At 43.5% G+C, this 72,089-nt stretch overlaps 2 protein-coding genes across 2 annotated transcripts; one reads left to right on the top strand and one right to left on the bottom strand.

The window, feature by feature from the left end:
• The first annotated feature begins 45,407 nt into the window (after positions 1-45,407).
• Positions 45,408-50,281, top strand: LOC138670645 (uncharacterized). The gene is made up of 4 exons (XM_069758176.1): positions 45,408-45,468; positions 48,897-49,038; positions 49,144-49,294; positions 49,375-50,281. Exons 1-4 carry the CDS (start codon positions 45,418-45,420, stop codon positions 49,673-49,675), a joined length of 645 nt encoding a protein of 214 aa, XP_069614277.1. The 5' UTR covers positions 45,408-45,417; the 3' UTR covers positions 49,676-50,281.
• A 157-nt stretch (positions 50,282-50,438) lies between these two features.
• On the bottom strand, positions 50,439-52,949 carry LOC138670644 (uncharacterized). The gene is made up of 4 exons (XM_069758175.1): positions 52,748-52,949; positions 52,184-52,287; positions 51,939-52,085; positions 50,439-51,468 (listed from the first exon to the last, which is right to left on the bottom strand). The coding sequence occupies exons 1-4, from the start codon at positions 52,928-52,930 to the stop codon at positions 50,547-50,549; spliced, it is 1,356 nt and encodes a 451-aa protein (XP_069614276.1). The 5' UTR covers positions 52,931-52,949; the 3' UTR covers positions 50,439-50,546.
• Positions 52,950-72,089: the final 19,140 nt, after the last annotated feature.

The following is a 72,089-nucleotide window of genomic DNA, read 5'->3' as shown; positions in this document are numbered from 1 at the left end:
ATGAGAGAGGAGATATAAGGCGGTGCAGAACTGTGGAGAGCTTTGTGGGTGAGAGAGATGAGTTTATACTGGACCCTGCAGCGAATGGGTAGCCAGTGTAATGACTGGCACAAGATGGAGGCATCAGTGAAGCGGCTGGACAGAAATATGACCCTGGCTGCCGCATTTAAGATGGATTGGAGAGGAGAAAGTTTGGAAAAAGGGAGACCGATCAGAAGAGAGTTGCAGTAGTCCAGACGGGAATGAATGAGAGCGACAGTAAGAGTCTTAGCAGTTTCCAAGGTGAGAAAAGGTCGGATTCTGGAGATGTTTTTAAGATGCTGGTGACAGGAGCGAGTGAGTGATCGGATATAGGGAGTAAAGGAAAGTTCGGTGTCAAATATCACCCCAAGACAGCGGGCATGCTGCTTGGGAGTTATGGTTGAACCCTCCAGGGTAATTTCGATGTTGGGTAGAGTGAGCTTAGTAGAAGGGAGAAACACAAGTAGTTCAGTTTTGGAGAGATTTAGTTTCAGATAGAGGGAGGACATGATGTTAGAGACAGCAGACAGACAATCCTTGGTATTTTGAATTAGGGTAGGGGTGATGTCGGGGGAAGAAGTGTATAATTGGGTGTCGTCAGCATAGAGATGGTACTGGAACCCAAATCTGCTGATTGTTTGTCCAATAGGGGCAGTGTATAGAGAGAAGAGGAGGGGGCCCAGGACTGAGCCATGCGGAACCCCGATAGTAAGGGGACGAGGAGAGGAAGATGAGGCAGCGAAAGATACAGTGAAGGAGCGGTCAGAGGGGTAGGAGGAGAACCAGGAGAGGGCTGTGTCCTTGAGGCCTATGGAGCGGAGCATGGTGAGAAGGAGCTGATGATCCACAGTGTCAAATGCGGCAGAGAGATCCAGGAGAATCAGCAGAGAGCAATGACCTTTGGATTTAGCTGTTATTAGATCATTAGAGACTTTAGTGAGGGCAGTTTCAGTGGAGTGTAAAGAGCGGAAACCAGATTGTAAGGGGTCAAGAAGAGAGTTATCCGAGAGATAGCGGATAAGACGGGAGTGGACCAAGCGTTCCAGGAGTTTAGAGATGAAGGAAAGGTTAGAGACAGGTCTGTAGTTAGCTGTGCAGTTCTGGTCCAGGGATGGCTTTTTAAGTAAAGGGGTAATGATGGCATGTTTAAATGAGGAGGGAAAGATGCCTGAGGAAAGAGAGAGGTTAAATATTTTAGTCAGGTGAGTGGTGACCACTGGTGAGAGAGACTGCAGGAGAGGTGAAGGAATGGGGTCACTATTGCAGGTTGTAGGCCGAGCAGAAGCGAGGAGCTTGGAAACTTCTTCTTCTGAAACAGGCTCAAAGATGTCTAGTGAGCTTGAGGTGCGGCAGGGAAGGGGATCCAGGCACTGAGGAGATTGGGCTGAGATATCCTGATGGATGTGGTTGATTTTTTCTAGGAAATAAGTGGCCAGATCCTCACCACTGAGATTGGAGATGGGGGCCTGTACTTTAGGTTTCAGGAGGGAGTTTAAGGTTTCAAAAAGTCGTTTTGGGTTGTTGGATAGTGAGGTGATGAGGGTGGTGAAGTAGGATTGTTTGGCCAGAGAAAGGGCCGAGTTATAGGTTTTGAGCATGAACTTATAGTGGATGAAGTCTTCTGCTAAGAGAGATTTTCTCCACTGCTGCTCTGCACACCTTGAGCAGCGCTGAAGAAAGCGTGTTTGAATAGTGTGCCAGGGCTGCCGTTGTCTGTGTCGGGTCTTTCTGCGTGTAGAAGGTGCTGCTTTATCCAGGGCATTCTTCAGTGTAATATTGAAGTGTGACAATGCTAAGTCTGGACAGGAGAGTGAGGAGATGGGGGCTAAAGATGTGTGGAGGTTGTCCATAAGCTGCTGGGTATTAATAGTACGTGTATTCCGATAAGTGTGGTAAGTGGGGGTATACCGGGTGAGGAGACAATTCTTGACAGAGAAGGAAAGAAGGTTGTGGTCTGAGAGCGGGAGAGGGGAGTTAGTAAAGTCGTGCAGCGCTCCGGGACGGGAGAAAACCAGGTCCAGAGTATTCCCGTCCTCATGCGTTGGAGAATTAGTAAACTGTGAGAGGTTGAATGAAGAAGTTAGAGAGAGAAGATGAGAGGCAGATTGGGAGAGGGGATCATTGATGGGGATGTTAAAGTCTCCCATGATGAGGGCGGGGATGTCACAGGATAGGAAGTGAGTAAGCCAAGTGGCAAAGTGGTCTAGAAACAGGTGGGAGGAGCCTGGAGGGCGATAAACGACCGCCACCCGCAAGGGGAAGGGCTTAAAGAGTCTGATGGCGTGGACTTCAAAGGAAGGAAATGTAAGTCAGGGAACCGGGGGGATGACCTGGAAAGCACATTGTGATGAAAGGAGTAAACCAACACCTCCACCCTGTCTGTTCTCAGGTCTGGTGGTATGTGAAAATTTCAGCCCACCAAACGAGAGCGCGGCAGCAGCAGTGGTGTCTGAGTGCTGGATCCAGGTTTCTGTAATAGCCAGAAGGTTAAGGGAATTAGAGATGAAAAGATCATGAATGTAAGTTAGTTTGTTACACACAGACCGTGCATTCCAGAGAGCACAGTGGAAAGCAATAGGAGAAGGCATGCACTGAATGTTAATAAGATTAGCAGGGTTTCTATATGTAGCTGGAGGAGAGTAATGTATGTTGGTGGAGGGAGGTCCAGGGTTTGGGGAGATGTCACCTGCAACTAGTAGAAGGAGAAAAAACAGAAACAGCAGGTGGTGGGATGATTTGTATGAATGTTTTGAGTGCTGCATGGCGGTAGTGGCTGGTTTGGAGTGGGTAAGAAATGTCAGTAGAGCCGCAGAGTTCAACATAGGAGAGGGGAGAAGGGAGGGGTGGATATAGAGAGAGTGACCAGAGTGTGTTAAAGGGCGGGCGAGTTGTGAGAAAGCAGAAGTAAATCACATTGTCTGTTTTTTTATCATTTTTTTGCATATTATGGTGGAAAATAAGTATTTGGTCAGAAACAAACAATCAAGATTTCTGGCTCTCACAGACCTGTAACTTCTTCTTTAAGTGTCTCCTCTTTCCTCCATTCATTACATGTAGTAATGGCACCTGTTTAAACTTGTTATCAGTATAAAAAGACACCTGTGCACACCCTCAAACAGTCTGACTCCAAACTCCACTATGGTGAAGACCAAAGAGCTGTCAAAGGACACCAGAAACAAAATTGTAGCCCTGCACCAGGCTGGGAAGACTGAATCTGCAATAGCCAACCAGCTTGGAGTGAAGAAATCAACAGTGGGAGCAATAATTAGAAAATGGAAGACATACAAGACCACTGATAATCTCCCTCGATCTGGGGCTCCACGCAAAATCCCACCCCGTGGGGTCAGAATGATCACAAGAACGGTGAGCAAAAATCCCAGAACCACGCGGGGGGACCTAGTGAATGAACTGCAGAGAGCTGGGACCAATGTAACAAGGCCTACCATAAGTAACACACTAAGCCACCATGAACTCAGATCCTGCAGTGCCAGACGTGTCCCACTGCTTAAGCCAGTACATGTCCGGGCCCGTCTGAAGTTTGCTAGAGAGCATTTGGATGATCCAGAGGAGTTTTGGGAGAATGTCCTATGGTCTGATGAAACCAAACTGGAACTGTTTGGTAGAAACACAACTTGTCGTGTTTGGAGGAAAAAGAATACTGAGTTCTATCCATCAAACACCATACCTACTGTAAAGCATGGTGGTGGAAACATCATGCTTTGGGGCTGTTTCTCTGCAAAGGGGCCAGGACGACTGATCCGGGTACATGAAGGAATGAATGGGGCCATGTATCGTGAGATTTTGAGTGCAAACCTCCTTCCATCAGCAAGGGCATTGAAGATGAAACGTGGCTGGGTGTTTCAACATGACAATGATCAAAAGCACACCGCCAGGGCAACGAAGGAGTGGCTTCGTAAGAAGCATTTCAAGGTCCTGGAGTGGCCTAGCCAGTCTCCAGATCTCAACCCTATAGAAAACCTTTGGAGGGAGTTGAAAGTCCGTGTTGCCAAGCGAAAAGCCAAAAACATCACTGCTCTAGAGGAGATCTGCATGGAGGAATGGGCCAACATACCAACAACAGTGTGTGGCAACCTTGTGAAGCCTTACAGAAAACGTTTGACCTCTGTCATTGCCAACAAAGGATATATTACAAAGTATTGAGATGAAATTTTGTTTCTGACCAAATACTTATTTTCCACCATAATATGCAAATAAAATGTTAAAAAAACAGACAATGTGATTTTCTGGATTTTTTTTTCTCAGTTTGTCTCCCATAGTTGAGGTCTACCTATGATGTAAATTACAGACGCCTCTCATCTTTTTAAGTGGTGGAACTTGCACTATTGCTGACTGACTAAATACTTTTTTGCCCCACTGTATATTTTTCTTAATAAAAATATCTTAAATGGATATTGTCGCCTATTGATCGCACCACTAAAATTTGTTTGTTGACACACTTACAACATTACAAATATAATATATTAAACAGAATTTCCAATAAAAAGCTTTTTTACTTCATCACAACGAAAAACAGTCCACCATCCCCCACAAGGGAAGCAACATGATGACCATGGTTGTATCATAAATTTCAGTAGTCTTTGATATCTTCAACAAGTTGAAAATTGAAGTCCCATAGGACATAATCTTCTCACAGTTATGGAGAGGTTTATTGCTGGCTCCAGCCTCAAATAGTAGGAGGCTACAATGACCATATATCCATCAAATTCTAATGAAAAGAAGTAAAATAAGTAAAACCACATAAAAACAAAAAAAACCACTCCCATAAAACATCAGACAGTTCCAAATATTGAAGAATATATACAATGTGTGTAAACCAAAAGACCACTTAAAGAAAAGCCCCAAAACCAAAGCTTTCATTTAGTCCAAGCCTATATATCCATAAGCTCTCTAACTGAGCCAGGACTCTCCCTAAATCACCACCCCGGATGCCCAGAGAAACTGAATCAATCCCTTTTACCAATAAACCCACTGACTTACATCCATGATATTTGCGGAAATGTCTAGGCAGAGTTTTAAGGGTTGATTCGTCCTCCACCGTCTTGGCCTTCTCAATATCCCTGCAATGTTCCCATATTCCGATTTTCAGCTCCCGGGTAGTCAAGCCAAAATATATTTTCCTGCATGGGCAAGTGTCATAGTATATTACTCCTCGAGTCGCACATGTAATGTGTTTCCTAATATTAAACTTTTTTGTATTGTCAAAATTAGAACAAATCTTAGTTTTTGTAGTATGCAAACAGGCTTTGCATAAGCCGCATGAAAAAAAAAAAAAAAAAGTTTGTCCCATCTGTAGAATTCCCGTTGGACCGAATTGGATCTTACAGACTATGCGCCAACGTTTTCAAAATTGGATCGGTAAAAAGTACTTGTGATGAGCGAATAAACTCGTTACTCAAGATTTCCCGAGAACGCTCGGGTGTCCTCAGAGTATTTTTTAGTGCTTGGAGATTTAGTGTTTATTGCCGCAGCTGAATGATTTACATCTGTTAGCCAGCATAAGTACATGTGGGGATTCCCTAGCAACCAGGCTTGTTGTGATACATGGTAATCATCCGTACTTGGTCGACCTTTTTTGTCCTTTTTTATTATCAAGCTTTTTAATTTCACCATTTAACAATACAGGAAAGATACATATCTTGGTACGGTGTTAGCCAGTGGATAGAAAAATATTTAGAATTGAGAGTCCTCAGTGGTTGATACCTTTTAATGGCTAACTGAAAAGATGTTAACAAATTGCAAGCTTTCGAGACTCTCTGATTCATAACAAGGAAAAGAAACTCTGCTTCACATTACCTGTCTTATCTATGGCATTTTTCTGTGCTGTGTTGTGCATAAACATGTGATTCTTCAGAATTTCTATTAGCCTTTGCCTGATGAAGAGACCGGAGTAGTCTCGAAAGCTTGAAATTTGTTACCAACTTTTCAAATAGCCATTGAAAGGTATCAACCACTGAGGACTCTCAATTCTAAATATTTTACCATACAACAACTCATTCCTAGAAATGTTTGTTACTCTTTTATATCCTCTTTTAATGTTTGTTTTGCTATACCCTCTTTCTTGAAATCGGCTAATAAGATCACTTGATTGAAATTCAAAATCTCTTGATTGGTACATATCTTTTTAGCTCTCAGAAATTGTCAAACAGGAATTCTCTTTATTGTAGCTGGTGGATGAGATGATGTTGCTTGAAGAAAGGAGTTAGTTGCCGTTGGTTTCCTGTACAGATTAGTAAACAGATAACCTTTAGCATCCACCCCTATTTGAAGATCTAAAAATTCAATATTTCTTTCAGATTTGAATGAAAGCCTTGATGTTCAAATCGTTTTTATTCAAATTTTCCATAAGTGAAATCAACTCATCATTAGACTCCTCCCATATGAACCAGATATCGTCAATGTACCTCATCCAGCCTGAAATTAGGCTGGAATGAGGTATAGGTTCACACACAAAAAATATCATGTTCCCATGCTCCGAGAAACAGGTTAGCAAAAGAGGGAACACAACTGGCCCCCATTGCCGTACCCTGTATTTGTAGAAAGGTGCTTTTTTTAAGGTAAAAATATTGTGCGTCATAGCGTATTCCAATAGTTGTAACAATAATTGGGCCATATCCTTATCAATGTTACATGAATTAAGGTACCATGCCACCACCTTAAGCCTGTCTTTGTGGCTTATTGAGGTATAAAGAGCCACGACGTCTGCAGTCACCATCACAGCATTTTCATTAAGGTATACATTGTCTATTCTGTGTATATCAGAGTTAGTGTCCTTAATGTATGATGGTAATTCACTTACCAATGGTTTAAAATAGTAATCAATTACTGTAGTGACAATTTCACATAAGCTTCCATTTCCGGATACAATTGGTCTTCCGGGAGGGTCCAAGGGATACTTGTGAATTTTGGGGATCAAGTATAATGCAGAAATGCGTGGATGCATTTATTTTATGATATCAACCAGCTTTGTAGGGATTTCCTGGAAGGAATGCATTGGATTAGAAGGTAATTTATGGTAACAGGTCTTATCATTCAATAACTTAAATGTTTGTCTCTCGTACATTTCATTGGGCCAGATCACCAAATTTCCCCCTTGTCTGCAGCCTTGAACACCACATCGGTAAGGTTAGTCAAACTCTCAATAGCTTATCTTTCTGCTTTGCTGCAGGTGGATTGACCAAAGCCATTAGTGCATAATTGTTCAATATCAGAGGTTACCAACTTGGTGAAAACATTCACAGCAGAGCAGAGATTGAGGGATGGAAACTTCTTAGATTTATTAGTTAGAGGCATAGGAAAGCTTTGGCTTTCCAATGTGGTGTTTGCTTCTTCTGCTAAAGCTTCTAAATTGGCCAAGGCTTCCCTTTCTTGAGTCGATGAAAGAAGATCCTTAAAACCCAATTTATGATAAAAAATTTTAAATAATTTTTCTAGTGAAGAGATGTAAATATTTAACAGCTATTACATGTTTAGAACGAGATACAGTCACCTTCGGATCTGTCACAGGGCCTTGGAGGGCACCACCACATCCACATCCCGTAACATCACCCTTTCTCATCTTGAATGTGTTATGCTTATAAAACAAAAAATATTGGGTTTATTTTTCACAAGTACCCTTACAAACATCTTATGTACAAATTCACAGTATCTAGCAATGTGTGGCTATTTTTTGGGAAGATCGCAGCATGATTATACACGGCAACAGCACGCTGATGTAAATTACTGGTAAATAGTCATGTTTGCGTATCTCTCCAGGCCATGCGCCAGTCATACAACTGCTAGATAAAAAATGCTATAATGTAAGCCAATAGAAAATTCTGATTATTTTTTTGATCGCCTCCAAATGCTGGTTAATGAAGCTTATTGCCCCTGCTAAATTGTCATATAAGATTATTAGATTATTTCAACCCGGAATGTGACATTCGCACAAGTTCTAGATAAAGAAATGCTGCTTTTTAAACCAATTGAAACTTATGAATTTGAGTAATGAAGATTATTGCCCCTGCTAAATTGTCACATAAAGATTATCTCTACCCAGATTGCACCGATCACACAATTGCTAGATAAAAATGCACTATTAAAAAAAAAATTGAAAATTATGATTTTTTTTTTCAAACACCTTGCTGACACACTCCAAATGTGGAATAATGAAGAATATTGCCCCGGCTAAGCTGTCATGTAAGATAATCTGTACCTTACCTGGACAGCGCCAGTCACACAACTGTAAGACAAAGAAGCTATATTTTTTAAACCAATAGAATTTTTTTTTCAATCGCCTTGCTGACACACTCCAAATGCAATGCAGAGTAATTAACATTATTGCCCCTGCTAAATTGTCAGGTAAGATTATCTGTACCCGGATTGCGCCAGTCACACAACTGCTAGACAATTATTAGGTATTTTAAGCAATAGAAAAGGAATATAATTTAGCAATTAGACTTTAAAATGGATGTTAATATATGCTGCCACTGAGGAATATTATTTTGTGGTACAAAAAAAAATGTATACGCTGCTACACAGGAATATTATGTAGCTCCCCCAAAATAGATTTGTATATGCTGGTACTACCTAATATTATTCCCTCTACAAATAGCTGATTTTTATATTTTGGTAGTGGATGAAACCCTCCCTATTTCACCCTTATCCCACAGTCTGTTCCTAATCCTAAAAACAATACAACACAATAGAAACCAGTAGAGACATAGAGAATGTACTTGCAATGATGAGAACACCCAGGTGCCTGCCTTTCACCTCCATCCTAATAAATTACTCCCTACTAAAATTCACACCTAACAAACAAGCAATTGCTTCACAATCTTCAGCTCTTAAAAGAGCTTTTTGGAATAAATATCGCTCACTCTATCCTCCTATCACTCTCCCTATACTCCTTTCACTTTCCTTACCCTGAAACTACACTCTCCTTACGCTGTTTCCAGCTGCAATGTGTGAAAGATGGTGCCAGCAGCCATTAAATAGTTCCTGTGATGCTGGAACTCCAGCCAATCACAGTAATGCCACACAAAAGATGGCGATGGCATTACTGTGATTGGCAAGCCAGCCCAGCATTTTCAATGGCCACAAATATAGCGCCAAACATGGTAGGCGGGTCATGCAAATATACCAAGGCGAATACTTAATTACTCGTCAAGTAACGAATAGCCCGAATACAGTACTATTAGTGCCGAATTTATTCGCTCATCACTAGTGTTGAGCATTCCGATACCGCAAGTATCGGGTATCGGCCGATACTTGCGGTATCGGAATTCCGATACCGAGATCCGATATTTTTGTGATATCGGGTATCGGTATCGAATTAATAGGGATGTGTAAAATAAAGAATTAAAATAAAAAATATTGATATGCTCACCTCTCCGGCGGCCCCTGGACTTCACGCTGCTAACCGGGAGGCTTCTTTGTTTAAAAAGCGCGCCTTTCGGACCTGTGAATGACGTCCCGGCTTCTGATTGGTCGCGTGCCGCCCATGTGACCGACACGCGACCAATCAGAGGCCGCGACGTCATTCGCAGGTCCTCAATTCCTAGCATTAGCAGTTTTGTGAATGAGAATGATGTCGCGGCTTCTGATCAGATCAGAAGCCGCGACATCATTCTCATTCACAAAACTGCTAATGCTAGGAATTGAGGACCTGCGAATGACGTCGCGGCCTCTGATTGGTCGCGTGCCGGTCACATGGGCGGCACGCGACCAATCAGAAGCCGGGACGTCATTCACAGGTCCGAAAGGCGCGCTTTTTAAACAAAGAAGCCTCCCGGTTAGCAGCGTGAAGTCCAGGGGCCGCCGGAGAGGTGAGCATATCAATATTTTTTATTTTAATTCTTTATTTTACACATCCCTATGGTTCCCAGGGTCTGAAGGAGAGTTTCCTCTCCTTCAGACCCTGGGAACCATGAGAATACCTTCCGATACTTGATGTCCCATTAACTTGTATTGGTATCGGATATCGGTATCGGCGATATCCGATATTTTTCGGGTATCGGCCGATACTATCCGATACCGATACTTTCAAGTATCGGACGGTATCACTCAACACTACTCATCACTAATTATAACCAAGATTGGACACCAAATACATGACTGCTATGACCCTTTCCACCACAAGAATGGGGTCTTATGTATTTTGGTGCTGTAGTGAGCATTTGTTTCCCATGCTGCAATCATGGTCTATTAGAGTAGTGGCCATGCATTCACACTACTGCTACCACAGTCCCTTAGGAGTTAATGAAGTGATGGTCATGCAATATTGTCTACCCAGATTCTTAGGAATAGTGAGGGTCACCAATTTTACATTTATCACCTATCTCGTAGATTTTAGTATAGAGAGGGTACAAATATAAAATACTTTATTGACCTAGAAATGGAATACTCTGATAAAATGTCCCTCTAATGTGAGCTTTATTGAAGAAGAACAAAGATTTGATCCTAGTATTTTAGAAAATTGTTTACAATTGCTTATAAAAATTGGGTCATATTGTCATTAAACATTTCTTGTAGAAAAGCAGTAGCCACAATTTAGTAAGATCTTAAAATTGTTAATAAAAAAAATCTAGTAAAGTTATAAAAAGAGCACCCCACTTAGTGCTAGAAGCTTTCCTTCTGTTTCCAAAATTTATTGCCATAAAAGAATACATATAAAGCATGAGGCATGGATTAAATAATGAATCGCAGCATAAAATTACTAACCATGTCCTTACTATCTGTCCAACTCAATAATGTTTCATATCTGTAGTCACTGTAGCAAAACAACTTTGCCTCCAGTGCTTTCGAATATTCTTAGCTGTTTGAGAAATGGCTTTTTTTCATTTAAAGGTGTCTAAACTTTTTAAAAGTAACACTGTTAATTCCTGAAATAAAAAAACATTCTATTATGCATTGTTTTCCGATTACACATTTATAAAAAATAGCTGTGTCTATATGTCTAGATATTTTTTAAATATATGCCGAAATATTTAGCCCCAATTATTCAACTTTTGCCTGAAATGATGCACCAAGAAATGCTAGGTAGCTAGATACGTATACAGACAGCAGGCTGCAGTGTCAGTGTGACAGTCAAACTGCATATAGCAAAATAAGTTTATAAAAGTAAACATGCACAATTAAATGTCTACAATTCTTAAATACTGTTTTTCCATCTTAAAAAAAAAAAATTACCATGCTTCTGAAAAAAATAAATGGAAATAAATGCTAGGTAGGTACACGTTTAAAACACAAGCACCTTCAACAAGGTGCTGAATTGATATGGCGTTTTTAGATGTAGAATTTAACTATTAAAACAGGTGTACAAAAAAAATTGATTGCAAACAAAAGCTTGAATACATTATGATACAGGCTGTATCTGGATTCTGGAGAATTTTCTTTTGTATTTTTAAAAAACAATTATTCACAAAAATAGATGCACAATAAATACAAACTTAGTGCGATAATTTGTGACAAGCAAGCACACCTTTTAACTAGCAATAAATTCACACCTTTTGCTTGTAAAATATATTGTACTGACTTATTGCTGCTTTCTAAGATATGAGGAATCAAGAAAACAAATGCACAATTGTAATTCAAATGCAGAATGACAAACCATAATGTGCAAGTGCAAGTGTGCAATAAGTGTAAGAGGTATCACTATAAAAAAGTTAATACTATAAGACAAGTACAAGACCGAGATCAGCTGTTACAAGCAAGGATGGTACCTGTAGTGTGGGTGAATACTGGGCTCAGGTTACTGCTGTCAGATGTCCCTCTTCCCCGATGTACGTTTCAGAAATCCTTCTTCAGGGAGGGTACAAAAAGAGCCAAAATTACTGACATGTTTCAAAGGGTCCCAGCCTTTCTTTCTCAAGGTACCTTAATAGTTTGAGAAAAAAGGGCTGGGACCGTTCAAAAGACGTCTGCAATTTTGGCTTTTTTGGTACTCAGTAGTTTTCTGTGACATCATAGACACAATAATGACATGTTCCGATCCTGAAAGTGCTGCCGGTTGAAGCGCATTTCATCGCAAGCAAGGAGCTTTGTCAGGCCAAATGGGAGGCCGCTCCCGTAGCAAAACATTCCCTCCTCAAACCTACAGACATACAGGTTTAAGATGACTCTATGCGCAGCCAGGATTCATGTACTCTCAGTGAATTTTTGGTATTATTGCACTTATTTTTCAATTTAAATACTAGGGATCAGTGAGCACTAAAATGCTCTGATGCTTGTTACTCAAACCAAGCAATTCCTAATGCTCGGATATTCTTCTCAAGTAACGAGTATAATGGGAATCAATGGGAAATCCAAGCATTTTTCTGGCATATTCTATTAGGAAGTCTGGGGGCAATAAAAATGTTGAAATGGATGAAAAAAGTGCTGAATGGAAGGAGAACAGTATGGGAAAGAGCCATTTTAACATCTCTGACTCCCAGCTCACTGCTATGAACAATGATGTCACACTTTTATTTCACGTTAAGGACTGATAATAAAAGATTCAGAAATTGGAATTTACAGAAAAAAATGCTAATGTATATGTTAGGTGTCAAATTCCTGCCACTGCACAGGGCAAATCTAGAACCATCTCTGTTGCGGTCTCCCATTTTTCTCCAGCCACAGTGGAGCCTGCTCAGCAGAGACATCGGTGCCAGCGTCTGGCTCAAGCTGATACTGTGTGGCTGGTTACTGCTGTCCTTCCAGGCTCAGCTATCATAGCTAGTACTGATCAGCGGCGAGCAGGCGCTCCTGTGACTAAGCCCTGCTTTTTTTCTTGTGAGCATGCTCAAGGGACAACTTTGGAGGTCAGGGGTCACATGCTCAGGTCATGTAACAGCTCGTATTGCACCACTAAGATGGCCCTGGAGAACTTCCGCTATAAAAGGTTTGCATGGCCTAACGGCCATGCACTAGTATAAACCTGCTAGTGTGTGTGTGTGGATGTATGCGTGTCGATGGATGAAAGCTCCAAATCATTTCCATCCCTAGTGTTGTTGACTGTTTGCGAATGGTGGAAGCTACCTAGTGCCTGACAGTGCTATCCCGCACATCTAGCACACGATGCTGCGTCTGTTAGCATTGACCGCCAGTGCGGCGCCATGCGCTAATAGAGCGATTTCCCGGCCCAAGTTTGCGTGGTTATTGGCATCCGCCATAGCAGCGCTGCACGCACTCTTGTGCAGTAAATTCCTAGTTCTGTCCTGACAACAGGACAGTGTAGGTTGGGAATTCTTGGACTCTGCATCTGACTCAGGGCTTCCTCAGGCACGGGCTCAAAAGCCACCAAGGGTCAGAGTGAGTCCAATCACCAGTCTAGTGAGGGTGATTCATAGGGATCCCACCAGCATTTTTCAGCTGCACCCTGTGACTGCTAACAGGACACAGCATTTATTTGGTGACTCAGTGTAGCAACAGAGTTCCCTTCCATTCACACTGGGTGAGGTATAACCCACGTGTGAGCAAGAAACTCTCAGCCATTACTAAGCAGCAGGTTCCATCTCTGCACGGTGGACCCCGGACTGTGAACACACCTTATACTAGCCTTAATTATTTGATGCGTTCCACCAGCCCAAAAAGTATAGTGACTTTTATTTAAGGCAAAATTTAAAAATGATTAAAAAAAATAATAATAATTGAAGTTAGCCAAAATTGAAATTTTTATAAAAAAAATAGGAAATTTCAGTGTAATTTATGAAGGAAGCAAGAACTGCCATCCATTAATGGAAGAGGGACTCTGATACACCCTGTATTAGACATGAAGGAGGGATTCATGCACATTCTGTTTAAATTGTCATGTAATGGCACTCCTTGACTCATAAAGTCTATGCACTAAATGCAAAAGCTGCAAAAAATAACAAGCAAGGTCATTCTTGAAGGTACTAACTGTAGTACCTCATTCAAATATTTTGAACAAACTGTAGCTGTGATGATCCCACACTCATAAAAGTTCTGTATGAAGTGCAAAGCCTGCCAAAAATTACAAGCAGGGTAATCCATACACCCTTTAAAGTTCCAACTGTTGTATTTCATTGAAATATTGTAAACAAAGTTTGGTTGTGGTACCCCTACACTCTTAAAAGCTCTAAATAGAGTGTAAGACCTGCCACAAATTACAAGAAGGGTCATCCAAACAGTCATGAAGGTACCAAATGTAGAGCCTTATTCAAATATTAAGAGCATGTAGTTGTGGTACTCCTACACTCAAAGTTTCTGCACACAGTGCAAAGCCAGAAAAAAATATAAGAAAGATCATACAGTCATCCATAGACCCTTGAAGGCAAAAACTGTTGGGCTTCATTACAATATTTTTAAAATGTTGTTGATGTACTCTTACACTCAAAAAGGTTTTGCCTAAAGTGCAAAGCCAGGAAACAAATATAAGTAGAGTCATCCATAGACTCTTGAAGGAAACAACTGGTGGGCCTCATTCAAATATTGAAGACTAAAAACACTTTAGGTGCTGCAATCACTTGGTTGCATGGAAAAGTCAGGGCTAATCCAAGCTCTGTTCATTTTTATCAGAATGGGTCTGTCAGCATTTTCTGTTAACAGTCGAAAGTGCCTGTCTGTTATGACCCCTCGAGGCACAAAAAAACCTGCTGTTAGGTGTCGAGTTCCAGCCACTGCACAGAGGGAATCTTGATCCATGTCCTCTGCGGTCCCCAATTCCTCCCCAGCTGCAGTGGAGTCTGCTCAGCAGAAACGTCGGTCCCAGCATCTGGCTCAAGCTGACACTGTGCGGCTGGTTACAGCTGCCGCCCCAGGTCCAGCCTTTGCAACCAGCGTTGATCAGCAGCGAGCAGATATTCCAGGGACTAAGTCCTGCCTTTCATCTGCTGAGCATGCCGTGGGACAACCTCTCATTGGAGGTCGAAGGTCACACGCTCAGGTCCTGTAGCGGCTCCGATTGTACCACTAGGAAGGTCCTGGAAGGCTACATCTTTAAAAGACTTGCATGGCCACTCGGCCATGCGCTAGTATAAATCTGTAATCATGTGCATGTATGCTTGAATCTGGTGAAAGCTCCGAATCATACCCATTCCTAGTGTTGCTGAATGTACTTGAGTGATTGAGCTACATAGCGCCAGACTGTGCCATCCAGCACCAGGCATGAGTTTACTGCGTCAATTTGCAGCGACTGCCAGTGCGTCGCTGTGCGCAACTAGTGCACTTTCCTAGCACTAGTTAGGGTGGCTAGTGGCGTCTGCCAGAGCGGCGCTGTACACACTCTGTGCGGTAAATCTTTAATTTGTCCTGACAACCGATCAGTGTAGGGTGGGAACTCCCGCTTGATATCAGCATCTGACTTAGGGCATCTTCAGGCGCGGGCTCAAAAGCCATCGAGGGTCAGAGCTAGATCAATCACGAGCATAAAGGGGGTGAATTTCAGGGATCCCACTAGCGTCCTTCTGCTGTACCCTGTGACTGTTAACAGGGCACAGCATTTCCTTTGTTTTTCTGTAACTCTGATGCAACAGAGTTCACATCAGTTCATACAGGGTGACAGAATCCGTGTTTATTCTGCCGTAGTACCACCGTATAGTGTCACCATTACCTAGCAGCAGGTTCCATCTCTGCACGGTGGACGCACCTTATTACTATCTTTATATTTATTCTGTGCATTCTGCCAGCCCTAACACCTGCTCACACAAGATGCTAGTGGCAGGGCAGCACAACAGCTCCAAGGCATAGAGGGATAGTTCTTGTCAGATGTTTAGCTTTGAGACCTAATAGCTGAAGGTCGCAGAGGAATGAGGGTGTACACCAGTTTTGTCAATCAGGTATTGCTTGACCATCTTTAAATACTTTTCCCACCTTGTCAAAAATATCTGGCAATCAGGCTTTGGATGCTGGGAGGGTGTCATGAAATTGGCCCAGGCCTTTGACAGTGCAGCCCTGTCTGTGCTGTATCTTGTGTGTGTTTCCATCATCTCTCCTGCTTTGTTGGGCAAGGAAGCTTGCCCTTTGCTGCTAGTGTTGTCTAATGAGAATTTCTAAAAAATATTTTAGACAATGAACTTTTGGTATAGCACCATTTTAGACCTTTCCACCTCAGGAAGAAGAGATACTAAGTTCTCTTAGTAGCATGAGTCTAACAGGGTGGGCAATCAGCACTCTTTTTGGCCTATATGAATGTAATGTGAGGGTCATGGGTAAGGAAGTGGTATTTAAAGTCAGCCATATGTGCCAAACTCCCCACAGCCAACGCTTCCCTGTCTCCAACATGATGACTACTCTCTATCTCCTCATCCTCCTCCATATCTTCCTCCTCATTCCTCTCCTCAACCATTCTTTGTAGGAGAGACAGGGTGAAGCATGTGTATTTACTAGCCTCTGTTGCACCACCTCCTCAACCACCTCCTTTATCTCCTCCTCAGCCTCCACCTCCTCATTGTTACCCAATCCACTCTGAGCAAATGAGATGAGGCTGGGTAGTATCTCCCTGTCTCCTGTCTTCCTCCTTTTCCACTTGGTATGCATGTATAGTTTCAGCTTTAATTGTGAACAGTGACTGTTTAAGTAGGCACAGAATCGGGATTGGGCCAGGGTTGGACTGTGCCCCAATCTACACAATGTTCATTCAGTTAATATTCAGGCAAATATAGCATCCCTGGCCACAAGCGCTAGTCCACGTGTCAGTCGCTAAGTTTTCAATGCTAGTAACTACATTGATGAGGGCATGGGGAATGGTCCTGGACACATTCTGGTATTAGGCGGGGATGTTACAGCAGGAGAAACAGTGGCAGCTAGGGACCGAGTACCGAGGGATGGATGCCATCATGAGCTGGAGTAAATCTTCCTTGTCCACAAGCCTAAATGGCAACCTTTCTATGGACAGCAGCCTTGAAATGTGCCCATTTAGCTTTCTAGCCTGTGAGAAGCTACTGAAGATTTTTTTTTCATTCCAAGGCCTGAGTTACAGATAGCTGAACGCTGTGAGAGGAAACGTTTTTGGAACTGCCTGATTATGGTGCCTCAGAAATTGCAAGAAAAGTGCAGAGCAGGATGCAACAGTGGCAATGTCAAGGAGAGGGGATTTGGAAGCACCTAGCATGGGGAAGAGGTAGTGGTGTCATCTGCTGGCACTAATCGTGGTTCCAGGTGTTTTGGCCCACTAAGTTGGGTGGTTAGATGACATGTACCTGATCATACTGGTTGTGGTTAACCTCTTAGTGTTCAGGCTCTTGCTGATCTTGGCATGGCACAGGTTTAAAATGACCATTTATTTTGTCTCAGGACTCTCTTTAAAAAAGTCCCATCCTGGGGAACATCTAACTCTTTGATGGAGATATTCAGGAGAGGCTGAACTCTGCAGACCAGTTGGCTCCTTTTCCCTCTGGTCATACCACTGCCTCTCCCTTCCTGCCAATCTCTTACACTCAGCTCTGCTGACCTTTTTCTGCATGCCAGCTTCACAGATTGGGTTGGTGACTTTGTTCAATAAAAAAAAATGATGTTGGGTCCACTCTATTTTTGACAATCAGAGCAGGCAAAGAGTGATAAATGAAGGCTGCAGCACTCAGCTGTCAGTGTTATCATGGCTTGCTTTGTAATGTCAGCTGACATCAAGCCCACAGGTTAGTAATGAAGAAGAGTCTCTAAGATGCCCCTATACTTATCCTCATAGTAAGATTTTAATAAAGACACAGCAACAATAAAATCCTTTGTTTGAAATTAAACTCCCCACCCTCTTTTAGCCATTTTTTTTAAAGCTAAAAATAATAGAATACCACTTTCCTCAACTGTCTGATGAGAAGATAGTGTATGTCTGTCCCATAAAAAACTCCAGCTCTGCTACATCTAGGTGGTTTATTGAGCACTGGCATGATGTGACTGCTAAGCAAGTCAGCTAAAACACACTAAGACAGAAGCGTGATTACGCTCCTGCAGGGTTTAGCACTGATGTGAGAAAGGTAATCGGAGATCATAGCTGATGAACCCTAGAAACCTCACTGGTGTCACCAACATCCTTGTGAGAAAGTATGGTATCCAAACCAAACTTTTTTTTAAATTTTTGGCGCAAACCAGCAAGACAAGAACATCCATGTGTTTTCCCATCTCTAATACCGGAAGCATTATCTACTATCCAACCGACCACCTGTTTGCACTGGTGTGGCTTCAGAAATGGTGTCCCGTGCCTCCATATAAAGTGAGACAGGAAGCTGAGTGTCATTTATGGGTGCGCTTCTTTTTCTCCAGCAAAATAAATAGTCTCACCTGACCCACATGCTCGGTGTCTGCATGCACCATCATCAGCACTTCTACTTTGCCGCACCTTACCGCACGCCTTACGCATTATCTTATAGTTATGTCTCTGGAAACCAAGTTTTCTTTATTAATCTAATTTGTAAAGCTGAATGTGTGTGTGTGTGTATGTATGAATGTCTGGGATTGGCATCTGCACCGTCGCAGCTACAGCTACAAAATTTTGCACAGTCACACGTCTGGACCCCGAGAGCGTCATAGGCTATGTTGTGAGGCGAAATTTTAACCCCGCGCTTTCCAATTCACCAAACAATTTTGCCCCTATCTACATAATGGGGAAAAAGTGAAAGGAAAAGTGTTGGAGGCGTCGCAGCTACAGCCACAAAATTTTGCACAGTCACACGTCTGGACCCCGAGAGCGTCATAGGCTATGTTGTGAGGTGAAATTTTAACCCCACGCTTTCCAATTCACCAAACAATTTTGCCCCTATCTACATAATCGGAAAAAGTGAAAGGAAAAGTGTTGGAGGCGTCGCAGCTACAGCCACAAAATTTTGCACAGTCACACATCTGGACCCCGAGAGCGTCATAGGCTATGTTATGAGGTGAAATTTTAACCTCGCGCTTTCCAATTCACCAAACAATTTTGCCCCTATCTACATAATGGGGAAAAGTAAAAGGAAAAGTGTTGGAGGCAAATTGACAGCTGCCAGATGTGAACAAGGGGGACTTAAAGAATGAGAGCGATGGCGCCAAAGAGTATATACTGTACAGTTGCTAAGGTGGGGCCCCGACATGGGATACTCACCACACATGGGGATATGAACACACACACAAAAAGTGCTTGAACACATATCACCCTCAGCACACATTTCACCACACATACACCAACCTCGCCACATAAAAGTCGAAACACAAAAGTCGCCACTCAAAACTCGCCACGCGCAAAACTCGCCACATGCAAAAACTAGGCTCACGCAAAACTCGCCACAAGTGCAAAACTCACCTCATGGAAAACTCGCCACACGCAAAACTTGCACACGTGGAAAAATTGCCATATGCACAAAAGTTGCAACACATGCAAAAGTTGCCTCACACAAAACTTGCACATACTCAAAAGGTACTACACATAAAACTCACCACGCGCAAAACTCGCCATGCGCAAAACTTGCTGCACACAACTTGCTACACTAAGCTGTCACATGCAACTCGAACACAAAAAGTTGCTACACGCATGTTGCCACACAAAACTCATCTCACAAAAGTCGCTACATGCATGTCGCCACACGCAACTCAACACGCACAACTTGACAAACGAAACTCGCCCTAAAACACACACAAGTCTGGTATTATCCTTCAAAAATAAAAATCTGATTAATAAGCAGACAAACTACAAGAGCAACAAATGTTCCATATAGGAAATATGGCAGCTGTCAGTCACATGACCTGTCTATTATGTGTATGTGTGAGCTAATATATACTGCCAGGGGGAGGGCTTCCTGTTGGCTGGGGATTTATCAGGCTGCCAATTTAGCTTACAAATACTGAGGTAAAAATACTGACCAAATAACGTGTGAATGCGGTCTAATACAGGAGGAGATGACACACAGGTATATACTATATACAGGAGAGATGGCACACAGGTATATACTATATACAGGAGGAGATGACACACAGATATATGCTATATACGGGAGATGACACACAGATATATACTATATACAGGAGGAGATGACATACAGGTATATACTATATACAGGGGAGATGACATACAGGTATATACTATATACAGGAGCAGATGACCTACAGGTATATACTATATACAGGAGGAGATGGCACACAGGTATATACTATATACAGGAGCAGATGACCTACAGGTATATACTATATACAGGAGGAGATGACACACAGGTATATACTATAAACAGGAGCAGATGACCTACAGGTATATACTATATACATGAGGAGATGACACACAGGTATATACTATATACAGGAGCAGATGACCTACAGGTATATACTATATACAGGAGGAGATGACATACAGGTATATGCTATATAGAAGATGACATACAGGTATATACTATATACAGGAGGAGATGACACACAGATATATACTATATACAGGAGGAGATGACATACAGGTATATGCTATATATAGAAGGAGAAGACATACAGGTATATACTATATATAGGAGGAGATGACATACAGGTATATACTATATACAGGGGAGATGACACACAGCAGGTATATACTATATACAGGGGAGATGACAAACAGGTATATACTATATACAGGAGATGACATACAGGTGTATACTATATATAAGGGAGATGACAAACATGTATATACAGAGGTGAAAATGAGAGGTGTGAGGTGAAAATGAAAAGGTGTGATTGCAAAATGAGAGGAGTGAGGGAAAATAGTGGAGTGATCGGAAAATGACAGATGTGAGGTCGAAATGACAAGTGTTAGGGGGGAATGAGAGGAGTGAGGGAGAAAATGAGAGGTGTGAGGGAGAAAATGAGAGATGTGATTGGGAAAATGAGAGGCATGATGGGAAAATGAGAGAAGTGAGGTGCTATAACTAACCACAGATATTTACTATGCCCAGGCAACGCTGGGCTCTTCAGCTAGTTGAAACTAAAATTTTGAATGAACCAAAAAATTTGGTCAACTGTAGCAGGTCAAGCAGTTTTTAAAAATGTTAAACTACCACATTTTTACACAGAGCATGTTAAACTCTGTGGATGACTAATTGAATCCAGAAAAAAAATTTCACATTTTTTTAGTTTTATATATCTGCGAAACATAACACTAAACATGTTAAGGCCTACAAATGACTACCTGAATCCAGAAAAATAAATGGAACTTTCTTGGAGTTTTATATACCACCTTAATGTAACACTAGCCAAATTAAAGTCTATGGATGACTAATTGAATGCACAAAAAAAGTTTAACTTTTTTGAGTTTTATATAACACCATAATGTAATACTAACCACGTTAAACTTTATGGATGACTAATTGAATCCTGAAAAAAAGTGTGAACAGTTTTCTTGCGATTCATATAACATCATACTAAAAGGGTATGTGCCCACGCTGCGGATTTTCCTGCGGAAAATCCGCAGTGCAAAACCACTGCGGTTTTCACTGTGGATTTTCTTGCGGTTTCTTCTGCGGATTCTTCTGCGGTTTTTCACCAGCACTTTCCTATTGGTGCTGGTTGCAAACCGCTGCGGAATCCGCAGAAACAATTGACATGCTGCGGAAAATAATCCACAGCGTTTCCGCGCGGCATTTTCCGCAGCATGTGCACAGCTGTTTTTTTTCCCTTAGGTTTACATGGTACTGTAAACTTTGGGAAAACTGCTGCGGATCCGCAGCGGTCAAATCCGCTGCGGATCCGCAGCAAAAACCGCAGCGTGTGCACACAGCCTAAGACTAATCACGTTAAGCTCTAAGGATCACTAATAGAATCCAGATTTTTTTTTTTTAGTTTTAAAATACCCCTGTAATATAACACTAACCATGGTAATCTCCATGGATCACTAATTGAATCCAGAAAAAATGTTTGAACTTTTTTTGGAGTTTTATATACCACCGTAAAGTAACACCAAGCATGTTAAACTCTATGGATGACTAATTGAATTAAAAACGAAAAAATGTTTTGTTAGAGTTTTATATTCCACCGTAATGTAATACTAACCACGCTAAACACTATGGATGACTGATTGAATCCATAAAAATGTTTGAATTTTTTTTGTGGTATACTGTATATACCACCATAAACTAACACTAACTATATTAAACTGTAGGATGACTAATTGATTTCAGAAAACATATTTGAGTCTTATATATCACCCACCCCCCCAAAAAAAAAATGTGGTCATGTGCAGCATCTATATATTTAGCGATGGACAGCAAAACCATAAGCCATTCCTAAAGGCTTTATTCTGCCACACTCCCTGCTCTTGCAACTGTCCTTAGGCTAAATGCAGAATGCATCTGCTACAAACAGCAAAGCACAGGATTATATACTTAAAGAGAACACCTCATATACTTATTAAATGGGTATACCTTCAACTATAGATATATACCAATAGAGAAACAACTAAAGGAGCGGTTACCAGTATAAAAATCTTTATTAATTATTCTACATAAAATTATTACATTACAAAAAGACTTTCTTTTGAACACATATAGTGAAAAGAGTACATTTCAGATGGTTTTACACCATCTGTACAGAGGTTTAGCAGAGAAAGAGAATACAGGATCACAAAACTAAAGACCATGTAGCCATATACAGATGCTATAAATGGCTCCCAGCCGTATATCTGTCCAACCAATCCATGGGTATCAAATGCTGATATCAAAGGAATGAAAGTGCATATGTGCCAATCCTAATGAAACTCATGCATGATATATAATTTACAGTGACAATGATCATTGCACTCCACCCTATAGCCTATATACATATATTAATCCCATAAGATGTTCCGATTATAGTAACAACCATATTATACCTGCAATCATGGTGTCCTCAGTGTGATCCAGAAAAGCTTCATGGAATACATACCAGTCACCAAGGAAATTATAGTATTATTCCCAATAGGGACTTAATTACTCGTGTAAAGAAAAAGGGGACTGCATAAGACCATAATGGACAGAACTGCATATCCACAGAGAACAGCCCACTTAGAAAAAACGCCGTCATAAGTCCGAATAGATATAAATTAAAAAAAAGCTTTATTTATCATAACAGATATAAAAACAGCAGATAGGGTTACTCCCCCGTGCCACCCTCAGCACATACAAACAGGACGAAAGCGGGTATACGTATGCATATCAATGACAAAAATACAAAAGGAGACCGTATAAAGTGCACATCAATGAATAGGTATCATCATTCGTATTTTAGTCATAGTGATCATTTCAGCATAGAAGTTAATTGTAAAAAAGATATACATACCAAACAACGTAATAACCAAAGTGTACAAATACCGCACATCCGTCCACCCTGACGCGCGTTTCGGCTAATGCCTTCCTCAAGGGGTGTACTGGTTTGATCCCGGGTCAAACTATATATACAGGTGGGGCCAGAAGATAATAGCACATACCCTCCAAGATGACATAATCCACGATCAGCAGTGACCCGGGATCACGCCAGTACACCCCTTGTCATTGATATGCATACGTATACCCGCTTCCGTCCTGTTTGTATGTGCTGAGGGTGGCACGGGGGAGTAACCCTATCTGCTGTTTTTATATCTGTTATGATAAATAAAGCTTTTTTTTAATTTATATCTATTCGGACTTATGACTGCGTTTTTTCTAAGTGGGCTGTTCTCAGTGTGATCCAGTAGTTACTGCACCTCGACGCGTGTTTCACCAACAAATTTATTTTAGACCTTTTAAAATTTGTTTTGACCAATAATTTTTTTACATTTAAGGACAGATTTTTTTCTACAGCTCCGGTGAACAGCGATGGGGCGACCTGTGCGCCCTCATATGCTAACCTGTTCCTGGGGCTGTGGGAGAAAGAGGTGGTCTATGAAATAAGGGACTTCTCTGCCGTGGTCTCATGGTCCAGATATATCGATGATATATTGTTTATATGGCAGGGTTCAGAGACATCATTGATTTCTTTTATTAATAAACTAAATGACAATCAGTATAATATCAAACTTACTCACAAATACAGCAAAATGGAAGTGGAATTCCTTGATGTCTTGATACAGACAGATATAAATGGTTATCTTACAACTGATGTTTTTTGCAAGAGCACTGCGGTAAATGCCCTCCTTCACGCCTCCTTACCAAATCACCCTCAGACGACAAGGGCGATACCCGTGAGACAATTTCTACGCATGAGGCGTATTTGCTCTCATGAGGGCAGGTTTCGGAATCCTAGAGGGATCCTTACTAGGCATCTCCAACAACGAGGATACAACCACAAATGTATACGGAATGGTTATAGGAGAGCTGCTAGTACACAGAGATGTGAACTTTTAGCAAAGAGAAAGAGATTACAACAACAGGAAGAACCAATAAATTAATTAAGACATTTAATTCTAGATGGACAAACATAATGGACATTTTGAGGAAATATTGGCCCATCTTGCGAGCAGATGAGGATCTGAGCAGATATTTGCCCGTGAATCCCTCCGTGACTTGGAGGCGTTCAAAGAACCTTAAGGATTTGTTGATACGCAGCCATTATGTGGCACCACAGAAGTTCCATTTTTCTGAACAAGTGGGCCCAACATGGGGGTGTTTTAAATGTGGCGACTGCTCTGCATGTCAATATATTGAAAGATCATTCACATTCGATAGCAGTGATGCCACCAAGACATATAAAATCACACACCATATCTCGTGTACTACAGATATGGTTGTGTATTATGCTTACTGTCCATGCAAACTAGTATATGTCGGGATGACAACTAGACAACTGAAAGTTAGGACCCTGGAACATGCTTGGGATATAAGGAATGCAGCAACGGTTCATGAGTCCCTACAATCCTAAAAACCATACCGAGGCATTTTCATACCCACCACAACAGTAATCCAAAAGTGCTCAGCATCAAGGATATAGATAGGGTTCAACTGGGGATTCGGGGTGGAAACTATAAAAAGGAATAATTGAAAAGGTAAATAAAATGGATAGTCTGCCTCGACACAGTTACCCCAAAAGGCCTTAACGAGACATTAAGCTTAAAGCCCTTTATTTAAAGAGTATGCGTGAATTTTATGTGTTTTTAATTTAATGGTTGTTGTGTGCTTTTTGTAACATGTGTTTCTTATTTTATCTTATGTTTTAGTTCTGTTTAATGATATTAATGCACGTTATGGATCATCTGACTGTACAGCATTTAGAAATGGAGGATTTTGCCTATAACAACCGAATGGATTTTTTTGAAGTCCTATGTCTGTCTTGGTCGATATGACTGCTATAATCCATTATTACTATACGACCTAAGTAACCTTGACGGACTATGTATGCTTCTGCTTTGTATAGGAAGTTTTTGTATGAAGATGCATTGGACTAATCCAACTATGACTACTATGGCCTGATATATGGTTATTATTTTGTATGGTGTTGTATACAGCACCATTCTCAGGAGCCAAAAGACATGTTTATAGTAGTCTGAATTTTGGGGATACGGGTGAACGCCATGGGTTATCACTGTTGACGCTGCCCTGTCTCTCTCTTTTTTATACTCTAATATATTTATGGGTTGGGACTTTGGGAGTCTGATGGTGGGTTGCATGCTTTATGTATTTGTGACCTTGTCAGATGTGGATCTATGCCTGGTTTGTAATGCTTATTCCTGCCCCTTGTATATTGTAATCGCATTTCTTAATGTGTAATGATCTTCTGAGTGATTAGTATTCTAAATAGGGTCCGGGATGGGCAGTTTGTAACTATGGGGCACAAATGACTGATATGATACCATTGTAACTTCCCTGTTTCCGTGTACCCTTCCTTTTACCTGAGCCTGAGCGCGCACCGCGCATGCGCTGCCTTTCGCGGTGGAGGGAGGTGCTCAGTATGAGTGACGCTTTGCCATGGTCACGGGCCCGGTCATGTGACCGGGCCAGGTGATGTGATTATGCGCACTGTGAGCGCCGCTCTCCTCGGCGCATCACAACATGGCGGGGGCATGCCGTGCATGGCTGTAGGTAATTGGGTTTGATACTCTTGTTATATAAAGGGGTCACACAAGTCGCTTACTCACCTCCTGACGAAGCCATGGATGTGGTGAAATGTTCGTCGAGGTGCAGTAACTACTGGATCACACTGAGGACACCATGACTGCAGGTATAATATGGTTGTTACTATAATCGGACCATCTTATGGGATTAATATATGGATATAGGCTATAGGGTGGAGTGCAATGATCGTTGTCACTGTAAGTTATATATCATGTGTGAGTTTCTTTAGGATTGGCACATATGCACTTTCATTCCTTTGACATCAGCATTTGATACCCATGGATTGGCTGGACAGATGTATGGCTGGGAGCCATTTATTGCATCTGTATATGGCTACATGGTGTCTAGTTTTGTGATCCTGTATTCTCTTTCTCTGCTAAACCTCTGTACAAATGGTGTAACGTCATCTGAAATGTACTCTTTTCTCTATATGTGTTCAAAAGAAAGTCTTTTTGTAATGTAATAATTTTATGTAGATTAATTAATAAAGATTGTAATACTGGGAACCGCTCCTTTAATTGTTTCTCTATTGGTATAAAGCACAGGATTAGCCCTGTTAGTGTGATGGTTCAGAATCAGCACCAGTATCAACACTAGAGGACTCTAATGTTAAACTGTACAAAATTGTCACTGAGATGTGCAATGTCGTCAGTGAGCCAAATGTGGCAGTGCCTATCCTTTTATTACCTCTGATGAGCCAATCACAGTAATGCCACTACCAAGATGGCTATGGCATTGCAATGACTGGCAGGCAATCCCTGCAAGTTTATTGGCTGTGCAACTGGTGCCAAACATGTGACATAGTTATTCGAGCTCCAAATCTGAGCACTAGCCAATGCTTGAGTGTCGAGGGTATCCGAGCACACAGACACTGGAGTGACATCACCAAGCACGTTCGCTCATCCCTAATAAATACATACTTGGAGATTGCTATGGGGGAAGAGATCATGAGGGTGATAGATGTGATTGTTTACACCTTTCATGTCCCTCCCTGCTGGTATAAATATTTAAGGGAGTTACTCCACATTCTATATGCCTGAGGAAGGAGACCCACATCCCTGATATGTGTTGGTTTAACCTCTTTATCACCTAGAGTTTTTCCATTTTTGAGTTTTTTGCACACCTTCTTCCCAGAGCCATAACTTTATTATTTTTCTGTCAATTTGGCCACATGAGGGCTTGTATTATGAGAGACAAATTGTACTTTTGAACTATTAGAAAACGGGAAAGAAATTCAAAGTGCGGTGAAATTGCAAAACAAGGAAAATTCAACAATTTATTTACCATGTTCACGAACTGCTAAATCCAAAGTTTGTAAAAAAAAAAAAAAATGACGGCATTTTCCAAGACCTGTAGCGTCCATATTTTTTGTGATATTGGGCTGGGTGAGGGTTTAGTTTTGAGTGCTGACATTTTTAGTGATACGATTTTGGTGCAGATAAAATCTTTTGATTGGCCATTATTACATTTTGATGCAAAGTTGCGACGACCAAATAAATTTAATAAAATTTACATTTTTTTTCTCATTATGCCGTTCACAAATTCGATTTTTTTTTTTTATATATTGATAGATCAGGTGATTCTGGTGATTAGGCAATACCAATATTTTAACTGTTTTATTTTGAATGGGTGAATTGGGGGTGAATTCAACTTTATAGTTTTTTTTTTTTAATATTACTATGTGTAGCTAAAATACTTATCTGCTGTGGTTGTCATGGCCAAACTCCCAGTGGCCTGTGCTCATAGAAGTTCGGCGATGACAACCACAGGGGTCTCCTGCAGACTCTGGGTTGTCATGTCAACCCATCGGAGACTCATGGTCATGTGAGAAAGGTTCCAATGGCCGGGCTTTAAGATGTGCTTCCAGAGCAATCATGTTAAATGCCGCTGTCAGAGATTGACAGCAGCATTTAACATGTTAACAGCCATGGGTGGAAAAACTAAGCACACCATGTTAGGTGTCGAGTTCCAACCTCTGCACAGGGGGAATCTAGAACCATCTCTGCTGCGGTCTCCCATTCTTCTCAAGCCGCAGTGTAGCAGGCTCAGCAGAGACATCAGTCCCAGCATCTTGCTCAGGCTGATACTGAACGACTGGTTACTACTGCCCTTCCAGGCTCTGCTTTTGTAGCCAGCAATGATCAGCAGCGAGCAGGTCTTTCTGGGACTAAGTCCTGCTTTTCCCATACTGAGCATGCCCACTGGACGACCTCCCATTGGAGGTCGAGGGTCACATGCTCAGGTCCTGTTGCAGCTCCTATTGATCTATCTGGAAGGTCTTGTAGCACTGCTGCTATAAAAGGTTTGCATGGCCGCACGGCCATGCGCTAGTGTACTCTTGAAACCGTATGTGTGTTGAGTGAAAGTTGTTCATTAATCATCCCCTCCCTTGTGTATGACTGCTCGCGTAAGGTGGATGTCTGTTATCTAGCGCTCGGCTGAGCTATCAGCAATAAACACACAAAACAGCGTCTAATTGCTGTGACTGCCAGTGCGGCACCGTGCGCTATTAGAGAGCTTTTCTATTCCAAAAAACCAAAACAAATAAATGTAGGGATATATTCAATAGAAAACCACATAGAAGAAAGACACGTTGTAAAGGAGATCAACAGGACTAAATGGTAAGCAAAAATATCAAAAAGTTATTGCACAACATGATAAGCAAACAACACCGTTAAAAGCAATTAAAAACTACCCGTGATAGCAGGAATGCAAAACATATCCCACAGACTGAAGTATAGTAATAACAATTGGCACCTGAGAGGTAAAGGACACAATTATTGACAAAAGGAAATCTCCATAATCAAAGTAATAAATCAGTTTGTACCAGATTGCTTATATATATATACAATGGGATAACAATATGGAATGCCTGTCAAAACTAATGCCTACCAAACATGGTGCATGAAAGAAGTGGAGGATATGGACCACATACAAGTATATGCTCTCTCTCACATACAACTCCTACCATATAAACAGTGAGGACATATCTGCCCGACTACCATGCCAACATAGTGACTGCTGCATATTGAGTAAGATAGCCCAACATATATATATATAGTTGTTAGTAATTTCCAGTTATTCATATATTTTTATGTTACAGACATTTTGGTATAACAACCTTTTTTTGGGACTACCCCATATTCACGCACCTGGGGCCTTTTAGGCCTGTACTAGGTTTACATGTGATACTAAGTCTTTTTGTCTGTATTGTTGCTGGGGAAGAACTTTTATGACTCTGCTATTGCTGGAAAGAGTGTGGATTCTGCATGACAACATGGTCATGTGATCTTGGATCGATTCAGCAAGCTATTATGGGATGAATGGTCTGATTTACTGTGGCAAAGAAGCTGATGCTCCAGTCCAGAAAGACCTATGTTCCGACATAGTAAAAACACTTGCTCTACCAATTTTCAATTCAAGAAAAAATATTACAATGGATAATTACTTTACCAATTTTGAAATGGCCAACTTTTTGCTTCAAAAGCAACTTATACTTGTTGGTACTATGAGGCCATACCGCTGTGAAATTCCTCCAATCATGAAGCACAATGCACAGCGAACAATCTACGAGAGTGTATTCGGTTTCTGAAATCAAGCAACAATGGTGTCTTATAAAGCCAAGAAAGAAAAATCCGTGATATTACTGAGTACAATGCATCATGATGGAAGTATTGACACCAATGACAGGAAAAAAAACCTGAAATCATACTGCATTATAAGAGGACAAAAGGAGGTGTCGACAAGATGGACAAAATGATTGGAGAGTATTCGTGCAAAAGGCAGACCTTTTTTCCAATATCCTTGATGTGTCAGCCCCCAATAGCTACATTGTTTATTGTCAAACTAATCCAGAATTCCATGTCAACAGGAAAGACAAGAGACGTCTATTTTTGACAGAACTTTGTTATGAACTTTTGATGCCTACTATGATGGAGAGAAGCAGCATGATATGCTAATCAAGGCAAATTATGGAGGCAATGATCCGATGTGGAATACGCTTTCTGGAACATGCAGAGCAAAGTAAAAAAAAAAGAAAGCGCTGCTATATTTGTCCAGCAAAGAAGGAAAGAAAATCGGAGCATTTCTGTTCTACTTGCAGACAAAATGTATGCAAGGAACATTCAGCCGAAAAAATAATATGCGAGAATTGTCGGGGGAATATGTAAAGTTACAAATAAATATTCCTGCACCAAGTTTGCTACAACCAAAAAATGTTTTCATAAAAAAATTGCATATAGAATGCCTATATTTGGCGAGCCCGTTAACTTACTTTTACGCCTTTTAACTGACCTGACATATAAGAGAATAGCCTCCCCATACAGGTAGCAATCCAACATCTGTCGGTTGTGCACAATGTTAGGGCTAGCGGAACGCACCAAATAATAAGACAGATAGTGTATGGTGCGTTCGCAGCCTGGTGTCCACCGTGCAGAGATGGAACCTGCTGCCAAGTAATGACGGACTATATGGCGGTACTCATAAGTATACACACGTGTGTTAAACTTCACCCAGCGTGAAGGAAGCGATCCTGTTGCGTCACAGGATCGCGGTACCGCACATAGAGGGCGAGCAAGTAGTCAGCGAACTCAACCCCAACTAGGATTGAAGTCCGATTAGACCCTTGCTGGCACAACACCGCAACTGGGTGTGTAAGGAAGCTGAATACCAATATTAGGGCACAAGAGTGCATGCGGTGCCGCACTGACGAACGCCACTAACCACCCAGGCTTGGGTAAGGAAAGCACAGAGGAAGTGCACGGCGCCCTGGATATGCTCAGTGTGTGCAGACAAGGACTTAGTCCCAGAGAAGTCCGCACGCTGCTGACCAGCACTGGCTTTAATGGCAGAAGCTGAAGAAGCAGCAGTAACTCTCTATACAGAGTGAGAGTGAGCAAGACGCTGGGACCGACGTCCCTGCTGAGCAGACTCCACTGCGGCTGGATAAGAATGGGAGACCGCAGCGGAGACGGCTCGAGATTCCCCCTGTGCAGAAGCGGGAACTCGAGACCTAACATGGCCCCCCCCCTCCTTGGGCCTCGCTACGCTCGAAGGCAGCAATGAGCTGTGGGGCCCGAATGTTTTCAGCAGGCTCCCATGACCTGTCCTCTGGGCCATAACCCTTCCAATCCACCAGATAGAACATTTTGCCGCGTACCACCTTGCACCCCAAAATAGCGTTCACCTCGTAATCGTCCGTAGACGAACCCGATGTCCCGGCAGATGACTCGGATAACCGGGACATGTATACGGGTTTCAAGAGGGACACATGAAAGGTGTCGGTGATACCCAAGCGTGGAGGAAGAGCCAAACGGTAGACCACAGGATTAACCCGTTCGAGAATCTTGAAGGGACCCAAGTAGCGAGGAGCAAACTTAGTGGACTCAACTCGCAGCCTGATGTTACGGGCGGAGAGCCACACCAAGTCGCCAGGAGCAAAGGTCGGAGCGGGGCGCCGATGAACATCGGCAGAGGACCTCATTCTCTCCTTGGAGGCCCGAATGGCATCCTGGGTGCGGTCCCAAATGTCCCGTGCCTCCACAGCCCAGTCTGCCACCCTGGAGTCAGCAGAAGACACAGGCATGGGCACAGGAACACGCGGATGCTGGCCGTAATTTAGGAGGAATGGAGTCTGACCGGTGGAGTCGGCTACGGCATTGTTAAGTGCAAACTCTGCCCACGGTAGCAAGGATGCCCAGTCATCCTGCCTGGCAGAAACAAAATGTCGTAAATATGTGACCAAGGTCTGGTTGGCCCTCTCTACCAACCCATTCGTCTCGGGATGATATGCCGAAGAGAGATTCAACTCAATACTGAGTAGATGACAAAGCTCTCTCCAGAATCGAGACGCAAACTGGGGACCCCGGTCACTAACAATTTTGTCTGGCATACCGTGTAGGCGAAAGATATGCTTGACGAACAAGACAGCCAACGCCCATGCAGAAGGTAGCCGTGGAAGAGGCACCAAGTGCACCATTTTGGAAAAATGGTCGGTGATCACCCAGATAGTGGTGCAGTTACGAGACTTGGGTAAGCCCACCACAAAGTCCATCCCGACCATCTCCCAGGGCCTGTCCGCCACCGGCAGAGGATAAAGCAAACCAGCTGGCCGTTGCCGAGGAGTCTTGTTCTTGGCGCAAGAGACACACGCCCGAACATACTCTGCGACATCACGAGCCATATGCGGCCACCAGTACGTCCTCGCCAGTAACTCAGATGTCCTTTTGGTACCAAAATGTCCACCCACCCTGGACGAATGTGCCCAAGAGAGAACCTCCGGTCGCAAATTGGATGGAACAAAAGTCTAGCCCGAGGGCACAGACTCTAGCGAAACCGGGGCCACAGTTCTCAAGCTCTCGGTGGGGATAATAAGCCGAGGCTCCTCCTCCTCCTCCGCAGATGACACAACGGAGCGAGAGAGAGCGTCGGCCCGAATGTTCTTCTCCCCAGAAAGAAAATGGAGGGTGAAATGAAACCGGGAGAAGAATAAGGACCATCTGGCCTGGCGAGAATTCAACCGCTGGGCTGTCTGCAGGTACACCAAATTTTTATGGTCTGTGAAGACTTGGAAGGGAAAACATGCTCCCTCCAAGAGATGTCTCCACTCCGAGAAAGCCAACTTCATGGCTAGCAACTCCCTGTCCCCGATGGAATAATTCCTCTCTGCTGGTGAGAAGGTCTTGGAGAAAAAGAAGCAAGGATGCTTCCGACCTTGAGCATCCTTTTGGAAGAGGACTGCTCCAGCACCAGCAGAAGAGGCATCCACCTCCATGATAAATGGCTTATCAACATCGGGGCGATGTAGGATGGGAGCGCTAGCGAAGTGTGACTTTATAGAGTTAAAGGCCTTGGAGACCTCCTCAGACCACAATTTGGGATTCGCCCCCTTCTTGGTGAGGGCAACCAAGGGAGCTACCAAAGTTGAGAAGTGCGGAATGAACTGGCGATAATAATTAATGAACCCCATAAAGCGCTGCACCGCTTTAAGAGAATGGGGTTCCTGCCAGTCCATCACAGCCTGTAGTTTGGCAGGATCCATAGCCAATCCCTGGGCAGAGATGATGTAGCCTAGGAAAGGCAAGGACTCCTGCTCAAACATACACTTCTCCAACTTGGCATAGAGGGAGTTTGCCCGTAGGAGGTCGAAGACTTTGCAAATATCTCTCCGGTGGGAGTCAATATCTGGAGAGTAGATGAGAATATCATCCAGATAGACTACGACCGAGGTGGAAAGCATATCCCGGAAGATATCGTTCACAAAGTCTTGGAAAACGGCTGGGGCATTACAGAGCCCGAAGGGCATCACCAGATATTCATAGTGCCCATCCCTGGTGTTAAAAGCCGTCTTCCATTTGTCCCCCTCACGGATGCGAATCAGGTTGTAAGCACCCTGCAGATCTAGTTTAGTAAATACCCTTGCTCCCCGAAGCCTATCGAAGAGCTCACATATCAAGGGCAAAGGATACTTATTTTTAACGGTGATGGCATTAAGACCCCTGTAGTCTATGCATGGACGTAGTTCCCCATTCTTCTTCTGCACGAAGAAGAACCCTGCCCCAGCAGGTGACACTGACTTCCTAATGAATCCTCTTGCCAGATTTTCCTGGATGTAATGTGACATTGCCTCCGTCTCCGGGAGAGATAGCGGATAGACTCGACCCCGGGGAGGCTCAGCACCAGGCAAGAGATCAATAGGACAGTCATAGGGGCGATGGGGCGGAAGGATCTCCGCCGCCTTTTTGGAGAACACGTCTGCATAAGACCAATACTGCTTGGGGAGAGAGGAAAGATCTGCGGGTACCTCAGTAGTAGCAACCTGAACGCACTCCCTCTGACACCTACCCCCACAAGATTCGCCCCATCCCAGGATTCTGCCAGAGGACCACTCGATATGAGGAGAGTGGAGAGTGGTACCGCAGCCAAGGTATTCCCAACAGGACCTCATCAATTCCCTCAGGAATGACGAGCAGAGATATAATCTCCTGATGAGATGGCGACATGGACAGAGTAAAAGGGATGGTCTGGTGTGTTATCTGTGAGGGCAGTGTTGACCCATTCACCACTCGTACCGTTACTGGTTGAGCTAGCATAACCAGGGGTATTGCGTGACGTTGGGCGAAGGCAGAAGACATAAAATTGCCCTCCGCCCCAGAATCCACGCAGAGCTCTACCGAGTGGGAGAATGAGCCTATAGTAATTGTCCCCTTAAAGGACAATTTAGAGGCAAACGTCGCCGTGTCTAGTGCACCTCCACCTACTACCACTAGACGCTGACGTTTCCTCGACCGCTGAGAACATCTGGTGGCTAGATGTCCCGACTGCTGACATACATGACAGACCTTGAGTGCACCAGCGGTCCGGGACTTAGATCCCGCTTGTGACACTTCCCTGGCCTCATGTGACTCAGGAACCAGAACCGGAGATTCCAGAGGTTTGGCGAAGGTAGGAGCCAGCCGAAACCTCTGCCTACACTGGGCTCGCTCTAACCTCCGCTCGTTAAAACGGAGATCAATTCGAGTGGAGACAGTTATTAACTCCTCCAGTGTGGCAGGAATCTCCCTAGTGGCCAGAGCGTCCTTAACGTGGTCAGCCAGGCCCCTCCAAAATATGGGGATAAGAGCTTTATCCGACCAATCCAGCTCAGAAGCTAAAGTGCGGAATTGGACGGCAAAATGACTGACCAAGGACTCACCCTGAGTTAATGCCAGCAGTTGGAGCGCAGTATCATGGGTGACTTGAGGTCCTAAAAAGACCTGTTTCAGAGTGCTCAGAAACAGCGGAGCACTCTGCACCACATGATCGCCACGCTCCCACAGCGGCGTAGCCCATTCCAACGCCCTGTCCGACAAGAGAGACACTATAAATCCCACCTTAGCCCGCTCTGTGGGAAAACGTGCAGCCAGGAGCTCGAGGTGAATAGAGCACTGACTCACAAATCCCCTACAAAATTTGCTGTCACCAAAAAATTTTTCTGGCAGCGGGAGGCGAGAAAATGTCGGAGCAGGGGTGGTAATGGACAGGGTTGCTGCAGCCACGCAGCAGCCTGTACAGCAACTGCGGTAATATCCACAGCTGAGGTTGCGCTCTCAAGAGCCGCCAACCTACCCTCCAGCTGCTGGATATACCGCAAGGATTGCTGTTTGTCCGTCATTACTAGCCAGACCCTGGCGCTAGTGTAATGTTAGGGCTAGCGGAACGCACCAAATAATAAGACAGATAGTGTATGGTGCGTTCGCAGCCCGGGGTCCACCGTGCAGAGATGGAACCTGCTGCCAAGTAATGACGGACTATATGGCGGTACTCATAAGTATACACACGTGGGTTAAACTTCACCCAGCGTGAAGGAAGCGATCCTGTTGCGTCACAGGATCGCGGTACCGCACATAGAGGGCGAGCAAGTAGTCAGCGAACTCAACCCCAACTAGGATTGAAGTCCGATTAGACCCTTGCTGGCACAACACCGCAACTGGGTGTGTAAGGAAGCTGAATACCAATATTAGGGCACAAGAGTGCATGCGGTGCCGCACTGACGAACGCCACTAACCACCCAGGCTTGGGTAAGGAAAGCACAGAGGAAGTGCACGGCGCCGTACTGGCGGTCACAGCAACTGGACGCTGTAACGTGTGATTCGTGCTGTAGGCTAAGTCGGGCGCTAGATAGCAACCATACACCTTCCGCGAACAGACATTCAATAGGGTAGGGGTATCCAAGGACGACTTGCACTCACAACATACACACATTAACAATTGTACACTAGCGCATGGCCGTGCGGTCATGCGCAGTTTATATAGTTGCAGCACAGGAAGTGGCCACAGAAACTTTGCCCTTCCAAGACCTGCCAAGAGGACCAATGGAATGTGCTGCAGAGCCTGAGCACATGACCCTCGATCTCCAACGGGAGATCTTGCCCTGGGCATGCTCAGTGTGTGCAGACAAGGACTTAGTCCCAGAGAAGTCCGCACGCTGCTGACCAGCACTGGCTTTAATGGCAGAAGCTGAAGAAGCAGCAGTAACTCTCTGTACAGAGTGAGAGTGAGCAAGACGCTGGGACCGACGTCCCTGCTGAGCAGACTCCACTGCGGCTGGATAAGAATGGGAGACCACAGCGGAGATGGCTCGAGATTCCCCCTGTGCAGAAGCGGGAACTCGAGACCTAACACACTATAGCTGATAACTTTCTGCATCAGCCACGATAAGTGTTTGCACCATCCAAATCTGTTTAACCCCTTAGATGCTGCTCTAAATAGTGACTACATCATTATATATGGTTAACAGAGTGTGGGGGCTTCCTCTTTATCCCAATTAGTGCCCTCAGATCATGATTGTGTGGTCCTGATGTTTGCCATGGCACTTCAAGACCAAATAGTGGCCTTAGAGTCTGATGGCTGTAGTAATCTGTTCAGAAGTTAGAGGCTTTTAGGTGGTAAAAATACACATTTTCATTTGTTATACCACTTTGCATTAATTCCTGTAAAGCACCTGAAGGGTTAATAAACTACCTGACAACAGTTTTTGATATGTCAGGGTGCTGTTTTTAAAATGGTATCACATTTGGGAGTTTCCCAATATATGAGACCCCTAAAGTCACTTCAAACATAAGTCCCTAAAAAAATAAATTTAGTAAATTTCCTTGAAAAATGAAAAATTGCTGCTATAACATTTTACAAATGATGCTGATGTAAAGCTGACATGTGGGAAATGTTATTCATTAATGGTTTGCTGTGGTATGACCATCTGGATTAAAGGGATAATCATTCAAATTTTGAAAATTGCTAATTTTTTAAACTTTTTTCTCAAATTTTTGATATTTTTTATAAATAAACACAAAACATATTGACCTAAATTTACCATTATCATAAAGTATAATGTGTCACGAAAAAACAGTCTCAAAATCACTGGGATTTGTTGAAGCGTTGCAGAGTTATTACCACATAAAGTGACACTGATCAGGTTTCAAAACTTTGGCTCCGTCACTAAGGGGTTAATGCACATAATTATGTTTTGAAATATACACATCTTAGGCTGTGTTCCCAGTAGTGCTGGGATTCACCAGAAGGGGATCCATAATGGATCTGACCTCCTGGTAACTCCAGCTAAGGCTGCCGGAATGGCGGGATTTTGCCAGCCTTAGCTGGGGTCACCAGGAGGTCAGATCCATTACGGATCCACTCCTGGCGGACCCCAGCGCTAGTTGGAATGCATCCTTACCTTGCAATTGTAAAATAAATTTTGAAAAGTATTTTTATTTGAGTTATTCCGTGTTATTTGCACACAGGCCTAAAAGGCCCCAGGTGCGTGAATATGGGGTAGTCCCAAAAAGGGTTGTTATACCAAAATGCCTCTAACATAAAAATATATGAACAACTGGAAATTAGTAACAACTATATACCTGAGGAATACCTACAGTTTCAAAATTCTAACTAAAGTAATTTTACAGAAAATAGAAAACAAATAACCTGGCAGGCCTGCGAGGCCCCAGGTATGCGTCCACCAGCCTTAGCTGGGGTCACCAGGAGGTCAGATCCATTACGGAATCCCGTCCTGGTGGACCCCTGCGCTAGTGGGAATGCATCCTTACTTTGCAATAAACTTTGAAAAGTATTTTATTTGAGTTATTCCATGATAATTGTAAACAGGCCTAAAAGGCCCCAGATGCGTGAATGTGTAGATATTTATGGGTATGCGTTCTAGGGTTAAGAATAATTATCCTCTGCCCCTGATATCTGAGCTCTTTGATAGGCTTTGGGGAGCAAGGGTATTTAGTAAACTAGATCTACGGGGTTCTTACAACCTAATTTGCATCCTTGAGGGGGATGAATAGAAGACAGCTTTTAACACCAGGGATGGGCACTATGATTATCTAGTGATGCCCCTTGGGCTCTGTAATGCCACAACCGTTTTCCAAAACATTGTGAACGACATCCTCCTTCATATGCTCTCCACCTCGTTCGTAGTCTCTCTGGATGATATTCTCATCTACTCTCCAGATATTTACTCCCACCGGAGAGATGTTTGCAGAGTCTTCGACCTCTTACAGGCAAACTCCCTCTACGCCAAGTTAGAGAAGTGTGTGTTTGAGCAGGAGTCCTTGCCTTTCCTTTGCTATGTCATCTCTGCCAAGGGTTTGGCTATGGATCCTGTCAAGCGACAGGCTGTGATGGACTGGCAGGAACCCCATTCTCTTAAAGCGGTGCAGCGCTTTTTTGAGGTTCATTAATTACTGTCACCAGTTCATTCACCACTTCTCAACTTTCGTAGTTCCCTTGGTTGCCCTCACTAAGGAAGGAGCAGATCCCAAATTGTGGTCGGAGGAGGTCTCCAAGGCCTTAATCTGTATTAAGTCACACTTCGCTAGCGCTACCATTCTACATCGCCCCGATGTAGATAAGGTGTTTATAATGGTGGTGGATGCCTCATCCATTGGTGCTGGAGCAGTCCTCTTCCAAAAGGATGCTCAAGGTCGGAAGCATCCTTGCTTCTTCTTTTCCAAGACCTTTTCACCTGCGGAGAGGAATTATTCCATCAGGGACAGGGAGTTGCTAGCTATGAAGTTGGCTTTCTCAGAGTGGAGACACCTTCTGGAGGGAGCTCGTTTTCCCTTCCAAGTTTTTACTGACCACAAAAATTTGGTGTGCTTACAGACAGCCCAGCGGCTGAAATCTTGCAAGCCCAGATGGTCCCTGTTCTTTTCCCGGTTCCATTTCACCCTCCATTTTCTCTCCGGGGAGAAGAACATTCGTGCCGATGCTCTCTCCTGCTCTGTAGTGTCATCTGAGGAGGAGGAGGAGGAGCGTCGGCTTATTGTTCCTTCTGAGAGACGTGGCTCCGGTTTCGCTTGAGTCTGTGCCCCCGGGCAAGACTTTTGCACCTTCAAATTTGCTACTGGACGTTCTCTCTTGGGCTCATTCGTCCAGGGTGGGTGGACATTTTGAGACCAAGAGGACATTTGAGCTTCTGGTGCGGACATGCTGGTGGCTGAATATGGCTCGTGATGTCGGGGATTATATTCAGGCGTGTGTCTCCTGCGAAAAGAATTGATCTCCTCGACAATGGCCTGCTTGGCTACTTTACCCCCTGCCGGTGGCAGACAGGCCTTTGGAGATGGTCAGGATGGATTTCGTGGTTAGCTCACCCAAGTCTCTTAGTTGCACCATTATCTGGGTAGTCACCAATCATTTCTCTAAAATGGTGCACTTGGTGCCGCTTCCACAGTTACCTTCTGCACGGGCTTTGGCGGTGTTGTTCATAAAACATACTTTCTGTCTACATGGCAAGCCTGACAAAATTGTCTGTGATCGGGGTCCGAAGTTCGTGTCTCGGTTTTGGAGAGAGCTCTGTCGTTTACTCAGCATAGAACTAAATCTCTCTTCTGCATATTATCCCGAAACAAATGGGTTGGTAGAGAGGGCCAACCAGACTCTGGTGACATATTTGTGACATTTTGTCTCTACTAGGCAGGATGACTGGGCATCTTTGCTACCTTGGGCGGAATTTGCTTTGAATAACGTCGTAGCCGACTCCACCAAGCAGACTCCTTTTCTCCTTAATTATGGCCAGCATCTGCATGTCTGTGTGCCCATGCCAGTGTCATCCACCGATTCTAGTGTGGCAGACTGGGCGGTGGAGGCACGTTACATTTGGGACCACACACAGGATGCCATCTGGACCTCCGAGGAGAGAATGAGAGTTTCTGCCGATGCACACCGGTGCCCCACTTTGACCTTTGCTCCTGGTGACTTAATATGGCTCTCAGCCCGTAACATCAGGCTGTGAGTTGAGTCTCCTAAGTTTGCGCCTCGCTGCATAGGCCCTTTCAAGGTTCTGGAACAGGTTAACCCTGTGGTCTACCATTTGGCTATTACTCCACGCCTTGGTATCACTGACCCTTTCCTTGTATGCCTCTTAAAGCCCATCTATATGACCCGGTTTTCCGAGTCATCTGCAGGGACATCGGATTCATCCACGGATGAGTACAAGGTGAACTCTATCTCGGGGTGCAAGGTGGAACGTGGCAAAAAATACTATCTGGTGGACTGGAAGGGTCACGGCCCAGAGAACAGAACCTGGGTGTTGTGAATTCTGTGGCAGAGCTCCCTCCTGTGGTCACAAGTGGTACTGCGGCTTCTGAGTTTCCTCCCTCAGGTGATCTGGTGAGGTCGTTAGGTGCTTCTCTACTTAACTCCACCTAATGCTTTGATCCTGGCTTCCTGTCAATATTCCAGTGTTGGACTTGCTTTTCCCTGGATCATTCCTGTGGCCTGCTGCTCTGCATAGCTAAGTTCTTCTTTGCTATTTGTTTGCTATTTTTTCTGTCCAGCTTGTCTAATTTGTTGCTGGAAGCTCTGGGACGCAAAGGGTGTACCTCCGTGCCGTTAGTTCGGTACGGAGGGTCTTTTTGCCCCCTTTGCGTGGTTTTCTTTAGGGTTTTGTGTAGACCGCAAAGTTGACTTTTCTATCCTCGCTCTGTTAAGAAAGTCGGGCCTCACTTTGCTGAATCTATTTCATCTCTACGTTTGTCTTTTCATCTTAACTCACAGTCATTATATGTGGGGGGCTGCCTTTTCCTTTGGGGTATTTCTCTGAGGCAAGGTAGGCTTATTTTCTATCTTCAGGCTAGTTAGTTTCTCAGGCTGTGCCGAGTTGCATAGGCAGAGTTAGGCGCAATCCACGGCTGCCTCTAGTGTTGTTTGGAGAGGATTAGGGATTGCGGTCTGCAGAGTTCCCACGTCTCAGAGCTCGTTCTATGATTTTGGGTTATTGTCAGATCACTGTATGTGCTCTGACCGCTATGTCCATTGTGGTACTGAATTGCCTTTCATAACACTGGGAACCTGTGGAGCACATTCGGGCGCCGCTGCTCATTGCAGCCTTTGAGCATAGCGAGGCCCAAGGAGGGGGGTAATGTTAGGTGTCGAGTTCCCACCGCTGCACAGGGGGAATCTCATCCTCGTCTGCTGCAGTATCCCTTTCTACATTGGCCGCAGCAGAGCCTGCTCAGCAGAGACGCCAGTCCCAGCGTCTGGCTCAGCCTGATACTGTGCAAAGGGTTACTGATACCTTTCCAGGCTCTCCCTTTGTAGACAGCACTGGTCAGCGGCGAGCAGGCTTTTCTGGGACTAAGTCATGGTTTGCACACAGTGAGCATGCCCACGGGAGGACCTCTCATTAGAGGTCGGGAGTCACACAGTTAGGCCCTGTAGCAGCTCTTATTGGTCCTCCAGGAAGGTCCTGAAAGAGCTGCAACTATAAAAGGTTCGCATGGCCGTGCTAGTATCAAATATATTTGGCTTATGCCAGTGAATACTTTACCACTCTTTATATAAATGTGATGTGAGACTGTAGCGCTGGGACTGTACACTCAGGCAGGCAGTTAGCGTCAGTGGGGGCAATTAACCGTTGCCTTGCTTGCAAGCACAACACTAGTTAGGGCTATAGTTTTTGTGTACGGTGCGACTCTGTGCGGCAACAGATCGCTTTCAGTTCACATGGGGCAAAGCTAAACCTATGTGTGAGCTCAGAGTTTATCCATGATTACTTTGCAGCAGATATCTCTGCACAGTGGACCCTGGGCTGCGAACGCACCTTGTTGCTTCCTACCTTTACTCGGTGCATTCTGCTAGCCCTAAAAATTACCTTCATTTCTTAAAGTAATGATGGCCACTCATTTTTCTTTACTCAGCTGCTTTTTTCATGCCATAATACAAATTCTACCAGTCTATTCAGTAGGACTATCAGATGTGTATCCACCAGAAATCTGCACAACACAACTTATGGTCTCAACCCCATTTATAAGGCAATAAATCCCACTTATTAAACCTGACAGGGCACACCTGTGAAGTGAAAACCATTCCCGGTGACTACCTCTTGAAGCTCATCAAGAGAATGCCCAGAGTGTGCAAAGCAGTCATCAAAGCAAAAGGTGGCTACTTTGTAGAACCTAGAATGTAAGACATAATTTCAGTTGTTTCACACTGTTTTCAGTATACAATTCCACATGCGGTAATTCATAGTTTTGATGCCTTCAGTGTGAATGTACAATTTTTATAGTCATGAAAATACAGAAAAATCTTTAAATGAGAAGGTGTGTCCAAACTTTTGGTCGGTACTATATATATACACACACGATACTCGGTACTGCTCAATACTCAATCAGCACCCAAATGCTTGATTGAATATTGAGTATTGAGCAGTGTATCGAGTATCGAGCAGTGTCGAGCATGCTCGACAATCACTAATCAATAGATGTTTTGAAACTCTAATTTTCTCTCCAAATTTTATTCACTGTGAATAAGTTTGCATAATTCTCAATTTCGAAAAAGGTTTTAATTGCTCGGAAAATACACATGGGGAGAGAAGATAGATAGATAGATAGAGTAAAAAAAATCAAGGCAGGGGTGGAGTGTCTCCCAGGCATAAACCAATCCTTCAGTATACTTTACATACAAAAATGGAGGTAGCACTCCTCAATTGGACCAAAACAGTGCCCTCATAATGGGCTGTTACATTTTTCCAATTTTCTATTTTGGGAGTGGTGTCTTCAGTTTTGTCTAGATATTTAGATAGATAGATAGATAGATAGATAGATAGATAGATAGATAGGTAGATAGATAGATAGATAGATAGATAGATAGATAGAAAACACTACTGACCATAAGAGCTTGCATTCTTTACATTCTTTAGGAAAGGACCTTGCTGCCCATAAGTGCTTACACACTACACAGGAGAGAGCGGACTCTGCTGATAATAAGAGCTTACACTTTACAAGAGAGAGAGAGTTACTCTGTGACTTTGGAAATGGAATACGATTATGATGTACAAACTGAGCTCCACTGCGAACTGTTGATCTGTGATGACCCAGGTAACAACCACCACTGTACAAAGTATGATGATCCACTAAATGTCATGGCGGCAAGACATTATTGTAAACCCCACACAGCCACTTAAAAATACATTAGCCCACTCTGTAATGCTTCGGCAGTGGGATAAATTTGCCAGTACAGTTTAATTTTGGGAACCACAAATCAAAACTGAAAATATGGGAAACCACAAATTTCAGCTAATTCAACTCAAACTCTTCCTTCTACAGTTTGATCTGATTATCTCTTGCTGCAATTCTAGTATTCTTAGCATTTTTCCCTGCATAGTGGCTTTGCTCCTCTCAACTATACTAGGAACTGCATCCAACCCCACTAACTTGAATTTGTGCTATATGGTAGTTAATTTATATTATAAGATAAGGCAATCCGCGTAGTTGTCCTGAAACTGTAATTCATTGATTCCTTCAGCTATCCTCAGTGAACTAATGAAGTTGAATCATGAACCAGCATTCAAGATAGTTTCATAAAAACTTGTCACTTTAATTATTCCCTTAATGCTTCTTTATGGATATGGATATCATGGAGCAAACCAGGGTGTATGGAGCAGGCTCAACTGCTGAGCTCGCTCTACACAGGGAAGGTGCATGCAGTGTAACAAAGTGTGACCAATACTAGTACCTAGATAGATATGCTATCATGGTCTGTAGCATCCTTTGCCTCCCATTAAGGAGATCTTGTACCTCATTAGTCAGCAATTGACAGCAGTGGATTTTAATGATCTGTATGCCCAAACAAGGCAATAAATTTGTCAGACAACAATTTAAACCTCACAGATAGCATGCCAAGGTGTGTAAGTGCAAGCATTTTTGTGAATGGCACCTATGCACAATGGTGAATAAATCGAGATATCTTGAAACTTTTGTTTTCATTTTTCATCATTTTCATAATATTAACACATCAATTGACCCTGAACTTTTCATCATTTAATGATTTTCCCCTTGATGTTACAATTTTAATGTTGCAAAGTGTATATTTATTTATATTTATTTTTTATCTTTTTAACATAAAAAAACAAGCTATTTACATTTGGATTTCTATATTTAATGCTCATATGAATACTAGTTGTAATGTATTTAACCTAATGTCGATTTTTAACATTACTATTTTTATTGCTTCTCTTTTTTTCCAGTAGTTCCCATGGTATATTGGCTAAAGAGTTTAACTTTCAGCTTTGAATAAACAAACCTCTTCAAAAATAGTAAGAACCTAAACAATTTTAAGGTTAATGTTACCATCTGTAGGAAGCTTATCCTTCCTACAAGCTCAAAATTTCAGATTTAAAGATCAATTCTTACTGTATCAAAGCTTTTCTTATATCCATTTTGCTAATTATACCAAGCCATTCACAAATCTATATTAATTTATTGTAATGTTTTGTTAAAAGATTTTATCAGCTTTCAACTGTCATGTCAACTATGTAATTCCTTTATGTTTTTTATGATTTAAGTCGTGCTGCTGTGATACCATAATTTCCCACGGGATCAATAAAGTGTATCGTATCGTATCGTATCCTTATGTTTTTAGTGGACAATAAGAGCTTTTAAGATCATAGAATGCATTAAAAGAATCCTATTGCTCATGATGAAGACATTTTATACCATTATATTAATTATAAGTGAAGACACATGGAAATTTCAATCTCTATTATTAGTGTTTGAGAACTATGAACCGTTAATCCCATGAAGTATCATAAAATGATGGTGAAGACTATATGGATGATACTGGAAGGGTGGAAACATTACTTCTAGCAGCAGCTATACCTGCTGCTTGTCAATATTCAGTAAGAGCGGAAGTCTGCTCTCATGAAATAATAAAGACTACAGCTGGTCAGTGACTACTTTCATGCAAGCACCAGGAGACCTGGCACCGCCATCATTAGAAAGTGCTGGTGCAGGAGGGGAGTACAAGATTTTTCCTTTTTTTACTCATCAAAGTTAAGACTGCAAATGCAAAAAATAATGCTAGAAACATTTAAAAGTATAAGACAATATAGATATGCAAATTGACTCTTCAGAGAGAATGAGGACTTAAACTCTATAGCGCCACCTGTTGGAAGTAGCGATCCTACAAGTCACAATCGAATCTTGCAATATGACTTAGGATAAAAGCCAAAATAGAAGCATTGTTTTTGCTAAACCCTACAGGAATCATAAGGAAGAAGCAGCTGGTAAAAAAGGAACCAGTCTTAGGCCATGTTCACACAGTGCGTTTTTTACCGCGGAACCGCGGCGGTTTTGCCGCTGCGGTTCCGCAGCTGTTTTCCATGCAGGGTACAGTACACTGTACCCTATGGAAAACAGGACACACTGTGCACATGGTCCGGAAATTGTAAAAAAAAAGCCGCGCTGAATAGCTCCCGGAAAAAAGAAGGAGCATGTCAATTCTTCTTCCTGAACCGCAGCGGTTCTGCACCCATAGACCTCCATTGTGAGGTCAAAATCGCAGTAAAACACGCAGATCAAAAATATATCTGCGTGTTTTACTGCGGTTTGATGTGCAGAACCGCTGCTGCAGGAAGTTCGGGGAAGCGGGAGGAAGTGCGTGGGCGGAAGTCCGTGGGCGGCGTGTGTGGTCCCGACTGTATCACGAAGAGACTGTCACTATGGAGGCATACCGTCGCATGGGGATCGATGTCGGGCGTCTGATTGATTTGGTAAGTCTGTGTGTCCGTCCCCATGCGACGATATGCCTCTATTGTGCTAAGTCGCCGTATCGGACTACTACTCCCATCCGGTATTTAGGATGGGAGAGTTGTCCCTGTGTCCGGCGACTTAGCACAATACTAAAGTTCACACCAAACACAAACACACAATACACAAACATGACACACAGTACAGTACATACAACACATAACATAGAGTATATACTCACCATACACCACACTTGTAGGCGAAGCCCTCGATCCTCAATGAAAAAATCCCAAAATAATAAAGCAAATCCATACTCCCTGTCCGCAGAATCCATAACCGAGTGTCCCACGCCGATCTCCTGCTCTCCGGTGATACACTGCCAGGAGCGAAGCTCCTAGCAGTGTATCGCGTACTGTCCCGGAGCTCAATGGCGCCGGCGTCTCGGTTAACGGCAGTACAGCTGCGTTGAACTTTCCCACGCAGCACTGCCGTTAAGCGAGAGTACCGGGGTCAATGACCGCCGGTAAACTCGCTCGCGCATGCGCAGTGACACACCGACAGGAACTATGGCTCCTGTCAGTGTGTTGCTGCAGCCGTGGAGAGCAGACACATCTCTGGATGTGTCTGTTCTCCATGGAAGATCTTCGTGGGACCCTCGATGGATTTCTGCGGACAGGGCCAGGGAGTATGAATTTGTTTTTTTGTTTTGCCTTTTTTTCAGGTCGAGGGTCTTCAGGATGGATTGAGCGTGCAATAAAAGAATTGTCAAAAAGTGTGTGTCTTTATTTCATTAAAATATTTTTTCTAGTGTTTGTGTTTTTTTTTTTAACCCTTTCATTGGCTTAATAATGGATAGGCGTCTCATTGACGCCTCTCCATTATTAACCGGGCTTAATGCCACCTTACAATAGCAAGGTGGCATTAACCCCTCATTACCCCATATCCCACCGCTACACGGGAGTGGGAAGAGAGGGGCTAAGTGCCGGAATTGGCGCATCTTTTTGATGCGCCTTTTCCAGGGCGGCTGCGGGCTTATATTTGTAGCCAGGGGGGGGCAAATATCCATGGCCCCTTTCCTAGGCTATGAATATAAGCCCATGGCTGTCTGCGTAGCCTTTCTGGCCTAAAAATATAGGGGGACCCCAACACGTTTTTTTTTCGGGGCCCCCTATATTTTAGTGCCAGAAAGGCTACGCAGACAGCCGTGGGCTTATATTCATAGCCTGGGAACAGCCATGGGTATTTTAACCCCTTCCCGGGCGTCAAATATTGGCCCACAGCTGTCTGCTTAGCCTTTCTGGCCTAAAAATATAGGGGGACCCCAACACGTTTTTTTTTTCGGGTCACCCTATATTTTAGTGCCAGAAAGGCTACGCAGACAGCTGTGGGTTAATATTCATAGCCTGGGAACAGCCATGGGTATTTTAACCCCTTCCCGGGCGTCAAATATTGGCCCAGAGCTGTCTGCTTAGCCTTTCTGGCCTAAAAATATAGGGGGACCCCAACACATTTTTTTTTTTAGGGGGGTCCACATATATTATAGTAAACCTTATTAGGATTAATAATTGATCGGCGTCTTATTGACGCCTCGCCATTACTAACCGTGCTTAATGCCACCTTACAATAGCTTTAGGGGTAGGGTTAGGGTTAGGATCTCTGTAGGGTTAGGGTTAGGATCCCTGTAGGGTTAGGGTTAGGATCCCTGTAGGGTTAGGGTTAGGGTTAGGATCCCTTTAGGGTTAGGGTTAGGATCCCTGTAGGGTTAGGGTTAGGGTTAGGATCCCTGTAGGGTTAGGGTTAGGGTTAGGATCCCTGTAGGGTTAGGGTTAGGGTTAGTATCCCTGTAGGGTTAGGGTTAGGGTTAGGATCCCTTTAGGGTTAGGGTTAGGGTTAGGATCCCTGTAGGGTTAGGGTTAGGATCCCTGTAGGGTTAGGGTTAGGGTTAGGATCCCTGTAGGGTTAGGGTTAGGGTTAGTATCCCTGTAGGGTTAGGGTTAGGGTTAGGATCCCTGTAGGGTTAGGGTTAGGATCCCTGTAGGATTAGGGTTAGGGTTAGGATCCCTTTAGGGTTAGGGTTAGGGTTAGGATCCCTGTAGGGTTAGGGTTAGGGTTAGGATCCCTTTAGGGTTAGGGTTAGGGTTAGGATCCCTGTAGGGTTAGGGTTAGGGTTAGGATCCCTGTAGGGTTAGGGTTAGGGTTAGGATCTCTGTAGGGTTAGGGTTAGGGTTAGGATCCCTGTAGGGTTAGGGTTAGGATCCCTTTAGGGTTAGGGTTAGGGTTAGGATACCTGTAGGGTTAGGGTTAGGATCCCTGTAGGGTTAGGGTTAGGATCCCTGTAGGGTTAGGATCCCTTTTGTGGTTGTGTTATGTTTAGGATCCCTTTTGGGGTAGATTGCTTAGGGTTATGAGCCCTAACCCTACCCTAACTATTTCAGTTTATAGTGTGTTTTTTAATGAATGTTGTTGATTGTCGCACGAACCACTCAGGATTGACGGCGACAGAGCTAGTGGTAAAACAACTGCACACAAGCGTTTTTATTGGTGTTTGTGTTTTCAGTTTGTGCTTGTGTTCAGTTATTAGTAGTGTTGAGCATTCCGATACCGCAAGTATCGGGTATCGGCCGATACTTGCGGTATCGGAATTCCGATACCGAGATCCGATATTTTTGTGATATCGGGTATCGGTATCGGAAGTGTAAAATAAAGAATTAAAATAAAAAATATTGTTATATTCACCTCTCCGGCGGCCCCTGGACATCAGCGGGAGGATCCGGCGTCCGGCACGGCTTCTTTCTTCAAAATGCGCGCCTTCAGGACCTGTGGAATGACGTCCCGGCTTCTGATTGGTCGCGTGCCGCCCATGTGACCGCCACGCGACCAATCAGAAGCCGCGACGTCATTCCTCAGGTCCTAGAAGGCGCTCATTCTAGGACTTTAGCTGAGGAATGACGTCGCGGCTTCTGATTGGTCGCGTGGCGGTCACATGGGCGGCACACGACCAATCAGAAGCCGGGACGTCATTCCACAGGTCCTGAAGGCGCGCATTTTGAAGAAAGAAGCCGTGCCGGACGCCGGATCCTCCCGCTGATGTCCAGGGGCCGCCGGAGAGGTGAATATAACAATATTTTTTATTTTAATTCTTTATTTTACACTTTAATATGGATCCCAGGGCCTGAAGGAGAGTTTCCTCTCCTTCAGACCCTGGGATCCATGAGGATACATTCCGATACTTGATGTCCCATTGACTTGTATTGGTATCGGATATCGGTATCGGCGATATCCGATATTTTTCGGGTATCGGCCGATACTATCCGATACCGATACTTTCAAGTATCGGACGGTATCGCTCAACACTAGTTATTAGGGGTTACTTTGAAATATTTCCAGCAATTGTGTAACATTACTTGGTCGCGCTATAGATTATGAGATGACACTATTGTATTTATTGTAGGTTCGGGATTATCCGGCCTTGTGGGACCCAGCCGATGAATCCTACAAGGATAAATGTTTCCGGGAACTAGCCTGGACCAAAATTGTACGAGACCTTATCCCAGATTGGGACAAGTATCCAGGGAGTACACAGCAGCAAATTGGTAATTTTAATTAAATTTATTTAGTAAACCTTGAGTATATTAAAAATATAATTTGTTTAGATCTCACAAAAAATGTTGTTGTATTTTGTAACCTTTTTTTGGTAGATAACGATGTGAGGAAACGTTGGCGCTCAATCAGAGACCGTTTCACGAAGTTCCTGAACGAATGTTCTAAGAGTGGCTCTTCGCCGAGCAAAAGTAAATTTCCATTTAGCGAAGAGCTGCAGTTTCTTGTGTCCAGTAGGACATTGAGAAAGTAAGTTAAAATCCACTCCACATGATTATTTAAATATAATATGTTGTGCGAAAAATTGATGTTTTTTTTTTCTCCAACAGGACGGAAGGAAACATGTCGGTAGCTGATTTGGAGGACAGCGACAAAGAGGATGGAGCAGGCAGTTCCTCTGGAGTGGGAGGGACCATCTCTACCTCCACTCCCACAGCTTCTGCTGAATCAGCATCCACTTCAGCAGCTGCTGCATCAACATCTAGTTCAGCAGCTGCTGAAGCATCTGATTCCGCAGAAGCTGTGAGAGTGGAGAAGAGAGCTGTCTATCCGGTGGCAGCAGAGAAAAAAAAAAAAAAACAAAGAAAAACCAAGATGACCAAACTGTCCAAATCGCTTGCGACACGTTAGATCTATTAAAAAAATCTAGTTCTGATGACCACTGCGACTCCTTCGCACTAACTGTGGCAAGAAAAACACGCTCCCTGCCACCGGATAGACAATCTCTTTTCATGTCCATGGTCCAGATGTCCCTCACTGCTCTGGAGGACCCTGCTCCGATATCTCCATACAATGAAGTTCTGATGGGGGTGTTGGGACTTTTCAGGCCCCGACACCGAACACCGGAAACACAAGCTACCAGACCCCAGTATTTGGCCCACAGCCAAGTTACTTCTGGAGATAGAGGAAGTTCGCAGCATATGGGGGGAGCACCATATCAATCAGAGGGATCAAATTTCCTCTATTCTCCAGAATATACTTTTCTGAATTGAACATGGGCAAAAATTTTCAGTGGCACCGAGTTTTTTTTGGTTTGTTTTTTAGCTCCAGTTGCCGGTTGGCTTTGAAAGGGGCTTTTTTTTTGTTTTTTCTAATTGAAAAATCTTTTGTAAATATTGCAAAGAATTTGTGTTCTTTTAAATATATTATATTTCAAACATACTATTCTCTTCTTTATTACAATGCGGTCAAGGCCGCTATCCTGGGTTTATGGGCTATCAATTAGTGGTTTATGTGTTGATGTGTTAACAATTGTATACGTCATACTGCTATTATTTTCATAAAACACCAAAATTTTTGTAGCCAAAAAAAACAAAAAAAAACTAATTACACCCAAATAGATTTTTTATTGATATTGCAATCAATTATTTAACACAGTTTTTTTGGGAACATGAAACAAAAAATTTTTTTTTCAAACTTTTGTGTTGGTTGCTGGCGTTTCTCATTCTTCGGGATGTTGTCAAAACTGTTATCAGCGATGTCGGCAACATTTCTGGGGGGGTCAGTGTAGATGCATCCTTCTCTGCTGGTCAGGCTGCTCAACACCAGCACAGGAGTATTGCCAGTGCACGGCACCTTCAGGACTCATAAAGTAGTCAGTGAAGGATTCTCTCACACGCACACCAGAGTTGGACGGCCTACCCAGACCCCCGTTGTCAACTGGATTAAATACTGGCTGCTGGTACTCCACATCAACGTCAGTGTTGTATTCACGAGCATAGTTGTGGAGTACACAGCAAGCCTTTATCACAGCATCAACGGTGTCTGTGTCCAACTGAATGGCAGTGTGAAAGATCCTCCACTGACTAGTCATGATCCCAAAGGTGCATTCCACATATCTGCGTGCACGACTCAGCCGATAATTAAAAATCCTCCGTCGGGCATCCAGTCCCCTTCGTGGGTATGGGCGCAGCAGGGTTGTCGTTAAGGGAAACGCCTCATCCGATACCATCACGAACGGCACTGGATGTGTGGAACCCGGCAAAGGTCGTGGGGCTGGGAGCGTGCCGCCATCTCGAAGAATTTGCATCCCAATCTGTGACGTTCGCAACACCCGAGAATCCCCAGTACTACCATAGGCACCAACGTCAATGGCAACAAATTTGTAATGGGCATCAGCCACCACCATCAGGACCACTGAAAAATACTTCTTATAATTAAAGAAGCGTGATCCTGATCGTGGTGGCTGCTGAACCCGAACATGTTTACCATCGACTGCACCTATGCAGTTTGGGAAATTGGCCACAGACTGAAAGCCTGCTGCAACCTGCAGCCAAGTCTCCTCGGTTGGGGAAGGCATCACCATGGGCTGCAACTTCTGCCAGATGACGGTACATGTACACCTCACAATGTTAGAGATGGTAGATTTACCAACTCTAAATTGGAGGTGCAGGGATGTATAGCTCTCTCCTGTGGCCAAAAATCTGAAAAGAAACAAAAAAGAAAATTAGAAATGTCACACAAAAAGGTAATTACAACATGTCACAAGTTAAGGCCGCTATTATATGCGTCCAGCACCATTCAATAATGCTGGCATTAACACCCAGCACAACACAAAGGGTGTAAAAAACATTAATAAAAGGCCTGATGGGACTTGTGCACACACGCATGCGAGATATGACCAAGTGTTGCATGGTAATCCCCGGACCTGCTGCATGCACTCCGTTGTGGAGCGTGCGGCTCCATGTATTGGTATGTGGGTGCAGACTCCGCTCCAGAGTGCAGGCGGCAGAGCCGGGGTTTACCATGCAACACTCGCCCGTATCTCACGTGTGTGTGTGTATGTGTGCCCCCTGTCCAACAAGAGGACTGGGTGGGTTTAATCACACATACTGGACACACACACAAGTAAAATACAGACCTAACAACATTCCCCCCAAAAATTGTTACTTACCGCAAGGTGATGAGCAGCCTTTCTTCAGCAGAGATGGACTTCCTCATTACCGTGTCTTGCAGTGTTAAATGGGGTGCCAGGATGGTAAGCAGTCTGTCAAAGGCAATAATTGGTAACCGACAAAACGATATAAATTTTTCAGGATATCTGAAAATTGCAAAAGAACAACAAAAAAGGGTTACTTCACAAGTATTGCTAGCCAAAAAAGGTAAATTAGTCATATTAGTCTATATATTTCTACTTACCTCCTCAAATCATTGTACAGCACATGAAAGTGCCCCTTCTCAGTTCGGTCTTCTACAAGCGGGTGCACCCACAATCGTTTCTGCACACGTCTTCTCTGCCGCCGCTAAATAGAAAAATAAAAAAATATTTCGTAAACACAACAATTAGAAAAATATATCAAACATGCAAGGAAAACAATGTCGATTATGTAAGGATACGTGTCCACATTCAGGAAGGCCCACCCCATTCTAGTACGCAATGATGCCAGATGTGTTCATTGTACAAATCCAGCATCATCACACCCGACGCATAGGGCCCTGTTTTATTCATTGCGGAGCCGCAGTTTCACAACAAGGAACACAGACATGCTGTGATCATAAAAGACGCGCAGCATGTCCGGAGTCGCAGGGCTGACGGATGACACACAGTGGACACGTGATTTCATGACATCACCTCCAGTATGCTGACATGTGGACGCTGCATGTTTGGCGCTGCGGCCACACGCAGCGCCAAACATACAACGTTTCCAGAATGTGGACAAGTACCCATAACCCAATATATAAAACAAACAGACATCTGCTTACCTGACATGCATGTCGATTCAAAATTAGAAGCATCAACCCCAGGATCGCAATCCGGTGTGGCGTGCGGAGCTGGATCCGTGGGCTGTCATCTGGACGACGCTCTGCACGTCCACTCATTTTGATGTGTAAGTTCCAAAATGGAGGATGGAAGAAGAAAAGGGTTGGACAAGGAAATGACATCATTTTTTTTTTTTTCCCCCCCACTGCAGTAAACTTTATTTCTGTCAAACACAGACAATCTGCAGACAAAACTGCATCAAAAAACGCACTAAAAAACGCACTAAAAAACGCACCAAAAAACGCACCAAAAACGCACCAAAAAACGCACCTGCGTTTTCTGCAGAGACCTGCGGTTTCAGTCAGGAAAAAAAAAGGATGGAAATCCTGAACGTGTGAACATAGCCTTAACAGTTCTATTCACAGAAAGAAATACTAATTAATTTGCCGTTCTCCACTTCCTTGAAACAAATAAATATGATTTTGGAAATAAACTTTCACTCACCATCTTTATACAGGAGGTAAAACAAAAGTGGAAGAATCAATGAGTTTTTTTTCAATCTAAATTATACTGTATAACTGCTCTACATATACCATAAAAATCACTGACTGAGGTATGAAATATTTATAAAACTCATGAATGCTTTAACTTTTTAGCATAACTTAATATTTTTATTATTTAGCATAAATAAAGAACTGTAATATACTGAGCAGTTTTCATAATCCCAAAGGAAAATCTATTTTTTACTTCAGTACCTGACTATGAGACACTATGTATAACTTTGATTAATTTAAAAACAATATTATTTGGGGCATACCTATTATTTGGTCTTGAATGGAATCTACATGAATCCATATGGTTCAATCTTAAATGTTCTTTGGAGTGCAGTAAACAGAATTAATGACCTAGAAAATAGAGCCCACAGGGATGAATTGTGCTGCTCACTATTCATTGCTAACCCATGCAAAATTATGCATTTGGGACACAAAATTTTAGCATCTATTGCAGCTCCCCTGTAAGAAATATAATGATGTTGATTTATACCATCAACTAAAGAAAACAATGTTGTTTTTTATTTTGCTGATATAAAAGAGAGCAAGCAAATTTGCCATGTGCAGAAAGCATAACCATCATAATAAATGGAAATGGAAGAATATGAAGACCAAGTGAAATGAGAAATACAAAACAATAAAAATGTAGATAACAGATGCTAATAGATAATAAATGTTTTATTTTATAATTATAGAATGCTTGTTCTTTAAAATAAATCCAATAAAAAAGTGTCATTGCTGCCCACATAACCATAACTAGTTAAAACTACTTTAGATGCATGTACCAGTGTGATATGTTTAGGAACTGTCCTGAGTCTCACACTCTGTAACTTGCCATAAACTTTTTTTTGGAGTTGGTTATTTCGCTTCATCAGTAGTGTTGAGCGATACCTTCCAATATCCAGAAGTATCGGTATCGGACTGGATCGGCCGATATCCAAACCAAATAATATCGGATATCGCCGATACCCGATACCAATGCAAGTCAATGGGACACAATTATCGGAATGTAAATAAGCCCTTTCTGTCCTTCTACATCATGTTCCAGAGGGGGGAAGAGTGTGGGCGGTGCATGGGCAGACACTGAGCATGTCTGTGTGTGCGGGCGGGGCCTGTGTGGGCTGCAGGGGCTCTGAGCGGGCCTGTCGGGGCTCTGTGCGGGCTGCCGGAGATCTGTACGGGCCTACCGAGGCTCTGTGCAGGCTACCGGGCTCTGTGCTGCTGCCGAGGCTCTGTGTGGGCTGCCGGGGGTCTGTACTGGCCTACTGGGGCTCTGTGAAGGTTGCCGGGGCTCTGTGCGGGCTGCCGGGGCTCTGTGCGGGCTGCCGTGGCTCTGTGCGGGCCTGCCGGGGCTCTGTGTGGGCTGCCGGGGCTCTGTGCGGGTTGCCGGGGCTCTGTACGGGCCTCCTGGGGCTCTGTGCAGGCTGCCAGGGGTCTGTACGGGCCTACCGGGGCTCTGTGTGGGCTGCCAGGGCTCTGTGCAGGCTGCCGGGGGTCTGTACGGGTCTACTGGGGCTCTGTGCGGGTTGCGGGTGCTCTGTGCGGGCTGCCAGGGCTCTGTGCGGGCTGCTGGGGCTCTGTGTGGGCTGCCGGGGAACTGTACGAGCCTGCCGGGGCTCTGTGCAAGCTGCCGGGGCTTGGTGCAGGCTGCCAGGGGTCTGTGCGTGTGTGCAGGCATCGTCCGATGGGACTACGGGCCTGCCGGGGCTCTGTGCGGGCTGCCGGGGCTTGGTGCAGGCTGCCAGGGGTCTGTGCGTGTGTGCAGGCATCATCCGATGGGACTACAAGAGATGCCTGCTACTGTGACAGTGATTGACACATTAGCCAATAATGGGACGGTAGTAGTCCCATCATCTGGCTAATGTGTTGAATGAAGCAAAAAAAACATACATACATACTACATACATACATACTACATACAGTACATTCATACATTACATACAATGCATTCATACAGACATACAGTACATTAAACATAGAGTACATACTCGCCATTGCTTGTCATTTTGTTCCCAAAAGCCAGTGTCACCTGTAAAAAAGATTAAAATAACAAACAACCAATATACTCCCTGTCCACAGAAATCCATGAGTGTCCCACGACGATCTCCTGTGGAGAACGGCAGCATCAGCTGAGGCGACCACTCTCTAGGGGCTCCAGGAACACAATGACAGGAGGAAGGTATCCTTCCGCACTGTATTCCTCTGCCGCTGTAAAAAAAAATAGTCCCTAGTCTCACTTTTGGCATTGCTGTGTGAGAAATTTTCCCATGCAGCAATTGCCATAAAGTGAGACTTTGAACTATAGTAACCTCAGTGATGCACTGCCAGAGCCATTGTCTCCTGTCAGTGTGTCACAGAGGGTCCTATAGAGCAGTGACATCACCTGATGTCACTGTTCTATAGGGGAGATCATCGTGGGACATTCGTTATTAATTGGACTACGGCGGACAGGTAGTATACGGTTTATTATTTTATGTTGTTTGCAGGCGCTGAAGAATGGTAAGTACTAAGTATGGTTAAACGAAGAATATTAAAATACTCTTCCACGGCTACCTTCTGCACAGTCTCTGGTTGCGTTGTTCATCAAACATATCTTTCGCCTACACGGTATGCCGGACAAAATTGTCAGTGACCGGGGTCCCCAGTTTGTGTCTCAATTCTGGAGAGAGCTTTGTCGTCTACTTAGTATTGAGTTGAATCTCTCTTCGGCATATCATCCCGAGACGAATGGGTTGGTAGAGAGGGCCAACCAGACCCTGGTTACACATTTACGACATTTTGTTTCTGCCAGGCAGGATGACTGGGCATCCTTGCTACCGTGGGCAGAGTTTGCGCTTAACAACGCCGTAGCCAACTCCACTAGTCAGACTCCATTCCTCTCAAATTACGGCCAGCATCCACGTGTCCCTGTGCCCATGCCCGTGTCTTCCACCGACTCCAGGGTGGCAGACTGGGCTGTGGAGGCATGGGATATTTGGGACCGCACTCAGGATGCCATTTGGGTCTCCAAGGAGAGAATGAGGTCCTCTGCCTATGCTCATCGGTGCCCCGGTCCCAACCTTTGCTCCTGGCGACATAGTGTGGCTCTCTGCCCATAACATCAGGCTGCATGTTGAGTCCACTAAGTTTGCACCTCGCTACTTGGGTATCTACAAGGTCCTCGAACAGGTTAACCCTGTGGTCTACCGTCTGGCCCTTCCTCCATACCTGGGTATCACCGACACCTTTCATGTGTCCCTCTTGAAGCCCGTATACATGTCTCCGTTTTCCGAGTCATCTGCCCGGACATCATCGTCTACGGATGATTATGAGGTGAACGCTATTTTGGGGTGCAAGGTGGTACGTGGGAAAAAATTCTTTTTGGTGGATTGGAAGGGTTATGGCCCAGAGGACAGGTCCTGGGAGCCTGCTGAACACATTCAAGCTCCACAGCTCATTGCTGCCTTCGAGCGTGGCAAGGTCTGGGGGGCCCTAGGAGGGGTAATGTTAGGTGTCGAGTTCCCGCCTCTGCACATGGGGAATCTCGAACCATCTCCACTGTGGTCTCCCATTCTCCTCCAGCCACAGTGGCATCTGCTCAGCGGAGACGTCGGTCCCAGCGTCTTGCTCAGTCTCACTCTGTGCATATTGGTACTGCTGCTTTTCCAGCTTCTGCCATTGAAGCCAGTGCTGGGCAGTGGCGAGCAGACGCTTTTGGGACTAAGTCCTGCTTTTCCCCTTCGGAGCATGCCCATGGCAAGATCTCCCGTTGGAGATCGAGGGTCACATACTCAGATACTGCAGTAGATCCCATAGGTCTTCCAGGAAGGTCCTGAAGGTGCTCAACTTCTGTGACAGCCTCCCATTGATCCTTCTGGGAAGGTCCTGTACATGCTGCAGCTATAAAAGGTTTGCATGACCGCACAGCCATGCGCTAGTGTAAACTTGTAAACGTGTGTGTGTTGATGTGGGAAAGTCGTTCATTGATTATCACCTCCCTTGTGTATGACTGCTCGCGTAAGGTGGATGATTGCTATCTAGCACCCGACTTAGCCATCAGCACGTAACACACAAAACAGCGTCTAATTGCTGTGACCACCAGTGCGGTGCCGTGCGCTTTCACAGTGCTTTCCTGACCCAAGCCTGGGTGGTTAGTTGCTTCCGCCAGTGCGGCACCGCACGCACTCTCATGCATCTTTATTATTATTATTTCTTTCACTCTGACACCCCAGTTGCGGTGTCAAGCGCAAGAGGTCTATATGAACTCAAATCCTGTGTCTTGGGATTGAGTTCTGGGACTCCTTGCTTGCGCTCTTGGTGCAGTACCGCGGCCCTGTGATGCAACAGGGTTTGCTTCTTTCACACAGGGTGAAGTTAACCCGTGTGTGTATCCACATTGTACCGCCATATAGTCCATCATTACTTGGCAGCAGGTTCCATCTCTGCACGGTGGACCCCGGGCTGCGAACACACCTTACTCTATCTTTCTTATTATTTTGTGCGTTCCGCTAGCCCTAACATGTAGTAAGTATGTAGTATGTAGTATGTATGTAGTATGCACTAGTTATGTATGTATGCATGTATGTAGTATGTAGTATGTATGTAGTATGTATGTATGCATGTATGTAGTATGTAGTATGTATGTATGCATGTATGCAGTATGTATGTAGTATGTATGTATTATGTATGTATTATGTAGTATGTATGTAGTATGTATGTAGAATGTACTATGTATGTAGTATGTAGCATGTATGTAGTATGTAGTATGTATGTAGTATGTATATATGTAGTATGTATGTATGTAGTATGCATGTAGTATGTGGTATGTATGTATATGGTATGTATGTATGTGGTATGTATGTATGTAGTATGTGTGTATGCGGTATGTATGTTTGTTTGTATGTGGTATGTATGCATGTATGTATATATATATATATATTTTTTTTTTACATTCAACACATTAGCCGGATGATGGGACTACTACTGTCCCATCATTGGCTAATGTGTCAATCACTGTCGCTGTAGCAGACATCGTCCGATGGGACTACAAGCAGGGCTGTATTTGCCACTAGGCACTTGAGGGCACGTGCCTAGGGCGGGGATGATGCGGGGGGCAGCACCTGAGCAAGGTTTTTTTTTTTAAAGTCCTGGGTCACCTCCCGACCGACCGGCCCCACCCGCCACCCGCCTGCCTGCCTGCCTGCCCGCCTGCCACCCACCCTCCATGAAGACGATACTCACCCTGTTCCAGCGATGCCTGGTCTCAGCGTCTGTGGCGTCCGGAGTGAGTGGTCACGTGGTACCACTCATTAAGGTCATGAATATGCACATGACCGTCGGGACAGAGCCAGAGGGATGTCGGCGCAGCCGTGCGGTGTGGGATGGACAGGTGAGTTTGAGGGACAGCGGATAGGGGGGATGAAGGAGGAGCCATGCAAGATGGGAGAAGGGGCGGTAGCGTGGGGGTGGAGAGATGAGCCATGTGTTTCATTATGTGTGATACTGTCTGCTGAGCCATGTATCTAATCCTATCCTGTGTGATACTGTCTGCTGAGCCGCATATCTAATCTTATCCTGTGTGATAGTCTGCTGAGCCTTGTATCTAATCCTCTCCCATGTGATACTGTCTGCTGAGCCGTGTATCTAATCCTATCCTGTGTGATACTGTCTGCTGAGCCGTGTATCTAATCCTCTCCTGTGTGATACTGTCTGCTGAGCCGTGTATCTAATCCTCTCCTGTGTGATACTGTCTGCTGAGCTGTGTATCTAATCTTATCCTGTGATACTGTCTGCTGAGCTGTGTATCTAATCTTATCCTGTGATACTGTCTGCTGAGCCGTGTATCTAATCGTATCCTATGTGATACTGTCTGCTGAGCTGTGTATCTAATCCTCTCCCGTGTGATTAGCTGTATCTCATTCTCCCCTGTGTGACCCCATCTGGTAGGCACTGTGATATAACCCCTTCTCGCTGTTTCACGTTGGGTGGTCTTGGAAGTCATCGCTTTTGCTGTTCTGTTCTTCTGACTGGGGGCGACGGATGAGCAGGTGGAGGCGGAAGGCAGATCAGGTGGAGGGCGGGTGAGCAAGGTGAGTGTCTACGGTGAGAAGAGGCTTCAGGTGGCTCACTGTGGCTGTGTCTGTACTGGTATCGTGTGGCTGATGAGGGAAGGTGAGTGGTGACTGGGGGCCGCATCCAACAGGGCCCAGGGGGAGGCGAGTGGAATGTATAAGCTACTAGATGATCCTGACCTGCTGCAAAACCAAATGCCCAATTATAGCAGGCAGCAGCTCAGGATAATCCAGTAGCTTATGAGTTTTGGTTGGGGTTTGGAAGGGCGGTGGGAAATTATTGAAGCAAGTTGGTATTTATGATCGGGAAACATCTTTATTATTATGGCAGTGTAATTTTTGAAATGGGGCCATCGGTCTGCACTCCCACAGTAGTACATGGACTGGACGCCGATCTCCTGACCAGCATCCTCATTCATACATGCTGTGAGGCTGCTGAGTTCAGGTCAGGAGACCCGCGGCCGGTCCATGCACTGCGGTCCAAGTGCAGACCGATATTCGCCAGAAGTGGAGCTTTTCCAAGAGAGGGTGGAGGAACTGTGGAAGGTTCATGGGGTGGAGGTGGCGCTAGGGTGGAGGTGGAACTGGAGGTGGAGCCTGGGCGGATTTTCAAGGGGGCCCCAAAATTTTGACAGTATGGGGCCCTGAAATTCCTAGTGGCAGCCTTGCTCTGTCCATGTGCCCTGGGCCTATTTTACCTGGGATGGATTATTTTGTCTGTGCGATCGCCCATGCACACAGGGGGTACGCAGGCAAATAACTCCCAGGTGTCAGCTGATTCTGACAGCTGACACCCAGCAATAAGTGCAAGGAGTGGTCACAGACTGCTCTTGCCACTTTAACCCCCAAAGTGCTGTGATCAAACGAGATCACAGCATTATGGGAGCCGGCAGAGGGCAGACAGCCCCTTTTCCTTTGGATCGGATAATCTGTGGCAAGACGAGGGGTCCTGATTATTGATATAATGACCCAATGTCATCATGACAAGATCCGGGTCACCAAACCTCGAAAACTTGCTGATCATGCCCACAGTTTGACAGTTTCTACAGAATGGGGATGCTGCTGCATCTCTATTCTGTAGAAGGGATCAACCTGCAAAATATAATTGTCCCATAGTGGGACAAAGAAAAAAGTTAGAAAAAAGTAAAAAAAAAGTTTTAAATAATTGTAATTTTGTTTAAATAAAAAATATTAATAAAAAATCTAAAGATATTGTATCTCTAAATAAATATTTGAATGAAAAAATATAAACAATAAAAGTACACGTTTGGTATCGCCATGTCTGCAATGACCCAACCTATAAAACTGTCCCACTAGTCAAACCCTTTAGTGAACACCATAAAAAAGGCAAAAAAACAATGCTTTATCATCATACAGCCAAACAAAAAGTGGAATAAAACTCAATAAAAAAAAGATATAAATGAAAATGGTAGTACTGAAAACGTAATCTTGTACCACAAAAAACAAGCCACCATACAGCTCATTCAGTAGGAAAATAAAAAAAGATATAGCTCTTAGAATAAAGCCATGCAAAAATAATTATTTTTTTCTATAAAATAGTTTTTATTGCATAAAAGTACTTGTTACGGAGAAGCGGGGTCAGGGGGTGCTCTTGTCCGCTGGCCCAGCTGTCTTTAGCAAGACTGCATGGACCACGGCTCATACCACTGAACGCCCGCTCTATCTCTGTTGTGAATTCCGCTCTTGGGCTCCCTCCGGTGGTTGTAAGTGGCACTTTTGTAAGTTCTGCTCTTGGGCTCATTCTTGTGGTTTCAAGTGGTATGGCTGCTCCTTGGAGTTAGCTGTCATCAGCTGCCTCCACTTATCGTCTCTTCTGCTTGGCTATTTAGGCCTGGCTCTTTCCTTCAGCCAGTGCCACTTGTAAATGGTTCCTGGTTGGATTCACATCTCTTTGGATTTCCCTGTTATCCTGACCAGTTCAGCAAAGCTAAGTTTTTGCTTGCTCTTTTCTGTCCATAGACTGTGGACTTATCTGTTCTGTGCTTTCTTTGTTTGTCCAGCTTATCAGTATGAATTAATTCTGTCTTGCTGGAAGCTCTGGGAAGCAGATTTATTTACCCTCCACACCTTTAGTCAGGTGTGGAGATTTTTTGTAAACTCTGCGTGGATTTTTTGTTGTGTTTTATACTGACCACACAGTATTCCATCCTGTCCTATCTATTTAGCTAGACTGGCCTCCTGTGCTCATCCTGGTTTCATTCTGTGTATGTCTTTTCCCTCTCCACTCACAGTCATTATTTGTGGGGGGCTAATCTATCCTTTGGGGATTTTCTCTGAGGCAAGATAGCTTTCCTGCTTCTATCTTTAGGGGTAGTTAGCTCTTAGGCTGTGACGAGGTGCATAGGGAGAGTTAGGAGCATCCCACGGCTACTTCTAGTGTTGTGTTGAGCTTAGGGACTGCGGTCAGTACGGTTACCACTTCCTTCAGAGCTCGTTCCATGTTGCTCCTGGACCACCGTATCATAACAATCTCCCAGTGGGCAATACACTACACAGACAACACAGGGTTATGGTAAAACCAGGCGGCACTACTTTATTGAACCACAGCACACAATAGCAAACAGAGCATTCCCAACATGCCTGGAATTGTATGGGTACATGGGTGCATATAAAATATCACTGCGTCTCCACGTGTTTCCAATATGACATGATGCCAGAGCTCCCAGGGTCGCTACTCCATCTGTGGATGAACGCACAGAGAAGGGGCAACGACAAGCATAGGGAGATGACCAAGAACTGTCCATAGAGTCTATACAAGGTCCAAAGCCAGTTGACATGATGTCAGAGCTCCCAGGGTCGCTACTCCATCTGTGGATGAACGCACAGAGAAGCGGCAATGACAAGCATAGGGAGATGACCAAGAACTGTCCAAAGAGTCTATACAAGGTCCAAAGCCAGTTGACATGATGTCAGAGCTCCCAGGGTCGCTACTCCATCTGTGGATGAACGCACAGAGAAGGGGCAACGACAAGCATAGGGAGATGATCAAGAACTGTCCATAGAGTCCATACAAGGTCCAAAGCCAGTTGACACGAGAGTCACCACCTGTCTTATCGGACCATCTCCATGGAACCAGGCGACCAGCGGGTCCCAACCTTGTCTTTCTCCAAACATATCCATGGTGCAGAGATGGTCACTGGATCAGATCTGTGTCCTTCCAACCGGAGCCGAAAACCCCTAGGTTGTATCCTATAGAATCCTAGACCAGTGTCCCTCGTGATGGTGCCATGATGAATTGGCTGCAGTCCGTTCTTCTGTCTGTAGTGAGGTTTGCAGAATGTCTTGCTGGTAGCTCTGTGTACTTCAGTCTCCCCAGGATGTGATCTCCCAGTCTTTTTATACCCCAGGCATGTAAGCTATTTTTAGAATTACCCAGTGTCCTTTAGTTCAACATCAAGATATGGCAAACAATGGTGATGAGATCACCTAGTACTACTTGACCATGCAATCTATTTGCACAGTCTTTCCTTCTGTGCTTTAGAAGTCACCAAGCTAGTTCTGGAATTCAATGTACAATTTGCATATCAGCACACATCAATAAACAAAGATAGACACACACAATGTACAAGTCACTATTACAGACTTACACTGTATGTTAAATGGTATCAGTTTGCAAGTCTGTCTTCTTGAACCACCAGACATAAACATTTAAATGCACAAGCCAATATACAAATGAAAAGTCGGTTCTTATTGGTTTGCAAAAACGTAGCTGTCTGGGTAATTAAGATATAATCTGGTTTCTTCACAGTACTAAAACATAAAAAAATATATAAATGATGTATCCCTGTAATCATACTGACCCAAAGAATAACACTACCTTATCAATTTTACCACACACGGAACGGCATAAACCCCCCCCCCTCCCTCACCCCTGCCCCCAAAAGAAGAAATTTCTGAATTGCAGGGTTGGCGGATTGCACTAAATAAAAATGAATAAAAAACTCCAAAACTCCACAGAGAGGTACTGAACCAATGAATACTATGTGCTATGCCCTGTTAAATGTCACAGGGAAAACAGGTGGAAAAAGCTTGCTCTGCAATTAAGCTGTGTCAATTGCACACAGAACTAAACAGATTCTGAGCATAATACCCTTGAGCTTGCTCTGAAACTCTAATGTGATAACCGCACCCATGTAGATAACAGATGCTAAGCCAAGCGGCTAATTGCTCCCACTGATGCTAGCTGCCTGCCTACCTGTACAGTCCCAAAGCTAGACAGACACAAAACACATGCAGACAGAGTGGTAGAGTCTCCACTCGCATAGCCACACATAAAAGATTCTAACACACCCACATGCGGCTTTGGAAGTCTTTCATACAAAAGACTCCACCCGAAACACTCACACCCAGTTGGCTGATGCATCGTCCGTGGGACAATCTGGAGCTACCACATCACCAGAGCCGGAGATTTCCAACCACCAATAGGTAGACGCCACATCAGAAACATGCTCAGCAAGGTGATTTCTGGACTTAACCCTCCGTCACATACAACTGATCTGACAGGCGCTTCTCTTTTACTTTCATTTCTCCTTCCTCACCAGATTGTGAGGAAACCCCCTCCCTCCAGGTAGTCTCCTGTCTCTTGAAGGTCTGTGAAACCTGATATCACAGTTGGATTTCAGAGCTTCAGGGGAGAGGATATAGCTGCACAGATCTCTCAGGCTCATTGTATGTGAATACGTCACATTCAGTAAGGTTGGTATTTTATGTTTTTATTCATCACAATAGTTTATTTAGCTTGTTTTATGAATGTATAGCACAAAATGTGAGGATATTTCATAGAAATAAGGGAGATTTTATAAAAGAAAGTGTGCTGCTCAGGCATATACAGTAGTTCCCTAACATATTCCTTCTCTTGCTTCAGATTATCTGCTGAAATGGAGAGGAAAATGTACAATTTATCCAAACAACTTGATGTTGAGGAAGTAACAAACATGCTGTTAGATGATAGAGATCTCACACTGAATGAGGATTTAGGAGAGGAAAGTGAGATTGATTCTCATGATGAGGTGGAAGAATGTGTCCTGGATTCTGAAACAGAGCAAGATGGTGACAGTGGTGAGGATGAAGAAGTTGGATCATAGAAAAAACGTAGGGAACCTTTAAACATTATTACTCACCTTCCTGCAGTAATAGGAACTGCACGTAATGCAAAAACTGCAGTTGAATGCTGGAACAGTATATTTACAGATGACATTCTGGACTCTATTGTCACATATACCAACCAATATATAGACATTATAAAGGACAAGTACATCTGCAACAGAACCATCAAGCCCACAGATGAAATAGAACTGCGTGCTTTTTTTGTATTACTGTACCTTGCAGGAGCTTATAGGGCAAATAGACAAAGTTTGGAGGAACTTTGGGGTAAAGATGGGGATGGAGTTGAAAAATTTAGCCTTGTTATGTCCATAAACAGATTCAAGATTCTAATTCGTTGCCTTCGGTTTGACGACAGAACTACCCGAACCGAACGCAAAACACATGACCGACTTGCTCCAATTCGTGATATATTTCAAAGATTTGTTGTAAACTGTAAACAAAGTTATTACCCTGGAGAGAATCTCACTATTGACGAAATGCTCCCTGGTTTTTGTGGTAGATGTGCCTTTCGTCAATATATTCCATCAAAGCCAAACAAATATGGAATAAAAATGTATGCCCTTGTTGATGCCAGTAAGACCTACACTTACAACCTGGATGTTTATGCAGGAAAACAACCAGACGGTCCTTACTGTGTGAGCAACAAACCCATTGATGTTGTAAAAAGACTGGCTGAACCCTTATTTGGATCGGGTCGCAATATTACAGCTGACAATTGGTTTACAAGTTGTGATCTGATTGATTATCTGAAAATTCAGAAGCTGTCATATGTGGGAACTGTAAGAAAAAACAAAAGGGAATTGCCGCCACAGTTTGTAAGTGTGAAAGAGAGACAACAGTACAGCAGTATGTTTGCATTCCATAATGGAAAGGCTTTAGTTTCCTATGTACCACATGCCAAAAAAATCGTACTTCTTCTATCAACACTTCATGATGATGCTGCCATCGATCCTGGGACTGGGGCAGAAAAAAAACCGGAGATAATTACATTTTACAATGCCACCAAAGGGGGTGTGGATACAGCAGATCAGATGTGCTCCACTTTCAACGTCAGCAGAAACATCAAACGCTGGCCAATGGTCATATTTTTTGCTATGTTGAATTTGGGTGGTATAAATTCACAAGTAATTTATCTTGAAAACAAGCTTGAACCACTCCGTAGACGATTGTATCTGAAAAAATTGGCCCATGAACTAGTACTTGGAGAGCTACGCAGGAGAAGCGTGAAAACAATCGGTATCCCCTCTCGCCTTCAAGTTCAGCTCAAAAGGTTCCGCCCAGAAGATGATGGTGAAAAGTCACCATCTGCACCACCTCACAAAAGAAGGAGATGCACCACCTGCCAAACGGAAAGCGGAACCAGAAGGCTTTCAAATTATGAATGTCTCAAATGTCATAAAGCAATTTGCCTGACACATGCAAAAATGGTGTGTAATTCTTGCTATTTGCTCTGCAAGTGTGACTTTTCTGGGGAAACCTCAGCATCTACTTCTGATTGAATATGCTTTTAATAGTACTTAAGGTACCTTAAAATTAAGTTTGTGTTCAAAAATTTTCTTTGTACATTTTTTTGAGAGAGTCGAACTGGGGACTATTTGGCGGGCGTTTTGAAAAGTTTGTATTTCATAGTTATTAGTTTTATGTTAAGTAAATGTTTTTTTTTGCAACTGTTATGTGTAGTCTCTTTTATTACATCCCTATGAAGGTCACTGATCACTTTTAGAGCACTGAAATTGCAAACATTAGATATTATAGGTATTTTTCCAGCAGGCGCCTGACAGGCACATTGTATGTGAACTCGTTAGTCCGAATATTGTATGTGACGGAGGGTTAAACTCCAGTGCGTCCATTCGCTGCTGCCTATCACTGGTTACCATAGACTTGGCTGGAGAGCCAGCAGTAACCAAATGTACAAATCGAAGCCTGAGCAAGATGCTGGGACCGATGTCTATGCTCAGCAGCACCGAAGCTGAATGGGAGACCACAGAAGCAGAAAAGGCTTGGGATCTATCCCAAGCAGCAGGAGAATCACTATGCCTAACATTTTGCCTCCTAAATATCAGAATAGAAAGCAATAAAAAATGTCATGTGCCCAATAGTTGTACCAATAAAAACGTCAACGTGTCCAGCAAAAAGCAAATCCTCACATGACTCTGTGGGCCAAAATATGTAAAAATTATAGCTCTAAAAATGTGATGATGCAAAAACTATTTTTTGCAATAAAACGCATCTTTTAGTGTGTGACAGCTGCCAAAAATAAAAACCCAATATAAATCTGGTATTGCTGTAATGGCACCGACCTGAAGAAAAAAGTCAACTAATCCCTTATACCACACAAGGAACAACGTAAAAAATAAATCAAATAAATTTTTCACTTGCTGTTGATTTTTTCATTTTGCCTCCCAAAGATCGCAGTAAGGCTATGTGCACATTTAGCCTGAGCTCTGTGCTGAGCGCTTACACCAGAGTTTCCGTGTAAATCTCTGAAATACGTGAATTAGATAGAATCACCAGCAGGAGATTCCTTATAATAATGAGACAGATGGAGGTGCTGTAGACACCGTCTGACCTATGATTCGTCAATGCCATCGGCCACAGTTTTGTGCACTTCTTAAAAGAGGGACGGCCCAAAGCAGGTTAGATGGAGTCCAGAGTAACTCTGCTGCCTCATTATAGTAAATGGATCCCTCATGGGTTTCTACTAAATCATGTCAGTCAGAGATATAGATGGGAACTCTAAAGTAAGAGCGCCAGAAAAATCTAAGCACTTCACCAACCAGCGGGTGCAATAGTAGTATGTTTTTGAAGAAGTAATAAGCATAGTTCACCAGGTCATAGTAATGATTGAGCATCGTGCGCCCGTATATATAGCGGTATAATATATATATACTGTATATATATATATATATATATATATATATATATATATAAAATATATATAATATTGTGTAAATAGGCATGTTTATATAATTTTCCTATGACAAAACAGCAAATGAACTGGTGAAGGCTCTTATATATATTATTATATATTAACATACAGGATGGATAAGTCTGGGTATAAATACACAGATGCATAAGCACTTGCTGGGCAGTCAATGGTTAAAATGAGGGGTGGTATACAGGCGCACTTAGAGAGTATATATGGAAGGTACATTCTAGGGAGCGGTAACCCTGAAGAAGAAGAGCGAGGCTCTTTGAAACACGTTGGTTAGCTCCCCCTTCCTTTTTTGAGTGCCACAGCGCTCCATCCTGAGTGTGACGTCACTAGTAGGTGGAGCATATCGGCTATCTTTTTTTGTTTCGCATGGTATCCAGGGATGCTGGGGTATTCCTGGCTCTACACTACGCTCCACCACCTGATACATGCAGCGCCGCAGCCCCAGGTGTCTGCACCAAGCCAGTGAGTCTGCATCTGGCACCTTAACAACTACATCGCACGCTACAGCGCCCAATCTATACAGGTAAGCCAGCAGCTGCATACGGCTCTTGGCTCTTGGGGCCGGTGGATTTCGATTTATCCTCAAGCATTGCATCTATTTAGCAATATGTTTTGAATGTTGTTATAGACAGATTTTGGCACCAACTCTGTCCTGATTCCAGCAGCTAAGGATTATTGTTTCTAGGGTTGAGCGCCAGTGTGACCTTTTTTAATAAGTTAATAAATAACATTTCCCCCATGTCTACTTTACATCAGCACAATTTTGGAATGCAGGTAAACTACTGTTTGGGCACATGGCAGCGCTCAGAAGGGAAGGAGCGCCGTTTTACTTTTCAATGAAAAATTGGCTGGAATTGGAATCGAACACCATGTTGCGTTTGGAGAGCCCCTGATATGTCTAAACAGTGGAAACCCCCTACAAGTGACACCATTTTGGAAAGTAGACCCCCCTAAGAAACTTATCTAGATGTGAGGTGAGCACTTTGAACCCCCAAGTGCTTCACAGAAGCGTTATAATGTAGAGCCGTAAAAATAAAAAATCATATTTTTTCACAAAAATAATTTTTTCACCCATAATGTATTATTTTCTAAAGGGTAACAGGAGAAATTGGACCCCAAAAGTTGTGGAATTTGTCCTGAGTAAGTTAATACTCCATATGTGGCTGTAAACCACTGCTTGGGCACGTGGCAGAGTTCAGAAGGGAAGAAGCACCATTTGAATTTTCAATGCAAGATTGGCTGGAATTGAGATCAGACGCCATTTCTAGTGTTGAGCATTCTGTTACCGCAAGTATCGGATATCGGCCGATACTTGTGGTATCGGAATTCCGATACCAAGATCCGATACTTTTGTGGTATCGGGTATCGGTATCGGATCCATAGTGAGGTGTAAAATAAAAAATTAAAATAAAAAATATTGATATATTCACCTCTCCGACGGCCCCTGGACATCATCGCGGGTAACCGGCAGGCTTCTTTGTTTAAAATGAGCGCGTTTAGGACCTGAGAATGACGTCGCGGCTTCTGATTGGTCGCGTGCCGCCCATGTGACCGCCACGCGACCAATCAGAAGCCGCGACGTCATTCTCATTCACTAAACTCCTCATTCTAGGAATTTAGGACCTGAGGAATGATGTCGCGGCTTCTGATTGGTCGTGTGGCGGTCACATGGGCGGCACGCGACCAATCAGAAGCCGCAACGTCATTCTCAGGTCCTAAACGCGCTCATTTTAAACAAAGAAGCCTGCCGGTTACCCACGGTGATGTCCAGGGGCCGCCGGAGAGGTGAATATATCAATATCTTTTATTTTAATTCTTTATTTTACACATTAATATGGATCCCAGGGCCTGAAGGAGAGTTTCCTCTCCTTCAGACCCTGGGAACCATCAGGATACCTTCCGATACTTGGTGTCCCATTGACTTGTATTGGTATCGGATATCGGTATCGGCGATATCCGATACTTTTCAGGTATCAGCCGATACTATCCGATACCGATACTTTCAAGTATCGGACGGCATCGCTCAACACTAGCCATGTCGCGTTTGGAGAACCCCCGATGTGCCTAAACAGTGGAAACCCCCAATTCTAACTCCAGTCGTAACCCCAACACACCTCTAACACTAATCCCAACCCTAACCAAAACCCTAACCACAAACCCTAACCCCAACACACCCCTAACCCTAATTCCAACCCTAACCATAACCACAAATCTAACCCTAATGCACCCCTAATCCTAATTCCTATCCTAACCTCAATTCCAATCCTAACCCTAATTCCAACCTAACCCTAATCCCAACACTAACCCTAATCTCAACCCTAACTGTAACTTTAGCCTCAACCCTAACCTTAACTTTAGCCCCAACTCTAACCTTAACCCCAGCCCCAACCCTAATCCTAACCCTTATCCCAACCCTAATCTTAACCCCAACCATAATGCTAATGGAAAAATTGAAATAAATACATTTCTTTAAAATGTTATTACTTTTCTCTAAGGGGGTGATAAAGGGGGGTTTGACTTACTATTTATAGCTGTTTTTTTATGTTTGACAGATGTCACACACAAAAAAGATGCTTTTTATTGCAAAAAAATAGTTTTTGCATCACTACATTTTGAGAGCTATAAATTATCCATATTTTGGCCCACAGAGTCATATGAGGTCTGTTTTTTGGGGGGGACGAGATTAAGTTTTTATTCGTACCATTTTTGGGCACAAGACATTTTTTGATCGCTTTTTATTCTGATTTTTGGGAGGCAGTATTAACAAAAAACAGCAATTCAGGAATTTCTTTTGGGGGGGTGTTTATACTGTTCCGCATGTGGTAAAATTGATAAAGCAGTTTTATTCTTTGGGTCAGTACCATGACAGCAATACCTCAATTATAGTTTTTTATGTTTTGGTGCTTTTACACAATGAAAACTATTTTATAGAAAAATAATTATTTTTACATCGCTTTATTCTGAGAGCTATAACTTTTTTATTTTTCTACTGATGGAGCTGTATGGTGGCTTGCTTTTTGCAGGACAATATTATGTTTTCATTGGTACCATTTTTATTTACATCAGTCTTTTTGATAGTGTTTTACTGCACTCTTTGTTTTTTCGGTATCATGATAAAGCATTGTTTTTTACCTTGCTTTTATTTTCATTTTTACAGTGTACACTGAAGGGGTTAACTAGTGGGGCAGTTTTATAGAGCGGATCGTTACGGCCGCTGCAAAACCAAATATGTGTACTTTTATTGTTTTTTTTATTGATTTACAAAAATTAATGGATTTGTTGGAAAAATATATTTTTTTTCTTTATTTGGGGCTTGCATAGCACAGTGTCAGATCAGCAATCTGACAGGCAGTGTAGGAGGCTTGTCGCAGCCTGCTCTCAGTTGGTGATGACAACCACCTCACTGAAGGACCCGGAAGGACCCCGTGGCCATCTTGGAGACCATGGAGACCACTGGAACAACGTGATGGCATTGCATTGTTCCGTTGGGAGCACGCAGGGAGCCCCCTCCCTGCGCAATTGTTCTCTACGCCACTGTCACTACTGACAGCGGCATCAGAGGGGTTAATTGCGCACGATCAGCATTAGCACCGATCACAGTGTTTGCTGCGGGGTATCAGCTGTCATATACAGCTGACACCCACACTCTATCGCTGTGGCGGTCACCGTGAGACCACGCATTTGTGCTGCTGTACTAGTACTGCTGTTTGCGGGAACGCACCTCCGGCAGAGCAGTACTAGTACGGCGCATGTCAGGAAGGTGTCATTTTATTTACATTAACAATTCCCAAAACATGATTCAATTCTGGATTGGCCATGATAGATCCTATTTCTCTCATGATATCCTATCTGGGTGTACAGGTATATTCATAAAGATGAAGTTCAGTTTATAAGTGGATTTTAAACTTGACAGTCTATCTCTACATACATCTCAAACCACAATCAATATATTATGAAATTAAAATGAAATTTGAATTATTATTATTATCATTTATTATTACAGCACCATTTATTCCATGGCACTTTACATGTGAGAAGGGGTATACATAATAATTAATGAGCTACAAATATTTGTAACTTTCATGTTATAGTCTTGTGCTGACTTTTTTGGTTTAGTTTAACTACTTTGATTAGGCTCTAACATTAGAGATAAAGCATTTCTGCAGGGTGTGCATTCAAGGAATATTCTTATTCTCAGCTTTCCCGTGTTACAAATATCTTGTTGTTTCTTATCAAGAGATAAAAAAGGAAATACAAATCAGCAGTTTCTGGGCATAGTTTTTTTTAGTACTACATCTTATATGTATTAAAATATCTGCCACAGCAGCTGCATCTAAGAGAACACAAGAATACAGTACATTATTTTTATCTTCTGACACTGCATCAAGAACAAAATTTAACAGAACATAGCTAAAAAAAAATAAAAAGGCTAAAAAAAACAACTAGTTTGCATCAAAATGTGTTGAATGACTCAGCACGTTTTTAAAGCGTAATTAAAAGCTTGCAATTAGGTTGATCTTAATTGATCTTCTAAGAATAGGTCACAGGTAATATTTTTCATGCATGGCACAGAAAACTCATTTTCTAAAAAAAACTAGAAATATTTTGAAATTAACAATGGTTTAGTAATTATAGTGCCTCATTTGTTTAATGCAGAACCATTTTGAGTCTATGCTGT

This window comes from Ranitomeya imitator, chromosome 3 (genome assembly GCF_032444005.1).
Source record: "Ranitomeya imitator isolate aRanImi1 chromosome 3, aRanImi1.pri, whole genome shotgun sequence".
Classification (NCBI taxonomy): domain Eukaryota; kingdom Metazoa; phylum Chordata; class Amphibia; order Anura; family Dendrobatidae; genus Ranitomeya; species Ranitomeya imitator.
Note: the sequence above shows the minus strand (reverse complement) of the source record. Positions and strands in the feature narration are given on the sequence as shown.

Bases quoted from the DNA above. Each gene is read 5' to 3' on its own strand.
- LOC138670644 (XM_069758175.1), bottom strand. From the start codon at position 52,930: ATGATGTCATTTCCTTGTCCAACCCTTTTCTTCTTCCATCCTCCATTT. The intron at 52,288-52,747 runs GTAAGCAGATGT...TTTTCTATTTAG, and splicing joins TGAATCGACATGCATGTCAG to CGGCGGCAGAGAAGACGTGT. The intron at 51,469-51,938 runs GTAAGTAACAAT...GTTTCTTTTCAG, and splicing joins AGGCTGCTCATCACCTTGCG to ATTTTTGGCCACAGGAGAGA.
- LOC138670645 (XM_069758176.1), top strand. From the start codon at position 45,418: ATGGAGGCATACCGTCGCATGGGGATCGATGTCGGGCGTCTGATTGAT. The intron at 49,039-49,143 runs GTAATTTTAATT...TTTTTTTGGTAG, and splicing joins GAGTACACAGCAGCAAATTG to ATAACGATGTGAGGAAACGT. The intron at 49,295-49,374 runs GTAAGTTAAAAT...TTTCTCCAACAG, and splicing joins TCCAGTAGGACATTGAGAAA to GACGGAAGGAAACATGTCGG.